The following is a 72,089-nucleotide window of genomic DNA, read 5'->3' on the forward strand; positions in this document are numbered from 1 at the left end:
TTTAAATATTGAATTGTTATCGGTCCATAATAAGTATACCAAATTTCGTTTTGAAGGGGGTCAAAATCATGTTCAAAGATTCCGTTACATGAAGCTAATAAAAGCGTATTAATAAGTAGATATGAATGAAATCTTCACGATCCTAATATTTCGTACCTGTTTGTTTTTTCGAAAACATTCTTAATTGTGAAGGTTAAATATTTGAATGATGTATGCAGGCTTCGACGGTGCATCAAAATCCTACATCGAATCTGAGACGGCTCATGCCTAGAGAATTCCCGGTGCTTTTGTCTCGCAATATTTGATACGTTCCAATATGACCTAGTGACATTTCGAGCATTTTAAGGTTCCACATTGAATTTCGATGTGTTGCTGATGAATCCTCGCCATGGTTTGCTGTAACGATCGTTGGTTTGTTGGTTAGTTACTATAACTACCAAATTAAGATTCAATTCTTGTTTGGAATCAGAATATTTTTTTATAGGACAAACACCCAACTTGTACGTTAGATCAAAGCCTCAATTATGTTTTATATCGGCTGCCCCACTGTTCAAACTAGATCAAATTATGATTTTGCCGTAATTGGTAGAATGGTGATACCGGTCCATGCGAGCCCACATTACGCTCTATGACTAACCATATACATAATTTACTGATGTCTAAATATTGATTACGAATGACAACTATATCTAATACACATGATGTATTACCTAAGGCAATGAACAACAAATAAGTATATTTTAACTTACATATTTCTTTCTTTACGTTTTAAAACTAATATTTGACTTGAAAGAAATAGAGAAATTTTATTGTACAGAACCCACACATGTTTTTGTTGACCTTCTCCACAATACCCACACCCCGAGGCGGTGTTTAACTAATCTATAACAACGACGGCCGTTACACACATTCACATTGATGTTATATAGTTAACAGGAATATTTCAAAAATATTTTGTAAAATAATCTGATTAATATCTGTGTCTGCCCATTGCCTGGCATGTTGATTTTCATTAATTATGGTCTTCGAGATCTTGATGTGTCCATTTTATTATTAAACACTATTATACACAATGCGTTATTTTTTATTTATTTTTTATTGCTTAGATGTGTGGATGAGCTCACAGCCCACCTGGTGCTAAGTGGTTACTGGAGCCCATAGACATCTACAACGTAAATGCGCCACACACCTTGAGATATAATTCTAAGGTCTCAGTATTGTCACAACGGCTGCCCCACCCTTCAAACCGAAACGCATTACTGCTTCACGGCAGAAATAGGCGGGGTGGTGGTACCTACCCCTGCGGACTCACAAGAGGTCCTACCACCAGTTAAAAGTATTTGTAAGTAAACAACGTTTTCTTCTTCCTTTTTTTCTTTGAGTGCGCTTAAAGTTTAAATCGTTAATTCCACTTCCTTACGCATCTATCAGATCCAATAACCTTTGCATTAGACCCCTTCAGCTCTAACACTAGGTGCAGGCTTAGGAACTCCGGTAACCGTATTCGTCGAACTCGGCAAAGAGTTCGACGTGCAACCTAACCTAAGCATCAGCCCGCTGAGTTTCTCGTCAGGTCTTCTCAGCGGGTGGCGATTCCAATCCGGTAGTGTATTCATTCGCGAAGCAGTTACTCTTGAGTCGTTAGCTTTCCTTTGGAGGCGCTCGGGCAGCTGTAAGCAAGTCCCACCTCTCCTGGCTGAGTCCCTGCTCGCCCACCTGTCCTAGTGAAACCGGAAAGGCCTCTAGGCCACCAGTAATCCCTCAATCATAAAAAAAGAAATCGTTAATATTGTATCACGGTTTAATACTGAGGATCACTGCTCTACAATAAAGCAAAGTTTGAATTTAATTTTAATAAGCAACAGCTGGGCAATGCTCACGTTACTACCAAAACTAAAAGCCTCTTAGTATGCCTACCAGTTCGGGGTGTTTCTAATTACCAATTCGTCAGCTCTCATGTGATGTGCACTGATTGAACCTTAGAAAGAAGGTGTAATAATAAGTGAAACAAAGTAAGCAATTATAGAATGAATTAAAAGAATTATTTATTGAAATCAACGTCTAAAATTGTATTTTACGTCGATGTATAAGATTGATATGATATTGAGTGTTTTTTTTATAGTATGTGTTTTACTTTTGCGTGTAATAACAAACTGTTATTTTTAAATGTGCGATAATAGTTTATGTAATCAAAATGTGAGACTATTATTTTTAAATATTGTTTTCTGTTTTCTGCGCAGACAATTGTTATACAATAATAAGCCCTCAAATAGGAGTGACAAAAAATACTTTCGCTTTTTTGTTGTTACCACCCTTTATGGAATATAGCAGTGATATAGTTGTTTTCAAATGTTTATATTATCAGAAGATGGACACAGAAATTAATTAAGAGATCAGAAGAGTTTGAAGATCTCTAGACTGTATGTTTTGTAGCTCTTTAAAAGTTTTAGTAAAGAGCAATCTTTCACATCAGCAAATAATACTAACATGTAGTCGTCGTGGCCTAACGGATAAGACGTCCGGTGCATTCGTGTTGAAGCAATGCACCGGTGTTCGAATCCCGCAGGCGGATACCAATTTTTCTAATGAAATACGTACTCAACAAATGTTCACGATTGACTTCCACGGTGAAGGAATAACATCGTGAAATAAAAATCAAACCCGCAAAATTATAATTTGCGTAATTAATGGTGGTAGGACCTCTTGTGAGTCCGCACGGGTAGGTACCACCGCCCCGCCTATTTCTGCCGTGGAGCAGTAATGCGTTTCGGTTTGAAGGGTGGGGCAGCCGTTGTGACTATACTGAGACCTTAGAACTATATCTCAAGGTGTGTGGCGCATTTACGTTGAAGATGTCTATGGGCTCCAGTAACCATTTAACACCAGGTGGGCTGTGAGCTCGTCCACACATCTAAGCAATAAAAAAAAAATTAAAAAAAAAAAATGTGTGCAATTCACACGTGGTAGAAGTGAAACCTTCCAAAATTAAAATACAATTATCCTAAACGTCTTAAGTATATGTAAAATTGTAAGGTAGCGCCCTCTGTGAATCGATATTTTAATTTCACGTATAATCCTAAATTAAAATTCACTACAAGAGCTTTCATACACACGTTAGTATTAAAAAAACAAAATGTGTGCAATTCACACGTGGTAGAAGTGAAACCTTCCAAAATTAAAATACAATTATCCTAAACGTCTTAAGTACATGTAAAATTTTGTCATTAGTAAATAATTGTAAGGTAGCGCCCTCTGTGAATTGATATTTTAATTTCACGTATAATCCTAAATTAAAATTCACTACAAGAGCTTTCATACATACATTAGTATTAAAAAATCTCACAGATGGCGCTGTATTAAATAGTATGTATATTTCTGTCTCATTCTTTGCTGGCTTCATCCTACACATTTTTGTATTTGTGTCTCTTACCTGTCGTTTTTTCCGTTGCATCCGGTTTGAAATCACAACGATTCTAAAGAAGATTTCACTTCAAAAAAACATAAATAGTTGTCCGCACACATTCGCAACGAAACATACAGTCGGGCATACAAAAGACGTAAAACACTATACTGAGTTCACTTGATAGTTTTGGATACAGATAATTCGAACGGCTCACTTTAAGGTCAATATGTAGCACCGTGAGCTTGTCCCATTTAAACTGATCATAAATAGAAAAAAAAAATGAGTCGAATACTCTGGTGCAGTATAGAACTTGACAGTCAGTGAGCTCAGCAAGCGAACGAAGGACACGTAAAGTTTGTGGTTACGTGGTTGTGGGCTTAAATCTATGAATGGGTGTACAATTAGTCACACAACGTTTTTATAGAGGACTAGTGAACATACAGCCACATGCGAAAAATTACATATATATTACATATGTATGTAACTATATATATATGTGGAATGATAATAAAATGATTACTGGTGGTAGGACTTCTTGTGGGTCCGCGCGGATAGGTACCACCTCCCTGCCTATTTCTGCCGTGAAGCAGTAATGCGTTTCGGTTTTTAAGGGTGGGGCAGCCGTTGTAACTATGGTGGTAGGACCTCTTGTGAGTCCGCACGGGTAGGTACCACCGCCCCGCCTATTTCTGCCGTGAAGCAGTAATGCGTTTCGGTTTGAAGGGTGGGGCAGCCGTTGTGACTATACTGAGACCTTAGAACTATATCTCAAGGTGTGTGGCGCATTTACGTTGTAGATGTCTATGGGCTCCAGTAACCACTTAACATCAGGTGGGCTGTGAGCTCGTCCACACAGCTAAGCAATAAAAAAAAAATATTTTAATTGAGAATTAATGGGATCAAATTATTTTAAGTCTTCACATAATTCAATTCGCTAGAAACTGGTGCTGTACTGCCCATTTCTGCAACGATAAGGCCACGTATCCTGGTCTGAAAGGTGCAATAGCAGTAATGCTTTTAATCGAATAATCTAATTGAAACTGACCTCATATCTCAAGGGACCTCATATCTCAAAGACCTCATATCTCACGTTGAGTCGCTCTCTAGTTGTTTAGGGCAACCGTAAGCATGACAATTCATGAAAATTGTTTTTTAGTGTGGAAACACAGTAATAAGTATGGCAAGACAGTTAATTGCAAGCGCACAAAAAATTCTGATCGTACCTGCACGTATTGTACATGAAGATAAATAAAAATCCTTCGCTCTGAATCAAGTTTTTATTAAAGCTAACACAAAAATACAGTCCACGCTCTAAGCACTAGTAACCGCTTAACATTATATGGGCTGTAAGCTCGTCCGTACATCGACAACAATAAAACATTATTATGAAACATTTGACTATACTTTCAACACTAGCCTACACGACTTCTGTACAATAGGGTACAATGAAGCGATCTTTGAGTAATGACAGGTGAATCTTCTTGCTTGAAGTAACACAATAATGATTGATGAAGCGATTGAATAGGCTGATTATAAACAGGCTATCGGTTTTATTAAGATTAAAGTTTTATTAATGTGATTTAATCCAAGAATCATAAATCGTTTTGTAAACATTAAATTTTGTTAGGAATACGCTTAAGCCACAATGTCTGGGGCATAGCTAAGTAGGGACTGCTGGGTACCGGGTGCGGGGCGCCCGGTGCTCTGCTGTCGGTTCCGTGGTGAGGCGGCGCAAGGTGGCTCCTGTTCGTCGCTCACGGTGTGTCTCCCGAGACGCCGTCCTGCGGAATCATCCCGGGGATGGAATCCCGTCCTATTGTCAGGACGGGTACCGGCGACGGCGAACCTTCCTCGCGCACTGTGCGGCACCGTAGGTTTCGTAGAGTCGGAGTGGTGGAGCTCGATGGGGTTTAGTCGGTAGTCGGTTTTGCGGAGCGGGTCCTGCGTGGTAGACGCCGCGCAGTGCCTCGCGCGCCTTTCTCAAGGTGTAGTCTCCCGGTAGGAATTGGAAAGAGGACTTTGGTCTTCCTCTTCTCCCTCTTTTTCTCTGGAGGCGCCGAAGTTCGACATAACCCGGTCTGTTACCCCTCTCGACCGGGTATCCGTAAATGGGTTCCCCAGCGCTAAAAAAAGGGGCATAGCTAACCACATGTTTTAGAGCCTATCCACAAAACTCACTTAAAGAAAGTATACAAACAGTGTGTGTAGAAAAATGGAATAATGGTCTACAAAAAATAAGTAAAATTCAAATAATTAAATTTAAGTTTTCTATACATATATTTACTCATATAATTGTAATATGGATCTGAATAAAAGGCTTTTCATTTAATCATTCATACATAAAGTGTATTACATACAATTCAGATGACAAACTTTATAAAATAAATCATCAACCTTCACAACGAAACAATAAGACAGATAACATCGTCTATTAATATTATAGCTTAGTGATTTTTATTAACTAGTTTGTACCTGCGGCTGTGTTTTGGCGAGAAATAATACTTCTTTATTGGTTAGATGGGTGAACAAGTCTCAGGGTTCACTTGATGATAAGTGGTCACCAGAGATCATAGACATCAACAACCTAAATGCTGCCGCTTAACTTGAAACATGAGTTCTAAGCCTAAGACTTTGTACTTTATATAAATTCCCCACCCTTTAAAACCGATTGTTCTTAGAGCAGAAATAGGCAGGGTGGTGGTACCTTCTTAGTCTTGTGGGTCTCACAAAGGACTCTACCACCAATAATTACGTAAAACATAGTTTTTGAGGATTTGATTTTTATTACACACTGTTATTCCCTCATTGTGGAAGTCATTGCTGATAAGTTAAGTACGTATTTTATTAGGAATTAATGTCTCCGTCCGTGGGGTTCGAACACCGGTACTATCGCTTCGCTCGATACGAATGCACCGGGCGTCTTATCATTAACCCAAAGATGACTTTTTATTCCCGAAAACAAACAAAAGCGGTTTCACAAATGACACGTTGATAGAAGCATTGGGAAGCAGTCATTGGGAAGCAAACGGTAGGCAACAGCTTCGCTTTGACCCTGACATTGCCAACATCCATGAGCGATGGTAACATGACGGTGGTAGGCTCGTCTGAAAATATAAGGCCAATAAAAAAAACAGTACTTAGAGATTTCTCCACAGTGAAACCGGCACATTTACCAGTAGATGACAGATTTGCACCACGACCGTGTGGCATTCTTGTGGTCGTATTTTTTTGTGAGTTTTAGTATTTTATTGTGGAGCGATGTATGTCTATATTCTAATATATTATATTAAACTATACTACGAGTATATTAGAAAAGAGCTAATCCTAAATTTCTTGTGAATTAATTTCAGTGGATTATTCCCAGTCTGGGCTAAAAATATAACGATTTGAAAGAGCATGTTAAGGCGTCATTTACTTTTTTTTACTCTTGATTTTAAGAATAATTCTTTCAGAATTGAAACCCGCTTATATTAATAAGTTTTGAAACTAAAATAGATTAATCAAAACAAACAAACAGACAGACGATTTCTATGGAGTAATACGAAAGGTCGCGTGCCTCAAAATATGATGATGAATTCTCCGGTATCAAGGGCACCGGTTTACTAATCTCGGAGTGTAAAGGTCACGGCTTTATAAAAAAAAAATACTTTCTTAAGATATCAGCCGTTTTAGATAGGGGCCCTGGATTCTAAACGCGTTTAGCGGCTTATTTATGGGAATTTTTCTTCCGAAAATCGGGTTTAGGTTTTTTTTGCTGCACGAGACGGGTCAATAATCACACGGTTCCCTAGTTTGTGTAGTCCCGCAAACCCGTAAACCCGCAAAATTATAATTTGCGTAATTACTGGTGGTAGGACCTCTTGTGAGTCCGCGCGGGTGGGTACCACCACCCTGCCTGTTTCTGCCGTGAAGCAGTAATGCGTTTCGGTTTGAAGGGTGGGGCAGCCGTTGTAACTATACTGAGATCTTAGAACTTGTAGTTCAAGGTGGGTCGCGCGTGCGTTACAGATGTCTATGGGCTCCAGTAACCACTTCACACCCGGTGGGCCGTGAGCTCGTCCACCCATTTAAGGAAAAAATTTTACGCAGGGTGTTTTTTTTTATTTTATTGCTTAGATGGATGTTACAACGGCTACCCCACCCTTCGAACTGAAACGCATTATTGCTTCACGGCGGAAATAGGCGGGGTGGTGGTACCTACCCGTGCGGACTCCCAAGAGGATGTCTGCAAGAGGTCCTGGAGAAATGCATCGTTTAAAAGAAAGTATGATTTAATGTCTCCAAAGTGACTACAGTATATTGTAGGCCCGAAGTGTTCATTAATCTAGTTTTAATTAGGATGGTTTTATATATTTTTTTCATTTGATTTGTTTGGTTGGATATTTTTTTTCGAAGTCAGTGATTGCCACTTGGAATCCCTTAAACCTTTGTTCGAGAAAGTCTTAGAATAAACAATTTGATCTACAGAAGTCGGTTCCAGTTGATTGACGAATCAAATCTAATTATCGCTGTCCCTAGTCATGACACCCCTAGCTACAATAATTTAACCAAGACAATAATTCTACAAGGATTTTTTTATAGCTTAAGTGGGTGGACGAGCTCATGGCCCATCTGGTGCTAAGTGTTTACCGGAGCCCACAGACTTCTACAAGGTAAATGCCACCAGCCACCTTGAGACACAAGTTCTATGGTCTCAAGGTCACTACGACGTCTGCCCGGCTACGGTACCTACCCGTGCGGACTCTCAAGACGTCCTACCACCAGTAAAATGACTTTTGCCAAACTCAGGCAGCGAGGATCAAATCTAGCAATTAAGAGTGGTACCTATGTATAATGTGGTCCTAAATTGGTGAGAGCTTAGTCACACGCGGACAAAGCTATTTACCATCAAGACGTCAGGTCGCAGTCTCTGTGTCACAGCAACTATGTTCTTTAATGACGTTGATAAACTTACGCTTATTCACTTTTTTTTTTTATGGCTTAATAGGTGGACGAGCTCACGGCCCACCTGGTGTTAAGTGGTTACTGGAGCCCATATACATCCACAACGTAAATGCGCCACCCACCTTGAAATATAAGTTCTAAGGTCTCGAGTATAGCTACAACGGCTGCCCCACCCTTCAAACCGAAACGCATTACTGCCTCACGACAGAAATAGGCAGGATGGTGGTACCCACCCATGCGGACTCACAAGAGGTCCTGCCACCAGTAATAAGGTTACCGTACGGTTATGGTTACCATAATACTAAATTATATTAGAATGCTCACTAACACTCAGGCTAGACGTCTTATCAGCGTTACAATAGCTTTGTCAATCGACATCGACAATGCAAAACGGAAATTATTCAACAATGTAATTACTTATATATCTTTTTTTTTTAAATCTAATCTTTCAAATCTCGTACAACATAACATGACCCGTAACATCTTTAATTACGTAAAAATAACGCACCGTTCGAACTTACAGAGGTTATTTTTGAAGACGAACTATCCCCGGTAAGGTTTTGTAATAACTCGTTGTAGTATATAAACAAGAACACGAACTCTTAGGCATCATTCATTGAGTCAACTCAGTACAGACAACAACCATGCAATTGGTGAGTTAATATCGATTTGACTGTGAAATAATACTCGTAATGTTAGCAATCATTCGTTTTGAGCACTCGTGAGCATTGGTTACGCGTTAGAAAAAGATTTACGTGAACGTATCGGTCATCAAGGCTGTATTTTCGATTTGACTGTGAATAATAGTCGTAATGTTAGGAATCATTCGTTTTGAGCACTCGTGAGCATTGGTTACGCGTTAGAAAAATATTTACGTGAACGTTTCGGTCGTCAGGACTGTATTTTTGAGTCGTGTTACACTACTGAGTCATTATCTTCTTTGAGCTGTTTGTTTAATAGTTTTTTTCGAAGTGTGCAAGTGTCCGTTTTTTTAAATATGCTTTTTAAATCGTTAGATAAAAGTGTTGCATCCCATAAGTCATAAACTTGAGTAGAAAAGTGAAACAATTGAGTCAAACAGCCCGAATGGCTTTTTTGATTTGTTCGTGTCATAATTTCTAAATTAATATCTACACATATAAAAATGAATTGCTGTTCGTTAGTCTCGCTAAAACTCGAGAACAGCTGGTCCGATTTGGCTAATTTTGGTCTTGAATTATTTGTGGAAGTCCAGAAAAGGTTTAAAAGGTACATAAATAGGAAAATGCTCGGAATTAAATAAAAATAACAATTTTATTTTCCCTTTGATGTGGGGACATCGAACAGATTCCTTTTGTTTGTTTTAAGTTTATTTTATACAAAAGTTTAGGCCTTTTATTTATCGATTAAGGCACTACGAAGTCTGCCGGGTCAGCTAATACCTGATAATTACAAGATCAGACCGCGAGAATACCTTGTGTATAATTTGAAATATTCTGGTGATGGGAAATGCATATACAAAATAGTGTAAAGAAATTAATGTATGTAGCTTAAAATAACGTAAAGTAATCGAGGCGAATATTGAAGATAAATAATATATGTATGTAATGTTACAAAAAAACATTTAGAACTAACATTTTTTATTTTTTTTTATTGCGTAGTTAGGTTGACGAGGTAACGGTCCACCTGGTGTTACGTGGTTATTGGAGCCAATAGACATCTACGACGTAAATGCGCCACCCACCTTGAGATATAAGTTCTAAGGTCTCAAGTATAGTTACAGCGGCTGCCCCACCCTTCAAACCGAAAAGCATTACTGCTTCATGGTAGAAATAGCAGGGTGGTGGTACCTACCCACGCGGGCTTACGAGAAGTATTACACACAGAAAAGTAGAAAACAATCAGTTATTTTGTAAATGCAAATAAAAAAAACCTTAAACAATTTACATACAAAGAAAAGTTCGTCAAAATGTAGTCAATTACAAAACAATATTGGTCATGCTGTTTCGTATATATTTGTATCAAAATTGTCGTTTATAATTTCATTTAAATTAATACAAAATGAAATGGGTAATTTTAAATATGTTTACTTAAAGATATAGCAGATATTTGATGCATGAAATAAAAAAAAAAACTTATATCACGCTTACTGCGGTGTGAGACCACATTGACCCACGCAGAGCTTTCATCCAGTGCTTCCAGAAGAAGAGGAGTAGTGGTATCAGCTCGGTGTCTGCGAGTTGTTCTCTTTCCACTTATAGCAAAACATAAATCCAAAAACGCATCTAAGTTCTTCTTGTCAAAGAGCGGTTATAAATTTATTAATATCTAAATTTTAACCCCTTAACACCAACGGGGCCGTGAGTTCGTGCAACAATCTATGCAATAATGAAGAGATAATTTATTAACGTTACTGTTAGATGGATTTTGAAAACGTATCCGTGTTATTTTGCAAACATAATAACTCAAAAATTGCATTCAGATTATTAACAAACAATGACATGAGGATCAACGCCCACAAAACTCTGCCGGCTCGAACTGGGTTAATCGACAAGGAGGGTTCGGACAAAACGTTAACGCCTTCAGCTCTAACATTAGGAGTAGACTTAGGGACCCCGGTAACCGTATTCGTGGAACTCGGCAAAGAGTTCGTCATGGAATCTAACCCATGCATCAATCCGCTTAGTTTCTCGCCGGGTCTTCTCAGCGGGTCGAGATTTTAATCCGGCAGTAGATTAATTCACGAAGCAGTTGCTCTTGAGTTGTTAAGTCTCCATTGGAGGCGCTCGGGCAGCTTTTAGCAAATCCCACACTTACTAGCCGAGTCTTTGCTTGCCGATCTGTCCTGTTGAAACTGGAAACACATCTGGGCCACCAGTAATCATTTATAAAAAAAAATCGTTTTATCGGAATGTGTGACATGTCACATTCGTATGAGCACTATGCCTCAATTTCCTTTAGGCGTTGAGTTGCTTAAAGAAAGCTCTCTGGGCCTTTGTTGGAATAATAACGAACTATATCACGCTGAGCTTTTTGAATTTAGTTTTTTTTTAATCTGTCTGTCCGTGATGTTTTAGTGAACCAGACAATTTTCAAACAATGTAACAACAGATCAGTCGTTATCTCGTGGGAATTTTGTTTACTGTGTAATCATTTACGCAATAATCAGATTGTGTATTGCTGGAGTCGATTTTCGGACCTTTTTCGGTAAACCTTATACGTTTTATTGGATCCAATTGGGAGTCGAGCATGAGATATTAAATGCGACCTTCGCGATTAGCATTATAAATTAACAGATTTTCAAAACTTAGGTACATGTATATACGTATTGTGATTAGATACTATATAATAGACCTGTCACTTAAGATCAATACTAACAAACCAAACCAAGTAATAAATACTAGAGGTCCCGCAGTAGTCGAAATTCGACTATAATTAATTGGAATTGTAAGTTTTTACACTATTACGATTGTATTTCATACTTCTATAATCACAAATTTCGCCAAGACTACACTATTAAAAAATTTAACAAAGACAGACAATATTTAATTTATTCTCAATTTGACAACAGACGTCAAGAACAAAAGTTTGACAATAAATTAAATAGTATGCATGCGTGTGTGCGTCAAATACATGGTATGTAGTGTGTGTAATGTTTTCTTTATTGATTTAATGTATCTTTTATGCGTTATTTTAAAAAAATATTAGCATTGTGCACTTCTTATCTATATTCTCTATAAGTGTGGAAAATTTCATACTCCTCCGTACGTACGTAATTGCGTAAAAAGGGATACGAAGTTTTTGCTTCACGTATTAATATATAGATGAATAAAATATATAAAACTGTATTTTTTTTTTTTTTTTTTTTTTTTTTTGTTTCATAAAAAACAACATGTTGTTTCATAAAAGTCAATCTAAAACAAATTTATGATATCGGAGTTAATATTCTTCTAAATGCATAATGTATTTTTGAAATTCGCAAAACATTTTGCGGTCACATGGTACGTTATATTTGAATTACAATAATATAGTATTTTCTTCGGTTTTATTGAGTACGTATAACTAATACTATATCTACTGTGACTACTGTCAGTAGTCGTCGTGGCCTAAAGGATAAGACGTCCGGTGCATTCGTGTTGAAGCGATGCACCGGTGTTCAAATCTCGCAGGCGGGTACCAATTTATCTAATGAAATACGTACTCAACAAATGTTCACGATTGACTTCCACGGTGAAGGAATAGCATCGTGTAATAAAATTCAAACCCGCAAAATGATAATTTGCGTAATCACTGGTGGTAGGACCTCTTGTGAGTCAGCACGGGTAGGTACCACCGCCCTGCCTATTTCTACCGTGAAGCAGTAATGCGTTTCGGTTTGAAGGGTGAGGTAGCCGTTGTAACTATACTGAGACCTTAGAACTTATATCTCAAGCATCCTTAGCATCCTTAGCATCAGGTGGGCTGTGAGCTCGTCCACCCATCTAAGGAATAAAAATAATAATTACGGTTTGATTTCACGATTTCATTGTAATTACATTATTACGGACGTTCGATTCATTTACCATTTTACAACTTCTCGTGACCACGTAAACCGTAAAAGTACTTTTAATTAGAATATTTCAGTGTATAGTAAGTAATCTGTATAATTAAGTAGTCTGTAAAAGTCTTAGTATACTTCGAATTTGTATATCACTAATATTATACACAAAAGGCCGCATTCAGGTTATTATAGACGGGTTTTCAACTTAAAAACACTAATATTTAAAAGCACCTATTAATATAACATTAATTTATTAATATATAACCCAACAATTAAGTGTAATTAGTTTTTTGGTGTTCGCTGTAACTTCTAACACAGTAATGCTAACACTGTCAATATAGTCTTTGACCTCACGCCTCAAGGTCGGTGGTGGTATTTATTTAGTGTAGTCTATGGGCTCTGGTAATAAATTTCTACTAGGTGAGTCGTATAAAGTTGATACAATACTCATCACGCAAAGTAATCAAAACATTTCCAGTATTTGAGTAATCTAGGCTTTATCCTATTTTTATTGGGCATGTATACCTTTTGCATAACGCAGTCCGATTTTTTATGATTAACAGCATTTTAGAATAAAATCTCGTGAGCTTGCAACATGTGCCATTAGTATTTGGGATAGAAACTAATGTTATAAGACTTAAAGAGCTAGATAAGTTAAGTGTGTTTTATGGGAATACTGCTACTAAATTTGTGAATGAGTAATTAAATAACAAGAGAAGAGAATGTGGGAACACTGCTAATACTGTTTAGCTTATGAGTAGTTGTAATATCGAAGACAATCAGTACACATTATAATGAGCTTACATCACATGTTTTTAGGTTTAGAATTTCATGAAATAACGTCTTTTTTTTTTAACGCGTAGGCGAAAGGTCACCGATCTGAAAGCCGTCACGTATTTTGTTTTACGAAGCGATGCTATTTACGTAATGTGATCTTCGTGATGATTCGTAATTGACATGTTAATGTCATGTTGATTCTAGCGGTCATAGTTAAATTTGGAAGAGGTTTATTTCAATTAAAACTGTTAATGAACACTTTCTTTAGCGTTTGGTTAGCGGTAGGTAGTAGTAGGTAGTAGATTTAGCGGTTAATGGTACTTACTGACTGCTATACTGCATACTCCGAGATCATTTTCCGGTTTAAATGAATCTTTGGTATTCGTGGAATAGAGAGAGAGATCGAGAGAGAGACAGAGAGATAGAGTAATCTTTATTGTACACCAAAAAAACATTAATACAGAAAAAAATTACAAATGGCGGTCTTATCGTTAAGACCGATTTCTTCCAGACAACCATTAGGTAGACAAGAATCATTATTATACAATAGAATATTATTTTATAGAACAGTTTTTTTAAAGTTTCGTATGATCTCTTCTGGCTTCCATGACATAGAAGTAAATACTAGTATTGGTCCGTTGAAAGTGGAATATTTCAGTTTTTTAAATTACCTTTATTGGCTTATGGTGAGTGGTCATTGTCGCTCAAGGACATCAACAAAACCAGGGCCGTAATGCCGCTATGTTTTTTCATCTCATTATTATCGTTTAGAACTAATTATAGGATGGGTTGAAGTGAAGAGCCTGCCATTCGATCACCTTTAACTAGTGTAGTTCATCTGTGAAACACCTGCATAACAGCAACACTATTATTAGCAACATTATGGGTTTGAGATCAAATGAAAATAGTTGTACATGCAAATCTTCATAATTACTATTCATATTGAACTTAATAGATATTTCTTCACTACAAATGTAAAGTTAATTTTGACCATCTGCCGTTGGGAATCGACACTATTATTAGCTTTTGCAATGAAGATCGCTCGATAGTTTACTAGCAAATCAAATACTGACAAAGGTTTTTACATAACACTAATTAACAAAAGACGACAATGTATAATTATTTTTTGTTCATTATCCAACATAATTATGTGAATTCTCTTTGGTTGTTACGAAATATTTTGTGGGAGTTCGGACGTTTTGGTGCCTGGTACTAATTCTCGGGGTTATTGGGGTAAATATACTTAGTCTGGTCATAAATATTGTTACAATTAAAAAAAAAATAATATATATTGTAAATAACATTTATTACTTTTACAGTGTGTTAGTTTAATACATAAATATAAAACAATTTAAAGTATAAAAAGCTTATTCGAAGTGGTCTCCATTGGCTGCAATACAGTCCTTTAAACGTTGAGGCCAGTTATCAATAGAAGCACGCACTCTTTCTTTGGCGCTAAAATGAGAAAACTCAATGAGCAATCATATAAAAATGACAGATTCCAAATTCAAATTTAATATTTTGTTTATTTTTAATTGTAACAGTATTTATGGCCAGACTAAGTATTTATTTGTGTATTTACTAAACTGCATGTTATTTTATATATTACGTTATTTAATCTGTCTGTGCCCTGAAGCAGTAAGTTAATCTTCTTCTTTTTCTCCACCTTATCCCACTAGGTAGGGTCGGCACAGCTAATTTTTCTCTTTCATTCTCTTCTATCAGCCGTCATCTCAACACTCATTCCTTTCTCTCTCATATCGTCATTCACACACTCCATGCATATCTTCTTCGGTCGACCTCTTCCCCCTCTACCTTGCACTACAATTTCCATACATCTCCTAGTCACATGCATCTTCTCTCTACGCATCACATGTCCATACCACGCTAACCGTCCGATCTTTAATTTGTTGATTACCGGGGCTAATTTCACACTTCCTCTGATATACTCATTCACATATATGAATACGAGAGCATATAAAAGAGTAAGCTAATGTAATATAAATTATACTATGGTATGTTACGGATTGCTTGAAGATTTCAGGGTAACCTTTTTAGAAGTAGTTACGTTAGAAGGGTTCTTGTCACGATCTTCGAGACTTCTCCCCAGAATTCACACTATACTGGTATATACTATAAAATTATCTGGACGAAAGACTCAGCTCCCAGTGAGGACTGGGTAGTAAAGAATATAGTCTAATCTATATTCTCTAGTGTACAGGTCACTGACGCGCGACTGTTATTGTTTAGAGCCGTTGTATCATATAGAAACTTGGATTGTATCTGATGGCGTTCGAGTTGTGACGTCCATTGCTTCTTGTAACCTGTAACATCAGTCGTCCACTAAACGCCGCTCATCCATGTATTTTATACAAAAAAAAAACAGATACAGCACGAGGCTCAGATCTTCGTTTGTCATCAAACTGTCACTGCTGTCAATATTTTTTTTAAATACATAACGAGGAAGACGTAGTTATAAATTAATTTTTGCTTAAGTCGTCGTGGCCTACAGGATAAGGCGTCCGGTGCATTCGTATCTAGCGATGCAACGGATGTCTTACTTGAGACCTTAGAACTTACATCTCAAGATGGGTGGCGCATTTACGTTGTAGATGTCTATCGGCTCCAGTAACCACCTAACACTAGGTGGGCTGTGAGCTCATCCACCCAACTAAGCAATAAAAAAAATTTACCTTGAGAAAATAACTATCGTTTTTCAATCTTGCTAAGCACACGCCCTGCTATGTCTAATAGAATTCGTCGATGATATTTTCAGTTAGTGATCTCCGCTCTTTTCGGGCTGGCTGCCGCTGCTTACTCACCGGCTTACCCCGAGCAGTCGAACCGCCCCCAGGCTTCCTTCGAGAAGAACGCCAGAATCCTAGCCTTGGACTCTGATGTCAAAGAAGACTCCTTCAGATACAACTACGAAACGGAAAACGGCATCAAGGCTGAGGAACAAGGTCGCGAGGTAAGACCATTGAAAGTAGTTTGAAGATGAATTTTGTTGTGACAGGCTATAACTGATGTAACTATACTGAGACCTTAGAACTTATATCGCAAGGTGGGTGGCGCATTTACGTTGTAGATGTCTATGGGCTCTAGTAACCACTTAACACCAGGCGGACTGTGACCTCGTTCATACATCTAAGCAATAAAAAAAGGCTCCATTTTTCTCCAATGTTGTGTAAGAATGGGGGCTCAGGAAGACATGGGATATGATGTCCGGTGCATATTTGATATCCGATGGGCCGTGTACTCATATTAGGAAGTATTAGGCATATAGCTTTTTAACTAAAGAAAAAAAAAACAAATTATTTGAACCCACTATCTAGCTTTGCTGTAGATTGCTGGGTTTCAATGAGCTTCCTAAAACTGGTCCGTGTGTTCGAACGAAATGAATATGGTATTCCGCTTATGGTCCGGTGAAATATATTATTTGTCTTTCCACCATTCTATAATATCTAAATGATGACCGGGCTTTACTCGGTTTTTTTTTTGATAACGCCATCTTGTTGTGTCTTTAAGGCGGTTAGTTGCCCTCAATTAAGAAAAATAGTGTTATTGTTCGCCAATAGATGTCGGGAAGAGTTGATTATTGAAAACACGAATAAAACAACATTTTCTGAAGAGAAATCGTAGCTAGATCGATTTATCGCCCCCGAAATCCCCTTTATACTAAATTTTATGAAAATCGTTGGAGCCGTTTCCGAGATTCAGATTATATAAATATATATACAAGAATTGCTCGTTTAAAGGTATAAGATAAGATAAGATAAGATAAAGGTTATTATTATCGTTTGTAATCATTGTATTCAATACTAAAATTATCAAACAGAATTATTTGTGTGAAATAATAAAATATAAGATTAAGCTATTTTTGGTCATAACAAAACGTTTCCAATTTCGTATCCTACAAAATGTTCTAAGACCTTGGTAGTATAAATTGGTTTGACCCTTAATGGTCCAGCCCTAAAGGTCACAATCGCGAAAGGTCAGACGCCTCTAGTGCCATAACTGCCGACCTCTGAGGTCAAGCGTAGATTTAAATTATTGAGGATTTATGTAGAATTAGATTAGTATTTATTTAATGTTTTCTAGGCAAAGCAATAGCAAAAGCTTTCCAGCAAAATATTTAGTCATGGTTTCCAATGGCAAGACTTCGTTAAGCACAAATTATAGCGTTGATTTTAATTTAAAAATACATATATGTAGGTATTATTACTGGTGGAAGGGATTAAGTGCGTCCGTGCTTATGATTATCATCTTGCCTATTTCCGATACAAAGCTGTCGCCTATTACGGCGTAACGAGAGGCAGAGCCGCAATAAGATTAAAACTTGGGTCAACACAACGACACAAAACCTTGCCTTATTTCGACCCTGTTATATCTCGATTGACATTACTTAAGAACAGTCAAAGGCCTTTTTTTTTTTTCGGAAAGCCCTTTTCGGAAGCCCTTTCGGAAATACTTTTCTTGTAATTCTTTGGTGTTGAAAACTAGACGAATTATTTATATTATTCTAACGCTAAAGCTTGGAGGAGATAGATAACCTATATAGCTGTATAGGAACCCACACCGCTTGGGAGAAACACTATGGAAATTTTTTAATTTAAAAAAATCAGTATTACATTTTTGATTGCCCGTGTAGGCAGACCAGCATACGGCTCACCTGATGGTAACTGGTTACCTTCGCTTATGGACGTCAGGAATCCGAGAGGCAGAGTCAAGTCGCTGCCTACCTAACTACTCACATAATGGATATATAAGTCTCGGAATTTTCGCCTTTTATTGACGCGTTACAGCATTTACTCGGTCGGACCTGTACCACTTGCGTTTCCCTATCTCCAAATCTGATATAATATATCTGTGATGAATAGCTGCGGTCAAACCGCAGATGCAAAGGGCACCGACCACTCCTAAAGGTCAACGATTGCTCACAGCATTCATAGAACACAATTATGGCGCATTATTGTAATTTTATATTGCGTTACTGACGAGGTTGCGTCATCGGAATGGTATACGCATCTGGCCTAATTGTTTCCAAATCATGACTCTTGTTTTGTACCGAAGTACAGTACCAGGACAGATGGGCGAGCAAAGGTGGTCAGCCAAGAGGGGTGGTATTTGCTAACAGCTGCTCAAGCGCCTCCAAAGGAGACTTCTTAGAGCGCTCTAAAGATCAAATTCTTTTATTGCACCACAATCACAGACTATTGGTGGTGGTTGTGGGTGGTTGTGGCATCCTGCCTATTTCTACCGTGAAGCAGTAATGCGTTTCGGTATGAAGTGTGGGGCAGCCGTTGTACTGTAAAAATTGAGAGCCCAGAACTCATGTCTCAAGGTGGGTCGTGGCATTTACGTCGTAGATGTCACAACACCAAGTGAGCTAGTGCACGTATCTAAGCAATAAAAAATTAAAGATTAATACCAAGTGCTCTATCTGCTGATCAATGAATAATTGGAGCCTGTAACCCCTGTAGGCACCACGAATGCTAAAGGTAAGCTGTAAAGATTCTCTGCTTTGTGATGAGCACGGTCAGGATATTGGTACTTACTCCGACTGGCTTACCATACAATCTACTACAATAAGCAATATTGCAAGCGTGCGTCATACTGACACAACTGTAGCAAAATATATGTAATCTATATATACTAATATATAAATCTACAGTGGTTTTTACGGATGTTCCGTTATAACTGCTGAACCATAGATCTTGAAACTTGGTATCCATGTAAAAAATACACGTACTTAATGGATAGGCTAAATTTTATATGAGTGTTGGACTCCTTACACCAGTTGCGAGGGCGTTAATGATGAGAATCTTTGTGGGGGTGAGAAATAATAATGTTAATATTAAATGCCCCGCGAAGCGGACGGGTACAGCTATTTCTAAAGTCGAGGTCAAGTGAATTTAATGAGATACTCAAAAGACTTTCTAATGATTTCCAGGTCGACGGCATCGAAGCTCAAGGAGGTTTCCAATACACCGGCGACGACGGTCAAGTTTATGCCATCAGCTACGCAGCTGGTCAAGGCGGTTTCCAGGCCCAGGGCGCTCACATCCCCACTGCTCCCCCCACTCCTGAAGCTATCCTGAAGGCTTTGGAGCAGAACGCCCGAGATGAGGCCGCTGGCATCATCGATGACGGTACGATAAACTTCTAGTTCTTGTTACGTTAAAATTTGAAATCATGCAAATTTGAAATCTGAATCTAAATCGGTTGAGCAACATTGGAGAATTGAAGATTATCATCCAAAAAAAGACTGAAAGCGTGTACCTACGCTTAGTACATTTTATTTATTTATTTATTTATTTATAATTTCATATACTAGAAAGTATAAAGGCGGACTTAATGCCATAGGCATTCTCTAACAGTCTACCTTAGGGGAGTGCAGAGATGAAGCTTGGTAGGTGTAGTGTGAAGGTGATATTACTTAAACATATGTGTATATATAACATACATCATATTTATAGATACAAATACATTTTGGTTCATCTTTGTAGTTGTAGGAAAAAACAAATATTAGCATCCATCCTAGTGGTCTTGTTCGGAGCTTTTTCATATCGAAGATTTTTTGAAAATATCTTTTGGCGGTATTAAGAATTTTAAGTCCATTTTTTCTATTGGGTAATATCTGTAGTAGAGGCTGTGTAGCGGCGCCCGTTTTTTAAGATCTATTTTTTAAAGCGCCTGACATTACTTAGCAAGCTTAATGTTATGTAGAATGTTTGCTACAAGGTTTGGTCTTGTTTGAGTAGAATGATATGTTAGTAAAATTTCCCTAGGAAAAAGTTAAAAGTTAAAAGTATAATGCTAAGTACTAATAATGCTTTTATTGTTATTACAATTTTTACTTTAAATTAGTTAAAAAAGATTATTTAGTTTATTTTAAATTAGTTTAAATTAAATACTCATAAAAAATGAAAGGATCGTCACTTGGTACAGTCGGTACAGACCATACACGTAATGCCATCTGTATTTTATTTCTGGACGTAGCTCTCAGATAGTTGAGCGCTAAATGACATATACCTAAGAATTTTTTTATCTAATTTAACACCAAATATTTGTACATTTAACAATCGCAAAAGTAATCGCCCAAGTCATAGGCTTACGAAAACCTATTACAGCTTATTAATAAAACAAATGTTGTTAAAGACTAATGTTTGTTGCAATATTTCAGTATTTGAGAAGAGAGAAAGAGTGCTTTCTGTTATTTGTGTACTTGTACGATAGATGGCGCGAGTTTTATTTATAATCTAGTACTAGAAATGTGTTCGAGTTAATTGCTAATATAGTTTGTTATATAAAAAATGCAAGAAGAACAGTGTCGATAAATATGTTTCGAAATTAATTACTGGTGGTAGGACCTCTTATAAGTCGGCGTAGGTAGGTAACACCACCCTGCCTATTTCTGCCGTAAAGCAGTAATGCGTTTCGGTTTGAAGGGTGGGGCAGCCGTTGTAACTATACTTGAGACTTTAGAACTTTTTTCTTAAGGTGGGTGGCGCATTTACGTTGTAGATGTCTATGGGCTCCAGTAAACACTTAACACCAGGTGGGCTGTGAGCTCGTCCACCCATTTAAGCAATAAAAAAAAAGAGAATGTGGAGAGGCTTTTTGGTGAGCCAAATATCCTGGGGGAGATGAAGGCGCGGAGGTTCGGGCATGTACCTAGTGCGTATGGAACAGGATTAGGCTGTGAAACGGATGTACGCGGGTGTTCCATAGGGACGCTGCCCCGTAAGGAGGCCCAAGTACCGCTGGTCTGACGCAATGGAAGGAAACTTACGTGAGCTCCAAGTGTTGGACTGGAACTGTGTGGCGTAGTGCAGGGATGAATGGCAATGCTTATGGTCGGAGGCCAAGACCCACTTCGGGGGCAGTAGCAGCAGAAATTCGTTAAGGGCTATCTGATTTAAATTTTCCATCATTTCTTTTCCAGGCCAGTACAACCCTGGAAAATACGGTGACGCTACTTTCCCCCAGCAGCAGTACAGAGCGCAGGCCCAAGCGTCAGCCAGCTACAGACAGCCCTACAAGTACTAAGGACATGAAACACATTACAACATTGTAAACTAACATTAAACATCAAAAACAATTAAGTAGAACTGAACGTTAGCGATATTAAATATATTAAATTGGACGTACGTACTTTTATGTACTTAATTGATAAATTGTTCTACTTAATACTCTGTGATGTGTCGCGTGTACATTTTAGAGACAAAGTACAAAATAATAAAATGTCTACTAAAGAGTTAAGTGTAAAAATTTACCAGATAATGAACGCAATGATTATTTATTTAACGAATAAAATATTAAAACGATAAAATAGTTTTTTGTATTCACAATTTAATTCACAATTCATTAAAATGTGTTTTAAGCATTATGAAGTTAGTGGTACTCGGCATATTGTATAGTTCTGCTTATTTCTCCAATGCAGTTGGAGAAAACTGGAAACTGCAGGTTGCTGAAAAACAAACGCTTATACATTCAATATATAATTATATATATTTGCGTGTCTTACATTAGGTGCGGTGGTAGCTTGCTAGAAATGTTATTTCTGATGCCAAAAATGGCTATCCTGTACAATTAAAGTAATTACTAGCTTCGTTCAGCGGATACTACTTATTAGCTGAAGAAGATGAGTAATAAGCCACTACTCACAACATAGAGATACTTTTAGAAGAGAAGGTAAGGTATTAATATTGAGTGGAGTGATAAATAGAAACAAAACGTTGTGATAGTATTGTATCAAGCAGCAAATAATTCAGATGCTATTTCTCAAACCCTCCATATGTGTAGTATTAATAGAATGTTTGTGTAACGAGCTGTAGATATTCATATTGATAAAAGTTCTAGATTAGTAGCAGAAAAAGATCTTCCCAGTATAAAATAGGCAATCAAAACAGGGAAAGAAATAATTTGGAGAAATGTTGTCGAAATGTGAAAGATATATTTACTCTGCACTACCTTTGGTTGACTGGTAGAGAATGCCTTAGGCATTAAGGTCCGCCAATGTAAATTTTACATGAAGTGTAATAAATAAATAAATAAATATTTTAGTGAAATTAATATGGCTCGAATAAAACACAACTTAGGGCTAAAAACATTTGAAAGCATCAGTTAATATATTTAGTAGTGATAACAGAATATGAAGCTTTTTTTTATTGGCTTGATGGGTGGACGAGCCCACAGCCCACCTGGTGTTAAGTGGTTTCTGGAGCCCATAGACATCTACGACGTAAATGCGCCACCTGGAGCCACTACGTTCATCCACAGTGCGTTTCCAGAGATCTTTTTGCCACGTACCATCCGGTTATCGAATGAGCTCCCCTCCACGGTGTTTCCCGAGGGCTACGACATGTCCTTCTTCAAACGAGGCTTGTGGAGAGTATTAAACGGTAGGCAGCGGCTTGGCTCTGCCCCTGGCATTGCTGACGTCCATGAGCTACGGTAACCACTCCTCATCAGATGGGCCGTATGCTCGTCTGCCTACAAAGGCAATAAATCCACCTTGAGATATAAGTTCTAAGGTCTGAAGCATAGTTACAACGGCTGCCCCACTCTTCAAACTGAAACGAATTACTGCTTCACAGCAGAAATAGGCAGGGTGGTGGTACCTACCTGCGCGGACTCACAAGAGGCCCTACAACTAGTAATTACGCAAATTATCAATTTGCGGGTTTTATTTCATTAAGTATAAGAGCGAGTTTATGCCGAAAGCTCTACAAAAGATACTTAGTTAGTCAGTGGGGTACAATCTGTGTGACTATCCAGCTTTATTGACAGTTGTAGTGTTAGCTCTTAAGGGTGACCAAGAATTATTTTTGGAATAAAATATCAAGTGATCGGCCCGGGCGTATCAAGATACCATTCCTGAGAAGTCGGTTTTAAATCTCTTAGCATTCCAAGTTCGTCAAAACTCAGGATTGGGTGATAAAACTATATCCACAAAAGCTTTAAGGAAGCTTTCTGAGTTCATCCGAATTGAAAACTGGCCGTCATTTAGACTCGGTTCCTGAGTAAGCTTTATAGAGCCTTATAGATGGTCTGGCAAGCTTTGAGTGACATTTTGAACTCATAAAACTTTTCATAAGATTGGTCTAATGCACAAATAGTGCGTATTTCATACGCAAACCACAACCACAATGTTCTGAGGATAGCGAAATGATCTTTATAAAAACTAATGATACTGTGAATAAACGAACAGACACTAACAATTTAAGTATTTTATATAATGATATATTAAAAGAGTATAAATCTAATAGAAAAAAATAACCTTTATTTCATATATATTTGAATTTGATACTTAGAGCGGTTGGCGCTGGTATAAAATATTGTATAGTATAGTCTATGTACTGAATGTTTTGATAGTAGGCTAACCGTTGTCACGCAATAGCAATTTTTATGTGTCGTGTTTGCTTTGTTTCTAAAATCAAAAATAGTAATTAACTAATTTATCGGCCTTGTTGATTTGTATTAATTTATGATGTCTAAGGCAACTGTGCAGTGTAGGATAGTGATTGTTAAAATTCATATTATGGTAAATATTGTAGTGTTGACAATTGTTGTTTTTATATAGTTAGTTATCAATATGTGTAATTTTCAGATGCCCGATGAAGGTCTAATAAAAGACCGAAACGTTGCAAAAATAATAATGTAATTTGTTATTATGATCCTATCTTGGCAACATTCCTGAGATACAAAAAAAAAAAATTATATTAACTATGGACGATAATATTGATAATAGTTCTGAGGATAGTTTTAACGCCTATAGGCATAATTACATAGGAGTTAAACTTTTTTAAGATACAAATATGTAATAAAAATAAATAAAGCTCGACTGTCGCTTATAGAGGTATAGATAAGTAGCCGTCTCACTTACGGAGGTCCATGAGGGAAAAACGACTCTCTAAAAGGTTTCTGTTTCTCGCTAATAGAGATTTTGGAAGCTTAAAATGTCGGGTCCTGGCTATTACTCTCAGTTATAGAGTTTTCTCACTTATCCAGCTCTCACTTATCCAGGTTTGACTGTAATAAGTTGAGGCAAAAGTATTTTCTTATTATAGTATGTATATGGTATTAAGTGCTTAATGAATGCACGAGGTATCATTTACAATTAATAATATTAACAGTCTATTGATGAAAGAAAGCTTGAATCTATTCACTAGAAATCCCACAGCAAATACCAAGCTTTATAAGTAAATAAATAGTTTGGATTTAGTAATCTATTGAAATGTATTGATTTATTTTCTCGCCCGATCTACTCAGTGGGTCGATTCTGATCTGGTGGTAGAATTGCTCTTCCTGGTAACAAATTCTCTCAGTTTGAGCTCATGAGCTCACCTGCCGGCGTAGCTAGAATAGTTATCAACACGTCATGATAATCGCCGTATTGTTGCCGCCGCTGACTACTCCCCGAATCCTGATCACGCAGGAGCCAGTCACCGTAGTCGCCCTAAACACGTCCTTCCGGATCCATCAGATCCAATAACCTTTGCATTAGACGCCTTCAGCTCTAACACTAGCAGCAGGCTTAGGGACCCCGGTAACCGTACTCGTCGAACTCGACAAAGAGTTCGACGTGCAGCCTAACCCATGCGTCAGGTCGCTGAGTATCACGCAGGATCTTCTCAGCGGGTTGCTATTCCGATCCGGTAGTAGATTCATTCGCGAAGCAGCTACTCTTGTTTTGTTAGGTCTCCCTTGGAGGCGCTCGGGTAGCTGTTAGCAAATTCCGCCCCTTCTGGCTGAGCCCTTGCTCGCCCACCTGTCCTTGTGAAACTTGAAAGACCTCATGGCCACCAGTAAACTCACAATCATAAAAAAAAGTTATCAAGGATTAGGTAGGTAAAAAGTGTTTTAGCGAACTACTTCTACGATGGAAGTATCTCATCCCATAAATTCTGAATTTCAATAATAAGTACACTCATTTATCACTACACTGTGGTGCGTCTGTGGTCATTATTTACGATAGGCGGTGTGGAGGTCAGCTCATAGAATGGGATTATATTTTCTTTGATTAATTATATGTTTATTATCATAGTTGCGATTGCTGCTTCATTTGAAAAAGCCAAGGACAATCAAGGCCTCAATCATTTTTAATAAGTACTATTACAGCATTTTTATTGTACTGACGACCTTTGTCAGCTTTGTTTCATGCAGAATATTTTGTATTAAGCTCTGTTATAAATCATAATCAGTATTATGCTATACTAATATAATAAAGAGGAAAGATTTGTTTGTTTGTTTGTTTGTATTGAATAGGCTCCGAAACTATTGAACCGATTTGAAAAATTCTTTCACTATATGGAAACTACACTATTGCCAAGTGACATAGGCTATAAGCTTTTTTGAAAAAAATGATCCTTACTAAAACTCCAATAATGTAACCCAAGGTGTAAAAAAATTACCTAAAATATGCTTTACATCGCGTGCCCTGCGAAAACGATTGATGATAGAATAAAATAATGTACTACGACTTTGTAGAACACATTATTATTTACAAAAAAGGTCGCAACAGCATATGTCTAACTATTATAGTTATGCCGCAATAAGTGTTCTTTTATTTAAAAAAATAAACAATGTCAAAATTATCGTTGAAATTTTTGTTAAAGACCCGAGTGGAGCCGGAATGGGCCGCTAGTGGAGTATAAGAAAACAAAAAAAAAATGATATAATAATATGATTTATTTACTTACTTTAATATACCAAACCATTCATACCATTAACGTGTTTGTCATGAAGGGACAATTCACAAAAATGATTAGTTTAAAATTTATTTAATTAAGCTTAGTAATGATATCCGGTATTCGAGTTGAAGCCGTTTTGATGACTATCAGAACCGGATTGCCCTGGTGATGGAACGAAGCCTCCAGACTGCCCAGGTGTACCTTTGCTTTCACTATTCGCTTCAGGATGATATTGACCTGAAGAAATTATGTATACTTTTGAAGTGAAAACTTCTTTAGAATCGTTGTGATTTCAAACCGGATGCAACGGAAAAAAACGACAGGTAAGAGACACATACAAAAATGTGTAGGATGAAGCCAGCAAAGAATGAGACAGAAATATACATACTATTTAATACAGCGCCATCTGTGAGATTTTTTAATACTAACGTGTGTATGAAAGCTCTTGTTAATTTAGGATTATACGTGAAATTAAAATATCAATTCACAGAGGGCGCTACCTTACAATTATTTACTAATGACAAAATTTTACATATACTTAAGACGTTTAGGATAATTGTATTTTAATTTTGGAAGGTTTCACTTCTACCACGTGTGAATTGCACACATTTTTTATATTTAAAGAGTTAATTTGATTGGCACGAAGCACCAGCGTTAAGAAATGATAGCCCACTAAGTTTCTCGCCGGATCTTCTCAGTGGGTTGCTTCACGGAACGCTAGGTGGAAGCACTCCTCTTGTTAGAACCAGTGTTAGCAACATTCCCGGTTTGAGCACCGTGAGCTCACCTACACGTCAAGGAGAAGCTGAAATAGCCTCTTAAGGCATCAGCACAGGTAGGATTAATAAGTTAAGAAATGACCGAAGTCAATGAGTAGAACTAAGCTGTACTCGCTAGGACCATTAGATTGAATTAGTTTATTCACGTTTTAGTAGGGGAGCCCACGATACTAAATGGGGATTTACTCAAGCGTCATAGACACCTGTTAGGTTGCAAAGCTTAGATGATAATAAGAAAAAAATTTCGTACAATCTATACCTTTTTATCGGTGGGGGAAGCGGCTATACATTTTAAAATTTATAAAAAAAACTGTTACATGCTCGGACATACTCGAGCGCGTCAGATATCGATAGCATAAATGTCCTACGTATTTTTAATAATGTATGTATGTTAATCTGATCGTTTGCATGATGGGGGTGGTCTTAGGTAAGGGTTAAAAATGAAAAATAAACAAAAAATCGAGCGCGTCAGATTTTCTTAGGGGGTCTTAAGTGAACCTTAAATAAAGCTCTCATGCAATAATCTGACGATTTCGGTGTGACGCAAACTCGCGGTCATTATTGTAATATGAAAAAAAAAATCGCCTTTTTGAAATAGTCAAGCGCGTCAGATTCAGATATATATGGTTAAATTTTATATCCTAGACGTGCTGTCTCATAATCTGACGATTATCTACAGGGATTCGCAAAATGTGACAAAGAATAAAAAAATTAAATCATTGAACTTAATTAATTAAAAAGCTCAGCAAAAAGTATGCAAATAAAAAAGTTTATGTTTTTTAAGTAAAATCCTTGTATTTGCAAGAAAATAATTTAAAAAAAACATGTTTAAAAAAATGTGGAGAGGGGAATATAGGCATTACGCAGCTGCATGCATTCATTATCGACGAATTTTTGTTATTTCGACTTGTTGAAATCGCCAGATTATATATTTTTCGTTATCCTTGAATTATTTTCTTCAAAATAAAACTGAGCCACGCTCGAGGATGTCCAGATGACGTTTTTTTTTATAGCTTTATAGCCCTCCCCTTTCTTTACGTCATTCTCAAATTGTCAGATTAGTGGAATATACACTTTTTAGCATTTGTACAATGTAAACCTTGCAGCTCCCTATTATTTACTTATTTCACTACGTATTTAATTAACTAGAAAAATTGGTACTCGCCAGCGGGATTCGAACACCGGTGCATCGCAAGATACGAATGCACCGGACGTCTTATCTCCTAGGCCGCGACGACTTCGAATTGAGTTGATTTCTTTTCTTTCTTTTTGTCACTACGAAAGTCATTCTTGAACATGTATTACAAAAAGTGGTACGTACCTGCTTGCAGAAATTTGAAAATCGGTACCGACGCATCGCTCGATACGAATGCACCGGCTGTCTTATCCTTTAACACGTTGACTGCCGTGTAGGTCACCGGTGTCCTACGCGGCGCATTGAAGCAATTATGTCGATTTCTGTTAAGGCGCTCGGATTGCCAAACTCGCCTTCTTTTGTTTGCTATGTCTTATTCTTTTATCTTCTTTCGGTCTTTTAGAAATAGATTCACTCTCAGTATCTAAAGATTATCTTTCCCGTAGTTTATTAGATATTCCGGCGCCTTAGTTAAAAGATTGAAATCGATTTAATTACTTCAGTGCGCCGCGTACCCACAATTACTTCATAGGGTTGAGTAACAATTACTACATGTTGAGCTATCGATATGTTCTAATCTATACTAATACTAAAAAGCTGAAGAGTTTGTTTGTTTGAACGTGCTAATCTCATACTACTGGCCCGATTTGAAAAATTCTTTCAGTGTTAGATAGCCCATTTATTGAGGAAGGCTATAGGATATATAACATCACGGCAATACCAAAGAATGTTTCAAAATATTTTCACTTTCTACGTAAATGAAGTGGAGGGTAAAAATTGGCGTTATGCCAAAGTAACTATTCCACGCGGACGGAGTCGCCGGCAAAAGCTGTCACTGGTAACTGTTAAAAGATCTATGAAAGCGACAATGAACTAGCATCTTTACCGTCATCAAAGATCCCAGCGGCTTCATCTTTTTCGTTCTGTTGCAAAGCCAACAAGATCTCTTGCGGAGTCGGTGGTGGAACAGGAAGGTGCTCTCCTTGCGGCCTGAAACCACCTTCTCCTGAGCTGTAGATCACAGTGTATGTGTTCCCATCATCTCCTTTGTATGAGAAGCCACCCTGGGATTGGCTGGTGGAACCTGACTCTTCAGCTCGGATGCCGCTTGAGGTTTCATAGCCGAAGTGGTAATCTGCAATTAGTTTTAATCTAGCTTATTTAATTGGGGCTGATTGTTCAAATCACTATTAGAAACACTGACATTAAAAAAATTACGTAAAGCTTAATAAGTTAGTCTTCAATCACAAACTTTTTTCTTTTTTTTTTCTGCTTAGATTGGTGGACGAGCTCTCAGCCCACCTGGCGTTAAGTGGTTATTGGAGCTCATAGACATTTACAACGTAAATGCGATAACCTAAGGTCTCAGTATAGTTACAACTGCTGCCCCACCCTTCAAACCGAAACGCATTACTGCTTCACGGCAGAAATAGGCGGGGCGGTGGTACCTACCCATGTGGAATCACAAGAGGTCCTACCACCGGTAAAAAACTCACCCCCATTCTCAGTAATTTCCTGCTCTTGTTTCAAAATTGCAGAGTTCTTCTCGGCATCTTGTTGTGGTCTTCTATTCCCTGTATCCCCGTGGATCCCAGTCCCGTGTTCTGGGTGTCCTGCACTCTCTTGCCCCCCTTGGCCTGGTGGAATGTAGTTCCTGGATGGAAGCTGTGCAGCTGAGCTGAACGCGAACACCGCTACGATGATTATCTGTTTTTGGAGGATATTTTTTTTTGCGTCAACAAGGAATCTCATATGACATTTGTGGTCTAAACAGCAACACGTAAGTCTCATTCAAGAGGTCACAGTTTCGAGACACGTATCTCCACAATCACGATTACATGTGTAAATATTACACACGTAACGCGATGTGAGTTCACAACTGCTCTAGATTCGCAGCTTGTGAGCAGCTTACATCTGTCTACAGCCCGTTTATTTCTCAAAAGAGTTTTATTTTTATTGTTTGTAAGGGTGAATGAGCTCACAGCCCACATGGTGTTAAGTGGTTACTAGAGCCCATAGACATCTACAACGTCAATGCGCTACCCACCTTGAGATATAAGTTCACAACTCTCAGAATAGTTAGAACGGCTGCCCCACCCTTCTAACCGAAACGCATTACTGCTTCACGGCAGAAATAGGCAGGGTGGTGGCATGTATCCACGCGGACTCACAAGAGGTCCTACCACCAAATATACTCCATCACTTCATTTATACCACAAACAATGAACATTCTATTTTAGTATTCAATTAAATTTTTGCATCTAATTTATTCTATTAAAACCTAAAACTGTTTTATAGTCAATTGATTGAGTTTTCTTCAACATTATTGCAAAAATAGTTTAATAAACATCTAAGTCCATTTAGCAAATGAAGTACAAAGATGTCAGGTATGGTAGACAATAAATATGAATTACAGAATTTTTTACATTAAAAGATAGTGTGGAAATAGGTGTGATTTGTGTTTTTTTCCACATTTATTTTTAATCTAATTGTTTTATTTTTTTTTTATAATTAAATTGTAAATAGCAGCGATGAAAGCTAATTTGTCTATACTAATATTATAAAGAGGAAAGATTTGTTTGTTTGTTTGTTTCGAATAGGCTCCGAAACTACTGGACCGATTTGAAAAATTCTTTTTCCATTAGAAGCCGACATTGTCCCTGATGAACATAGGCTACTTTTTTGAATATTTTTTTTTGTTTTCATGTGTGTTTTAATGTTTCCGAAGCGAAGAGAGGGCGGGTCGCTAGTATTTATATAAATTAAAAAGCGGATGTCAGCTTCGGGATGGAATTCAACAATAAAAGCATTAGTAAATTTTGTATAAACTTAGGATTTTTCGTAGACTGGGAGGCCAGCTCGCGAACTATGTTAATCGGGTACTGGAGTCCATGAACAACTAAATGCTGTTCATGGGAGATGAAAAGGAAGTTTCAATCGCACGTAATGTAAGGCTAGATAAAAGTTCGAACAAAGGACTGTCCGTCAGCAAAAATATAACATCAAGATCGAGTCATGCTCATAACATTCCCTAACAGCTTTTTTTATTGCCCTTGTAGGCGGACAAGCATAAGGCTCACCTGATGGTGAGTGGTTACCGTCACCCAAGGACTTTAGCGATGACAGGGGCAGAGCCAAGCCGCTGCCTAACGGTAAAACTGTTACGCAAATAATACACTAAGGTTTACCAATTTCATGGTTCCTTTTCTTAATACGTCTTCTTTCTTCACACTGAAATATACAACTGCGTGGCTTAGGGAGGAACGTCCATTTTTATACTTAAAAATATATATTTTATTTAATTGTTCTGTCATTAATGATATCGGTTTCTTGAACCTTGATCGAATTGAAATAGGTTTACTTTCTATAACTTTAGGTACGGATGAAGATTTTAAGTCGATTACGGCAAAACCAAAGGGGGTTAATGTGTTTGAACGTATCTGATTTTCGTGGCTCCTAAAATAATACTTAAAAGTGAGTAAATACGATTTGTTTTCTATGGATCTTAGAAGTCTTATGCCGTGTCGTGTTAAGACATTGTTCCAATATCTATATATATATATAAATGACTTGCTATTCGTTAGTATCGCTAAAACTCCAAAGCGGCTGGACCGCTTTGGCCCATAAATATGAAAATACTCAGAATTAAATAAAAATAACAATTTTGTTTTTCCCTTGATGTGTTTCCCATCGGACTGGTTCCTTTTGTTTGTTTTAAGTTTAGGTAACTACTCATCACGTGGTTAGTGAATATCCCTACCTATCAAATGGAGTAAATTTTTCATTAAAGATTTCTAATAAAAATAAAACCGTTTGACCCCCCCCCCCCCCCCCGTGTTCTTAGTGCCGTGTACACATGCAAGTCACGATGCAGCAATGTGAAACAAGAACGAGTTTCATTAATGCGTGTTCGTATGAGATGAAATCGAAAGTGACCCGACCAAGGTCCCCGGTCAAGGTCTTGTATCATTACGACGTTAGTGCTCTTCGGATGCAGACAGGCTTTTGTTTTTATATTTGCCTTATACCAAATTTGAAGTCGATTATATTTTATTTTATTTATTTATAATCTATACTAATATTATAAAGCTGAAGAGTTTGTGTTTGTTGGTTTGATTGAACGCTCTAATCTCAGGAACTACTGGACCGATTTGAAAAATTATTTCAATTTTAGATAGCTCATTTATTGAGGAAGGCTATAGGCTATATAACATTACGCTAAGACCAATACAATAATGTTTCAAATTCGGGTTTTTTTTTTATATGTTGAGAGCTTCTCTCTCTCTTCCTCTCTTCTGCTGCGTGCGCTGCGGAAACGGTTAAAGTTGGGCAAAAATGTATGACAAAATTGTTCCGATTTAAAAGTTCTAAAAAAAGTCCACGAAAGCATATGTCTATATTTTAAGATTGGTTCACATTAACCTTTTTTATGCTAACCTAATTTGTTCTAAAATAAAGCATCATCTGTGAAAGTGTTTTTACATCGTATCGTATGTCGTATCACTCTTGTCAGAGCGGTCGTGGTCGTCATCCAGCATCATTGTTGTGGGCAGATGTTATGCGCCTCACGAGCAATCGCCACTCTTCCCGGTTTGTGGTGAGCCTGGTACACTCATGCAAACAGCCGCCAACTGCGACTTGATCTGGTCGGTCCATCACATGGGCACCTTTCCACGCGGTCTGGTGCCTTCTACTTGGCCCTGAACGACAAGACGCTCTATGGAGTCATATTATGGAGTGTTTTTACAAAGATGATATTAATCCTTATCCAAATGGAAATTTTCTCTTTACATCATTTGATTTCAATGAGCATTTTAGAAGATATTGCAGTTTTAAAATAACATCGTAGCAAAATAATGATCAAGCGCGTAATATTGATGTACAAGGCGCCGGCCGGCCGGTGCGCGGCGGCACAGAATAACTAGAACACCCAAATCACTTCAAGATAGGCTTTGAAATTTTAGATTTTTGTCGATTTCTCCAGGATCCTGATCTTGATGATTACAGGACCATTCCACCACCACTATCCTCTCGAACAAAAAAAAAAAGAAAAAAGAAATACCTGAATCGGTTCAAGCATTCTCGAAAAATTGGTGAACAAATATAGATAAAAAATGGTGGTCGAATTGATAACCTCCTCTTTTGAAGTCGGTGTAAAAGCGTGATATTGTTACCTTAAATAGCTTCTTAACATTCTATTATTCAAGAATATTTACAACTTCTACGTAAATAAAGTCGCGGGTAAAGTTTAGCGTTATCCCAAAGTAACTATTCTACGCAGCCGAAGTCGCGGGCAAAACCTAGTTTAATCTAAACGGGATACTTAATTAGCGTACAGTGATCAACTTAATCTCTGCTGTCTGGAACAGCTGCTTAACATTATGCAGCTTCTTGGCAGTATCTTTGACATTCCTGAGACGTAATAAGCAATGATGAAACCGTCGTCCTGTCTTTGTTACGAATGGCAAGCAAAAATCATTGGAATCGTTTGGAGCCTCTGGGTCTGCGGAGGGACTTCGGTTCCCTCTGTATTCTGTACCGTATGTTCCATGGGGAGTGCTCTCAGGAATTGTTCGAGATGATACCGGCATCTCGTTTTTACCATCGCACCGCCCGCCACCGGAGTAGAGTTCATCCATACTACCTGGAGCCACTGCGGTCATCCACAGTGCGTTTCCAGAGATCTTTTTTGCCACGTACCATCCGGCTATGGAATGAGCTCCCCTCCACGGTGTTTCCCGAGCGCTATGACATGTCCTTCTTCAAACGAGGCTTGTGGAGAGTATTAAGCGGTAGGCAGCGGCTTGGCTCTGCCCCTGGCATTGCTGAAGTCCATGGGCGACGGTAACCACTCACCATCAGGTGGGCCGTATGCTTGTCTGCCTACAAGGGCAATAAAAAAAAAAAAAAAGAACTAAGTTGATACAAAACAAGTGGAACCTTTGATTATTTCGAGGTGGTAGGCGTGATAAAAATCACTGCATAATGCACAAGATTGAAAATCGAACTGTGAAAAATTGCACCATTGGCAGTAGATCACGACGCTCTGTAAAGACCTCAACGGGGTGAAAACAATCATCATCATCATCATGGTGCCTAGCCGGTTTCGGCCACGGCGACCAAAATTTTCTGTTTAATAACTTAAAAGCTTAATGTCCGCGGTTCTCATGCGCTCTAATATGGCTATGGTAGCCTATCTTGTCCTTAAACGTAAGCAAACAGAAGCTACACGTAAGAACACCACCCACGAAGTTGTAAAAAATGGGGAAAACAATAGCGTGGACCACAGTCAATGTGATGTGGTTAGGACAAAACATTAAGCTGTTACAAGATATTATGAGGCGCTAAATATGAACTCGTGGTTAAGAGCAATTGTAAAAGGCTGTTTGCCTTATTGTCATGCATTTTTTTTTTTTTATCGCTTAGATGGGTGGACGAACTCACAGCCCACCTGGTGTGCTAAGTGGTTACTAGAGCCCATGGCTGCCCCGCCCTTCAAACTGAAACACATTACTGCTTTACGGCAGGGTGGTGGTACCTACCCGCGCGGACTCACAAGAGGTCCTGCCACCATTAATACAAATACTCATTTTGTATTTTTTTTCTGACATGGGTTTAGTCTTTGCCCTGGTCTTAATGGGTAATAAAACACAATCTCATATATAATTTTTAATTAGAATACATAATTTGAACACAGTTATAAAGTTTGTGGTACCAAATCAGTATTGATAGCCAGTTTGTTCATCAAAGGCTTGTTGGGGGATGTTCTGAGAGCTGGTGATTTTAGGTGTCAAGTACTGACGACTGGCGGCGCCACTCTGGTATCTTGAAGAGCCGAGCGAACCGAATTGAGGAGTACCGTACTGGCGGCTTGGGCTTCCAAAGGTGGTACCGGAAGTACGTCCAAAAGCTAACTGGTTACCAGAGGAACCATGACCAGCACTTGCGTATTGGTTTCCAGATGCTCCAAAACCAGAGTGACTGCTAGAGGTTCCAGAAGCACCATGACCACCATACTGGTTGCCAGATCCAAATCCAGACTGAGTGCCAGATGATCCAAAACCAGAGTGACTTCCAGAGGCTCCGAATCCAGAGTGCCCACCAGATGCCCCGAATCCGGAGTGCCCACCAGATGCCCCAAATCCGGAGTGTCCGCCAGATGTTCCAAAACCGGATTGGCTACTAGGAGAACCGTGACTAGCGTATTGGTTTGCAGAAGCTCCAAAAAGACCGCCAGATGCTCCGAAACCTGAGTGACTGCCTGAACCGTGGCTTGCACCAGAGTATCGGCCAGAAGATCCGAATTGACCGCCAGGAGTACCGTATTGTGTGCTTGGAGGCGAGTACTGGTTCTGAGGAGATCCGTATTGAGACGACGGAGTGTGGGAGCCAAATCCTGTGAAAAATAATATATAGGGGATCATTGTACATAAAGATTACTGTTAAGGGTAAGGGTATGCAGTGGAAAGGGTTGCAACAGTGACGCGTAGATAGGCAGCAAGTTGGCTTGCAGCCTGGCATTGCTGATGTCCATGAGCGATAGTCCATTACCACTTATGGGTGGCGCGTATGCTCGTCTGCCTACAAAGGCAATAAAAAAACCATTTTCTTACTGGTGGTAGGAGAAGTCCACACAGATAGGTACCACCACCCCGCCTATTTCTGCCGTGAAGCAGTAATGCGTTTCGGTTTGAAGGGTGGGGTAGCCGTTGTTACTATACTGAGACCTTAGAACTTATATCTCAAGGTGGGTGGCGCATTTACGTTATAGATGTCTATGGGCTCCAGTAACCACTTAACACCAGGTGGGCTGTGAGCTCGTCCACCCATCCAAGGAATAAAGAAATAAATAAATTTGGGATCTATTTTAGGGTCAGGGTTTTAGTTTTTGGCAGCCCTCTGAACATGGATAGACTAAACTCACGGATTATCGCAAAATCCTAAAATCATTCTATAAACCTTGCCAGTTTTGATTAATGAAATCAGTCCTCAGGACATTTACAATCTCATCTAAGTCGAAGATACGTTTCGATCACGTTTGTGATATTAAAATCAGGTCTACACTAACGTTCAGTTGAGTGGTTTAATTAACTGTTCGCTTCACAAATAGTCTCCAAACACTTCACTATACAAAATCGTTCGATGTTGTAAAATCGATTCTTCAACTAATCGAGTTATATTAGGGCGATTGACGAACTCGTCATAGTGGTCAGCGAATCTTTACAACGGAGTCCGGCATTCGGTATCCAGTTACATGTTTTGGTCTCGTATACATTTTCGGCATTGCACTGGAAAAATTTGACACACACCACTTACTGGTGGTAGGACCTCTTGTGAGTCCGCGCTGGTGGATACCACCGCCCTGCCTATTTCTGCCGTGAAGCGTTTCGGTCTGAAGGGTAGGGCAGCCGTTGTAACTATACTGAGATCTTAGAACTTATATCTCAAGGTGGGTGGCGCATTTACGTTGTAGATGTCTATGGTCTCCAGTAACCACTTAACACCAGGTGAGCTCTGAGCTCGTCCACCTATCTAACCAATAAAAAAAAAACTTTTCTCGGAAAAATCGTAAATCGTGTACTTGCTTGCATGCGAACAAATCAAGCAAGATCATCCGATTCCAAATTAGGTTTCCATGTTTTATGGATACCAGAAACTGACATATCATTATGTACAAATGTACCTATAAACGTTTTTTTTAATATATACGTATATAGATAATAAACACCCAGACAAAGAGCAAATAAATCTGTTCATCACATGATGTTTGCCCGATGTGGAAATCCAACTCATGACCCTTGACGCAATAGTCAGGGGTGCTCACTATTGCACCACCAAGCAAATCACCATTGTATACGACAAATGTTAATAAATAACATGTGTACAAAAATAAAATCGAACTAAATAAAATATTAATACCTTGTAGGGAAGAACCGAAGCGTCCAGATCCTAGAGAAGAGCCCTGGTTGGGTGGAAGGTACTGATTCGAAGTAGCACCAGGGAAGGAACCCGGCTGGGAAGCATGAGAACCAGCTCTACCATTCCCAGTTCCGAAGCCGTTAGATCCGAATCCTCCTTGAGCACCATGACTTCCAAAGCTGGAACCACCGATGCTGTTGTCTGGTGGAAGATAAGAGCGTTCCAGGTGCTCCAGGCGACCAGCTGCGCAGACAACGATGAGAGCGGCTACGATGAACTGTAAATTGTGTTTATATTGTCTCAAATTATTTTCAAACATTCCCAGTAAAATACCATGTCTATAGCACTGCCCATTTATGCCATCTTGCAATAATGCTTTCCAGTACGACCTCCACACACTACATAGCACCGCGTAGGCCAAGATTTTATCTAGCCAATTATTTTTTATGATATTTACAACTAAAATAATGTGTACACAGGATGTTTTCTATTATCCCATGAAATTGTATTCCATAACTTGTTTCAGTAATACAAAATAGATTCGATTGGTGTAAAATACATTATTTTTAATAAAATAATTCAGTTTTTTCTCTATTTTTTAACTGCTTGAGGATAAACAAAATAAAATAATTGATTATTTTGTATCTTTTAAGCACTATAGTTTTACGGCAGTTAGAGGTGCGGCAGTTGTAACTATCCGGATTTTGTTTTGGGTAGCATTAACGAACGTTTTATATCAAGATTTGAATAGTTTTATCATACAAAGAACTGCAATAAACTCTACTTTTTCACACAAAAGGTTTTTGCCCGAGCCAAAAATCATTATCGCGATCCACGAAAATAGCATCAATTTTACCAGTTTCATTATGAATTGCGATCTCCTTGCACACTAACACTTGAATGGCTCGTTCACTACTGTGATTGTGGAGACGAACTGCTCCAATATATATATACCCTTCCGTCAACTCCTGAGTTTCGAATGGATTACGTCACTTCGAAGATAAACGAGCTCGGCGTAATTAAGAAGATTTTTTCGGTTGCCTATGACCTTGCTGTAGCACAACTTAAGCTGGTAGACGGAACACTTTAAACATGACCGCCATCTGACTATAGTTTAATCGAACTACTAGGAGTATACATAAATTTTCCATAATTATGGTCTTTTTTTTGCAATAGATGGGTGCCCAACTAATGGTAATGTCGTTGCCAAGCCGCGGGTCATGACGATGTCCTAATTTGCATTGTGTTTCTTTATAAAGCAGAAATACAATAGTGGATATTTTGGTTTACGAGGGGCACTCTTGAAAATCGAACTAGTTGTTAGCTGTTAATCGTTAAAGTTTCAATTCCATTGTACAAGAACGGTTCAAACTAGAACGCGCGGCAGAATGGATTGGATCTATTTGCTTGAACTCACAAAATGTCCTACCGCGAATTACTAAGGGTTTTAGGTTTTATAGTTTAAGGTTAATTACTAGGTTTTTATTACGTCGTGTTTTTCTTTCGTCAATCAAATTATCTATCAAAAACATTATTAGCCTTCAGGATTTCAGTCCCGGCATAGTATGACTATGTGTGTGTGTCACTGGAGAATGCCGGGCATTTTAGCCATGAAAACATATCTTTCTACGAAGTTTGATTTGTTGATGTATCACATTGTCAATTGATTAAATGGTCATGAAAGTCCGTAGACACTGCGACGTGCTTTCCATTACCCAATTTCAGATAGGAGGATTTTCTCTTCAAGGCAGACGCGCGAATGCCCTGTAGAAATGGTAGTACCACCGCGTAACGGTACTGATTTTTTCTGTATCAGTACATCATCAGGAGAGCCGAAGACCAGGCTCAGTGGTATGTATTGGGAGAGGCCTATGTCGAGCAGTGGTCGACTGTGGGCTGATGATGATGAAATCATGTTTTCTTTGAAGATTTTCTACATATTTTGCATTTGAGTTCACAGACAACAGAACGCGATTGAGTTAGCGGAGTCTGCACAATGGGAGTGCCTGCCGTTAACCTATATTAGACTTAACCTATCTTAGAGTTGGCGAACGGTTGTCCCTCCCTGGTAGCCGGAATACATTAATGCTTTGCAGCAGAAACAGTGAGGTAAGTGGTACTCACTCATGCAGGCCCCCGATAAGTTCAATCACTAGTGAAATGTAACGTTTAGCTATTCTCAAATTTTCCATAAAGTTGTTATTTGTTTGAAATCATTGCTTTAAGACCGACCCAGGCTTAAAAAGACCAGTCTTCTAACGGCAACCAAAGAATATGGCGATTAAAATTGCAATTTCCTAGTCGAGGGTTGCGGATGATGCCACTGTATTGTTTACGACCTTGCCGAGAACCAACCGAGGATCCGTGAGGTTCAATGAAAGTAAGAAACGTGATCTAAATCACCGTTTCGCAATTGTTCATTGAGATCTATACACGTACATATTTGCTGCTAATTGATCTTGATTACGTATTGAGACTGTGCGTTTGGGAGCATTGTTGATGCAAGGTTTTCGAAGGTATATGTTTTGAAAGCTCTTACGACCAGGAGGGCCCTGAGCTCGTGAGGATCGAAGTGTAAACGGAAACCCAAGGATAAATCTAGTCTTGTGCAGCGTGACTTCTTATACTCATTCAGGTTCATAGATCGCATGAGCAATGTCAAGTATTTTAAGCGAAAAAAAATGGAGCAAAATGTTTTTAAGGGTTTCTGTATGTATGAGAGACTTTTTAATTCAACATAATTTTGATTAAAAAATACGGATATATTTGGGTTTATGAAAACCTCACTGAAGACTTCATATCATCTCAGTTATTTACGTTTTGTGGTAGAGCAGTCGAATTTGTTTTCATAGTTCTGCCGCGAAGTAATTATAGTTTTGAAACCTGAGGTAGCAGTCATACAATACTGGACCTAGTGTCTCGAGGTGGACAGTGGTATTTACGTAATCACAGTTTTAATTTTGAAGCTTGAGGTGGCAGTCATACAAAACTGGACCTCGTGTCTCGTAGAAGGAATAATTGGATAGAAAAATAATCCTCTTTTATGTTATGACTTTAGCTGGTGGGCAATAGCTGAAATTCATGAGACTTCTCGTTCCTGTTAATGGTCAACGCTTGATAGACCACGCGACCACATATGCCGTCGCACAATTGGTGTGGCCTAAAAGTACTGTAGTGGAGACCTTGTATTGGACATCGCTACGTGGACAGATAATTAATGAGGTGGATCAAAATCGCTGATAAGGATTGGGTACGAAAGGCAAGAGACTAAAAAGAATAGAGTGCACTTGAAGATACCTACACTCAGCATTGGGTGGGCACAGGTTGAAGAAGAAGCTTTGCAGATTTTGAGCTGACAAAGAGATTTGAAATTTTGCAATGTTATTATCGATGCGGGTTTCTGTGCGCTACCAATTAAGTTATAAACGTCTATATAATATTTCATTATCGCATTTATAAGGCTTATAAAATAAACGTGATGTAACCAAGCTCCTAGCATTAGGCCTTATCTTGAGTAGACTCGATATGGGTTGGTGTCGCTGTCTTGCGTCTTTCAGTCTCGCAGGAGTTATGCGTTCGTAGTCTCCCGACAGGAATTGGTTGAAGAGGAGGACCTTGGTCTTCCGCTTCTCCCTCTTCTTCTCTGGAGGCGCCAGAGTGCGACATAGCCCGGTCTGTTACCCCCTCGACCGGGTATCCGTAAACGGATTCCCCAGCGTTAAAAAAAGGAGTCATGTGTTCAGGTTTTTATGATGGAACAGCTGATGGGTTAATGTAGTTGAAAGTCCGTTTTTTGTTTTATTATTGCCCTAGCAAGCAGACGAGTATACGGCCCACCTGATTGTAAGTGGTTACCGTCGCTCATGGACGCAATGCCAGGGACAGAGCCAAGTCGCTGCCTACCGCTTAATACTCTCCACAAGCCTCGTTTGAAGGAGGTTGGAGAAAGAAGGAAGTTCAATCCTACATTATGATAGTGGGCATTTGTGATGGTTCCGGTTTCAAAGAGTGAGCCGTGAGTTTGTGGTCCGTTTGGGTAGTTTCAAACACGATCGAGAGTCAACATTGCTTGTGAACTATCACTTGATAAGTTACCATCAAAATTAATGTTAAGTAATTCCTTTGTCTTATATCATATTGTTTTTTTTTCAAATACTATTAATTTAGAACTGTCTGTCTCATACTGTTACATCGTTTACAGGAAAAACGTCTTTGTATAAATACGAATAAGATATTTTTTTCGGTACGTAACATAGTCGACTTGATAGTTATTGGTTCTTTATTGCAATCCGTAAGACGATATAGTAATTAATATTATGTTAGATATTGTATTACAATTTTGAATACGCATTTGGTATTAAAATATTTTGCTTATATGAGATTCTCATAGAATACTCGTCTATTGTTGTAGTCTAAGGGTACCCTGCTGATGCTTATGGCCCTCACAAGATGTTTCCACTTTACCCTGTTTTACGTATGGTCTTTAACATCACTCTGGGTCAAGCCAGCACTCTCATCTTGCTCTCCACGAGGCGTCGCCAAGTGTCGATAGGGCGACCAGATCTTTTCCTGCCACGCTGCTACCACTCAAACACGATCGATGCTGCATTGATTCCGCTGCGCGTGATAATAAGTAACAACCAATGAAGGACTTATTGCAAGCGACGGGCTCGACGAGGATGGTGACCGGTGCTGATTTTTTAGTCGCGTTGTGCTGTATTGCAAGTATATACGGCTAGGTGTCACTATTCTTTTCATGCCTGTAGTGAAGCAGCTAAATGGTCTGGTTTGAAGTTTAGTGTCCATAAAAAAATATCAACGTCCCACATTGATGATGTCTATGGGTTTGGTTGTAGGAGGATATACCTGAAGGAGGATTTCACGGATATGGTTTGTTTAATATTTGGTAATGGTAGTAGAGCATACTACAAGCCTGCATGGGTAGGCATCCCCATTCTGCCTATTTCTCTCGTAAGGCAGTTTGGTCTTTCTCGGCTTCAAGGGTGTGATAGCAGAAATATACAAATGATTCTTCGACTTCACCCTTGGTCGCTTTGCACCAAACGGGACGTTTGTTCACTCATCGTAAAAGTCCTAAGTGAGTTTCGTAAAAATCTTCTTGATGTCAACTTTAAAGTGTCTTTTAGTTACTGCTCACTTAGTTGCAACTCGCGTAATGCAGGATCTCTGTGTCCTTATAGTGGAACCTGCAGTCTCTTGATTAAAACACAACTGAATCAAGAGAATGATTTAAATCTGTTAACATTATAAAGACAATGTCTCTTACTTCATACAATTTTAGATGTATTTGATAAATTCACTGATAACGTTGCTACGATTAATTCTGCGTCACAATGATGGGAAAACAGTTTTTCTCACACTTAGATTGATTATAAATTAAATTAGAATGTATGGTTTACTTGGTTGTATGGATGACTGGCGAAATCAAAAGTAAAATCCCCGAGCTTGAAGTCATATGACACCAACGTTCTTTTATGTGTAAAAGAAGCATCTTTCATTGAGCGGGATGGATTCTCATTAGACCAACGATTCGAAATATTATGTCGTCAGAAACTTCTATCCTTCTCCTTGCGTCGTTTTCTTCATTGCTGAGGGTCATGACCACCCTTTTGAATCACCTTCGCACGCACGATATTTCTCCATCTATTCTTGTTTCTGGATAAACTTCTATAAATGCAAACATATGTTAAAAACTTCGTTAGCGCGATTCAGATATCTGTTAAATACCTTCTGTTGTATGTTATGGTCACCACCTAAAATTATAATTTGCGTAATTACTGGTGGTAGGACCACCACCCTGCTTATTTCTGCCGTGAAGCAGTAATGCGTTTCGGCTTGAAGGACAACCGTTGTAACTATACCTACTTGAGACCTTAGAACTTATATCTCAAGATGGGTGGCGCATTTACGTTGTAGATGTCTATGGGCTCCAGTAACCACTTAACACCAGGTGGGCTGTGAGCTCGTCCACCCATCTAAGCAATAGAAAAAATATATAATATGTATATAATAGTCCGAGCTTGAATTAATTAATCTCAATGTTCTTATTCATCGTCAAAATCAAATGTACTCGTAATGCGAAATTCTTGAGATTAAACTTATCGCGTCACGACCAGACCATTCTGGGATCGTCTTTCGAAAGGCATCACTTTAAATCGGCTGCCGTTCACATGACGTCTTCTAACCTAGTTTTATGTAACTAACAAAAGATGTGGAATCCCATATACTACATTCTAAAATCTATGTAAATTATAAGCAACTAGCGACCCGCCCTCGCTTCGCTTCTTCGCTTCGGCAGGGTGGTGGTACCTTCCCCTAGCGGACTAACAAGAGGTCCTACCATCAGTAAATTATTTGAATATATATTGATAATTATATTATTAATAGACTAGCTCATAACCAATTTGACCACCGGCTAGTTGCTGAAGACCATAGTCATCATGAAATAGGCCGGAATTTGTACTTGAATCATAAAGCGTTCCACCGACAGTATAATAATTAACGGCCGTCTGGTGTAGTGGTAAGTGACATGGTCACTACACAAGGGGGTCGCGGGTTCGAATCCCGCCAAGGGAAGATATTTGTATGATAAATATGAATGTCTTTTCCAGGGTTATGGATGTATATTAAATATATGTATGTGTATAATAAAAATCTTACATTTATATCCGTTATCTGGTACCTGTAACACAAGTTCTTTACGAACTTATCACGGGACCAGTTAACGTGGCGTGATTGTTAGTAAATATTTATTTAATAAAATATATATAATTTTAGCGGGAAAACTGCGCAGTACCTCAATATTTATGAAAGTCTTTGGTCAGGGTGTGGTGCCGGTAACGTCAAGCGAGTTAGACGTGGTTGCTCACAATGAGCCTTAGCTGAGGGCTGAAAGTCAATCAAAGAGCAATGGAGATGGCTGTGCTTGGAGATTTCTGCGAAATAGAATTATGAATGAGGACAATCATGGTGAACTACATAGTCTAGCATAGCATAGACATGCGACGTTGCAGAAAGAGTCTACAGGGTACGTTGTAAAAAGGATGGTCACTGTGGCAAAAAAATCACAAGTGTTAACCGCGCATCCTAAGAGCTTGGGTTGAACCTCGGCCTCCTGTGAGGTGAACCGAAGATCTAATGAAGGTCGCACGAACCCGCTTGATGTAGGCAGCGCAAATCGGTCTTTATGGTGAACTTTGGCTTTGAAGGAAGGCCTATGTCCAGAAATCGACGTTTGTGGACCGTTTATGTAATCGCAAAACGAAGCTAGTACCGAGAAACATACACGATCATGTGGACCAAGCTACCAGTAAAATGCTGCTACCAGTGCTTTTGGGCATTCCGAGCATAGGGCACCATTCTCGTCGAGCCCATCAAATGCGATGAACGGTTCGTTGTGAAAATCAACCTACAGATATAGCCCACTGAGTGTCTCGTCGGATTTTCTAAGTGGGTCGCAATTCCGATCCAATGGTAGACTTAGAGGAGCACTGCCCTAGCCAGGGCTAGTAGGTATTAGTAACGTCACCAGGCTGAGCCCAGTGAGCTCGCCTAAGCTTCTGGTGAAGTTAGAATAAAAGTACCAGATAAGTAAACCATCATGTCGTATATGATTAAGACCTTATTAAGTTAGACATTAATACTTCCCGGTCAGCGGTGTATCGCGACCCGGCACAGGCTGGTTCTGACCTAGCGGGGTATCCCGGAACACCAGCGGCTTCGGCCGGGCATCCCGGTAGGGCCGTCGTAACGCGGAGGCCAGCGCGTTAGTCGTTGACTATCACCTCGACGACCCGTCAGTCGGGCGTTCTCGGGTGGCACCGCGAGTCTGGTTGGACCGCGGGAAACTTCCTTCTCATCGGGTGTAAGAGTGCAGGGGAGTCGTTAGTGCGGTAGGGCCCTAAAACACCTTAGGCCTGCGGTCTGTTGCCAATATCTGCAGATCGTCAAATCCCATATACCCCTTTCCATTAAAAATTTAATACTTAACGCTGCCAAACGCTTTATTTTAAATTACGGTGCAGTTAATAAAGTATATAACAAAAACCTTTCAGTGGCAGCATACGTGACTTTTAAACTGAGCTTCGGTGACAGCTAAACTCTAGATGAACCATGAACTATCGTCTGCCCAACAAACAAAAAACTTAACGTTCAATTCATGATGTGTACGGAAGCTTCATTTTAAATGGGTGTTTGTCTAAATGTCTAAAAATTGATGTAGTACAGACAGATACGCGAAGTCTTATTAGAGAAAAATGTATTGTATGATTGAGTTGACGTCTACCTTGATAACAGTAGTAGGGAGGGAATTTTGAGTACGTAATATGATTGATTGACTGGATTGACCTCATCACCAGCACTATGAAAGCCACCGCGGTACGATATGCTCTCAATGCTAACAGCCGCCTCCAATGGAAGCGAGTGGTGACGACGAGACGCAACCCATTTCCATCGACACCCATGACTACTCTGCCAAGAGTATCCGACTAGAAAGAAGGAAATTATGTAGGTGGGTTAATAATACAATCCAAAGAGCTAAATTTCAGAGATATAAAGTTTTTCTATTCACGTTGATGGACAGGTCGTGTAGTAAAAATCAAACTCGCAAAATTATAATTTGCATAATTACTGGTGGTAGGACCTCTTATGAGTCCGCACGGATAGACCCTGACTACTTTTGCCGTGAAACAGTAATGTGTTTCGGTTTGAAGGGTGGGGCAGCCGTTATAACTATACTTGAGCCCTTAGAGCTTATATCTCAAGTTGGGTGGCGTATTTACGTCGTAGTTGTCTATGGGCTCCAGTAACCACTTAACACCAGGTGGGCTGTGAGCTCGTCCACACATCTAAGCAATAAAAATAATAATAATAATAGAGCGTTATTGTTTGGTAGTACCCTTGTTATCTCCATGAGTTTCTACTTCCTATCTTATCTTAAGATAGGAAATACTATGCTTGAAGTCGCAATGTGGGTGGTATCGGGTGATGTTTGTGAGCTTTTGTAACGCCCAAATACCAGATGGGTCATTACTACGTCTGCCCAGTTACAACAGTAAAAAATCTATTCAGCCAGATTAAAATAAACTTGTTGTATTTATTGAATTTCTTGTACAAGTTTTTCTCTAGTTTCCATTATGAATAGATGTTGGTTCAACTGCTAATGGTGTCTGGTCATTTGTCTATTATCGGACAATGAATTCCGATTAAAATTAATGTGGCTAAAATTGTTTTGAATTTAAAAAAAGTGTTAAGTGTGTTAAACTTAAGCTCATTTTGTGAGTCTTCTGTGGTTTTTTGGTCAAAATGAGTCTGCAGCCCAAGTGATGTTAAGCGACTACGGAGCCGTCATTCCATGAATGTTTCTTTTGATATGATTATCTTCGCGATAATTTGAAGTCGTCGTGGCCTAAATGATAAGACGTCCAGTGCATACGTGTTCAGCGATGCACCGGTGTTCCATTCTCAGGCGGCTACTAACTTTTCTAATAAAATACGTACTCAACAAATGTTCACGATTGACTTCCACGGTGAAGGATATCTTATCAGCCCATAGACGTCCACTGCTGGACATAGGCCTCCCCCAAGCCTCGCCACAAAGACTGGTCCTGCGCTGCCTGCATCCAGCGGATCCCCGCGAACCTTAATAGATCGTCGGCCCATCTTGTGGGAGGCCTACGCACGCTACGTCTTCCGGTACGCGGTCGCCACTTAAGAACTTTCTGGCCCCAACGGCCATCTGGTGAAGGATATAACATCGTGTAATAAAAATCAAACCCGCAAAATTATAATTTGCGTAATTACTAGTGGTAGGACCTCTTCTGAGTCCACGCGTATAGGTACCAACAACCTGCCTATTTCTGCCGTGAAGCAGTAATGCGTTTCGGTTTGAAGGGTGGGGCAGCCGTTGTTATCTGGTACTGACACATTCTAGTGACATCAAAACCTGCAATGTTTTATAATGTTTGTATTATTATTGAGGTAATAACTCATTTCCGGATTGGATAGGTTTAAGTAACTAAGTAAGGTATTATTGCCTTTATTATTTATTATTTATAATAATAATAATAATAAATAATAAATATTTACTAACAATCACGCCAAGTTAACTGGTCCCGTGATAAGTTCGTAAAGAACTTGTGTTACAGGTACCAGATAACGGAAATAAATGTAAGATTTTTATTATACACATACATATATTTAATATACATCCATAACCCTGGAAAAGACATTTATATTTATCATACAAATATCTTTCCTTGGCGGGATTCGAACCCGCGACCCCCTTGTGTAGTGACCATGTCACTTACCACTACACCAGACGGCCGTATATTTATTATATATTCTTTATTATCTGTATTATATTTCTGTATTCCGGCAACAGTGTCAATTGGACGCGTTAAGCCGTGTAATTCTAAATCTTCCAACAATCATTTGGAGTGAACTTCCTCGCCGGATCTTCTCAGTGGGTCGCGTTTCCGATCCGGTGGTAGATTCTGCGAAGCACTGCTCTTGCCAGGGCCAGTGTTAGCAACACTTCCGGTTAGAGCACCGTGCGCTCACCTACAAACGTTAAGGAGAAGCTGTAATAGCCTCTCAAGGCTATCAGTATAGGTAGGAATAAAAAAGAAATTTATAGACGAAATATAGGTTGTACATATTTATCTTAATATTGTTATTGCCATTTTAGGCAGACGGGCTTAGGACCTGTATGGTGGTAAGTGGTTACCATTGCTAACGGAGGTTAGCTATGGCAGGTGTTGGGTACTCTCCACAAGCCCCGTTTGTAGAAAGAAATATCATAACGCGCGGGAAACACTATTAAGTTCTTTAACTTCAAGTTTGAAGTGTTGGACAGTCATGTACAGTATGATTAACATTTCGGTCTCATATGGGCTCCAGTAACTTCTTAATACCAGGTACGTGGCTTGCTCAGCTACAGCAAAGTCTGCATTTATTTCATACTAGCGGCCCGCCCCGGCTTCGCTTGGGTAGTAGCGCATGCGATGTAAAGAATTTTAGGTATTTTTTTTACACATTGGGTTATATTATTGGAGTTTCAGTAAGGATCCCTAATTTTTTTGAAATTATAATAAATATAGCCTATGTCACCCGGGGATAGCGTAGCTTTCCAACAGTGAAAGATTTTTTTAAATCGGTTCAGTAGTTTCGGAGCCAATTTAATACAAACAAACAAACAAATCTTTCCTCTTTACAATAATAGTATAGAAGTATAGATTTAGAATCGATCCACTCACGTTGGTGCGAGATATCATTAAATTTGCAATAAACGATTGTCCGATCGGTTTTTTTGCCCGAAACCATTAAACAGTACTGACAGAAACATTTTTTCAAATTCTTCAATATGGCCGTCATCACTACATGATTACTGTTTGATGGATCGCTGTTTTTTCACTCATCGTATCCGTTTGTAAAACAGCTTCGTGACTGTCTGGCCAGCCATGGTGCTGATCAAGTTTGAAATTTGTGAAGAAAACGTGATGTTTTAGTTGTTAGGGCTGCTATTAGTTCAAGAGGAGTCGTTTGATGGGTATGACCCTAAAACATTCTTGGGCCCGCTGTCTGTTCCCAATATCTGTACACCGTTAAGGCGCGGACATCTCGTAGGAGGTTCGGGCCCCTGCCCAAAAATTTTTTTCCTTCTATTGGTTTTGTATTGTAGATTTACTGGTGGTATTGGTTTTTTTTTACTGGTGGTACACCTTCTTGTGAGTCTGCACAGGTAGGTACCACCACCCCGCTTATTTCTGCCGTGATAATGCGTTTCGGTTTGAAGGGAGGGGCAGTCGTTGTAACTATACTGAGACCTTAGAACTTATATCTCAAGGTGGGTGGCGCATTTACCCTGTAGATGTCTATGGGCTCCAGTAACCACTTAGCACCAGGTGAGCTGTGAGCTCGTCCACCCATCTAAGCAATTAAAAAAAAGATATCTTGGAGTGAGTTAAAAGGAGTTTTCGGGTGGCTCCGCCCTATTCTGAAAATTTTCTCAGACCACATTCAACATGGTGTTTCTAAATAAGCAGAGGAATTCACAAAGCCCATGGTGCTAAAGACGTACACATAGCGTGCCCATATTAGAACCACATATTTCAAAAAATCAGGTTGGGCCAATATTGTCTTATATTATTATAGTTGGGCCACTATCCTCCAATATTGTCTTATACAATAATCATTGCTCTTTTCAAACTGGAATTGGAACGTAAGGCTGCTTCTCGGCAGGAATAGATGGAAGCTACCGGAACGGGCTTGTAGTTCAACTTTTGGAGATACATTTAGGAAAAACGTAGAGGCTATGGGGTACAGCAAGCGGTAGTAATTACGCCTGTTTAAAATATAAATATCGTCGTGACCTGACGAAGGCCGGTCAAACGGAACTCATAACATGTAAAGATAAATTCGCTATGTATTAGAGACGCGGTTCCACCCGCGGTAAAATTATTATTCAGAAATAATGAATCGATACATTTTCTCAAGGTATGGAATTTTACTTGTGTTTCTAGCTGTTTATGACGTTTGTTTCCTAGGACTTACTTAAGTATACAAAAAACTATAAAAAACTTACAATTTATTAGAAATGGTAACCCATGGCAACCGTTGCTAAGCGTATGCAATGGTTAATGAAAAATCTATTCTGAATAAGATTCTTTTGAATCCGTCCTTAGTTAGCGCCTGCATCGCTAAAGGACTACAAGTATGGATGGCAAATTTAAAGTCTGTTGGGCAAATAGTTTCTAAGCTTTGGTGATAAGAAGATCTGATAAGAAGGTCTTCACTTTAGGATATATTATTTTATCATACTTTTTTTTTATTGCCTTTGTAGGCAGACGAGCATACGGCCCACCTGATGGTGAGTGGTTACCGTCGCCCATGGACTTCAGCAATGCCAGGGGCAGAGCCAAGCCGCTGCCTACCGCAACTATATCATAGTCTTCTTATATCATTTTCTAATCCATCGCAGCAACCGTTACGCTATATTACTCTAACTAAGTAGGAAAAAAAAACCTGTAAATAATAAAAATAGGATAGAAAAATAGGAAATAATATAATAATTAAAATCTCCAAAAGATGAAATTGTAAATTCTATTTATAATAGTCGTTTTTAATGTATCACGTTTTAAATATTTTCTTAATTTATTTTAGTACAAATTAATATGCTGTGAGCTCGGAGTCGCTGTGGAAGACAGCTTGAGTTTGTCTCCGGCGGTGCGTGTATAAAATTAGGCACATACAACTCTACTAACAATTAATATATGTGAGTAAATATTAAGTAATCTTTAACATTCGATAATGATTTTTCCCGAAACTTAATCGACTAGGTTCATTAAGTTTTGATTCATAATTATAACAAATTTTGTCGGCGAGTTTTAAGTAGTATTGCTAATTACGCTTAATACTCGTATAGATTTTTTTAAAGTAAACTTAAAATAACATGTTGTTTTACTTGAAGGTGCTAGTGAGTAGATCGTAATAAATAGCTCTTTATTGAAACACCACAAATAAATCTAAATTTTTTGAATTTTTAATAATAAATGCTACTGCTTATTAATATTTATTAAGCACATATGTTCTGAGGGCAGTATTTCAAAGCAATATAATCACTTAAATAAAATATCTTAGTACTGTCTTGGGTATTCGGCGAGCTCTAGACTTCCACGGTGACGGAATAATATTGTGTAATAAAAATTAAACCCGCAAAATTATAATTTGCGTAATCACTGGTGGTAGGACCTCTTGGGAGCCCGCACGGGTAGGTACCACCACCCCGCCTATTTCCGCCGTGAAGCAGTAATGCGTTTCGGTTCGAAGGGTGGGGTAGCCGTTGTAACTATACTGAGATCTTAGAACTTATATCTCGAGGTGGGTGGCGCATTTACGTAGTAGATGTCTATGGGCTCCAGTAGCCACTTAACACCAGGTGGGCTGTGAGCTCGTCCATCCATCTAAGCAATAAAAAAAAAGACACAGTTAAAACTCTTTTTACAGCTTAATCTGAAGCTTAAATCGAAAACTGTAAAGTATTCTAAAGGTCGGAAATATTATAAAGAAAATGAAAAACGTCGACATTAAATCGTAAAAGAAGCTTTAATTATAAAAGTTTTTTATTGTGTTTTAATATTTTCCCTCCCAAAATCAACCTGGTCCTAATTTTATTGATAGCATTCGAAGCATCCACGTGTTCTTGTATAAAATACATGACAGATGTGTCATTATAGAAACTTTTTGCATATATATCAAAACGGGCGGCGATATGCCCATGGACTCCGGTAATCACTTAACACCAAGTGTGTCTGGCTTATTGACCAACTATACAAACAAACATAATCATTTTGCACAATAAAATAGCAAAGAACATACATATTGATGTGAGTTCAATAATTGTGGTACAGCTATTGAATTTATAAGTGAAACTTGTTAATTGCCTTATGGCGCTAGCAATAGAGACTAAAATACATAGATACATCTTAAACGCAAAAGTTACGTAAACGAGACTGCTTGAATTTATATTCCGCTGAACATCAAGGATCGTGATGGTTTAATTACGGAACGACATGACATTTGCTATTATATATATATATATATATTTCTAACATACTGTAAAATTTGAATATAACCAAAAGATTCGTTTATCGTACCATCAAACGATACAATGAAGACTCTAGTGTAGATGACAGGTCAAGAAGTGGTCGCTCTCGGTCTGTTAGGACTCCAGCAGTGATAAAAGCTGTGAAGGCGCGAATTCAAAGAAACCCCAAACGTAAGCAGAAACTGTTGGCCCTTCAGATGGGGTTAAGCAGAACCACGGTGAAAAGGGTGTTAAATGAAGACTTAGGGCTTCGGGCATATCGAAGAAAAACAGGACATCGTTTGAATGTTCGTCTAATGGACCTAGTCAGGTCATAAATTCTGTCACATGTTTAATGTAACATAATTTAAACAAGTTTATTCATTATGTAACCATTCATATACCAAAATGAACTTAACAAAACATAGATTCTTATGACACTAAAGTTTATTCAAAATGACATCCGTGATTTTGAATACAGGCCTTCAATCTGCGCGGCCAGTCGTCTATCGCAGCACGAACGAGGTCCATGTCAATATCGGCGGCTGCCTTAATCAAGGATGTCTTGAGTGATTCCGAATTGGGATGAGGCTTTGAGCACGCCTTTTCCTCCAAGTGTTGCCATATCTTGTAATCTAACGGATTCAAATCTGGACTGGAGGAGGGCCAGTCTTCGTGCCGGATGAAGTCGATTTCACGAGCCGCCAGCCAGTCTTGTGTGCTCTTCGCTCTATGAGCTGGCGCCGAATCTTGTTGGAATACACAGTGCTTGTTATTGAACATGGTATGAGAAACAGGTTTCACAAGGTTCGTCAGGACTGTATTTTGATACACAACTGCATTCGTTTTTACACCTTTCTCACAAAAATGTACCTCTGTTAAGCCCCAATAAGAAACTCCCAACCATACCATGAGCGAGGATGGAAAATGACCTCGTTGAACACGCGGAATATGGTTGCTCGCTTCTTCACTACTGTGTGCGTACACCTTATCATTTTGTTTGTTGTAGCTCTCTTCTACGGTAAAAATTTTTTCATCCGAAAAAAAAATTTCCCGATATTTTTTTCCTGCGTACCGCTTCAACAAAGCGCGGCATGTCTTCAGTCTCAGGTCCATTAGACGAACATTCAAACGATGTCCTGTTTTTCTTCGATATGCCCGAAGCCCTAAGTCTTCATTTAACACCCTTTTCACCGTGGTTCTGCTTAACCCCATCTGAAGGGCCAACAGTTTCTGCTTACGTTTGGGATTTCTTTGAATTCGCGCCTTCACAGCTTTTATCACTGCTGGAGTCCTAACAGACCGAGAGCGACCACTTCTTGACCTGTCATCTACACTAGAGTCTTCATTGTATCGTTTGATGGTACGATAAACGAATCTTTTGGTTATATTCAAATTTTACAGTATGTTAGAAATTTGAATTGGCGCGTAACCGCAACGATGCAACGCAATAACTGCAACACAGTCTTCTTAAAGCGTCCACTCCATATTTAAAAATGAGTAAAATTCTAAAAGTATACATTTTTATTTTCATGAACAATTCGAAATTCGAATTCAATAAACTTTTTTGTGGCCAGGATTCTAAAAGAAAAGTTTTTACTGTGTGACAATACTTATGACCTGACTAGTTATATATGACGGAGCAGGGACGTCCGTAATGTTTGTAAAAAGTGTGACGTCAGCCTTGCGACGTCACGGTCATTAATTTGTTGACGAATGACTCATGTTTGGGTTTCCGAAAAAAAACTTCACGAGAACTTCACGAGAACTTCGTATATTGCACGAGAAGCATAACAACGTTACAGAGATATCCGTACAGTACAACGGCTCGGACACGAATCAATCAGTGCTAGACAGCACGGCCGTATTTATGGGGCTTCGTACCCGTGAGCGTGTTGACACGTTTTAAACACGTGAGCGTGTTTACACGTTTTTCAAACACGTGAGCGGGTTTACACGTTTTTCAAACACGTGAGCGGGTTTACACGTTTTTCAAACACGTTTTAAAGTATTGAAATTACAATAAAAGGAACTGTTTAACATCAATTTCTTATCACAGAGTAATTAGTTGATGATCAGTAGGTAAATAGTCATATTTGCGCCGACATATATATATATATATGTCGCATCCGGGTCAATAGTTCGGAATATCAACGATACACAAACGTCAAAGTGACAGAATGGCCGTGTCGTGGTTGACGACTTTTAGTAATATTAAGACGGTGGTTTTGATTATTATTTTAAATGATGAAATGTTGTTTTGATAAATATCACAAAATGAAGGGTAGACTCCGTAACGCCACAGTTATAAAATGGCGGTACGTGGACAGAGTCGTGGCATTCGTGTCAGACAGTGATTCCGTCCGTCTCAGCAGTGAGTCTCTGACGGTCAGTCAGTCAGTCAGTCGGTCTGTCGGTATGTGCAACGAAACTGTCGGTTTATCCTGTCATTGTGAAAGTTGTGTGTGTTGAGTTTCACTAACTATTATTGAAAAGTTTTATTGACTAAACTGAGTTCAATCGATTACGAGTGATGACGAAACTACCGCTTAGCCATCCCTGACGTGTGCCGACATCAGAAGTGAGATCAGGACTCTACTCTCACTGGCGTGACGTGTTTGAACATGTTCGAAGTACAGCAAAAAAAAACATGATGCAGATCAGAATACTAGTAGTGGTACGCCACAAGAGCGTGAATGCAGCATACGTAAGTCGTGTAATAACGTCTCTATTACCTCGATGGAAGATCTGAGCCACGAAGAAATCGTCACATCTTACGTTCTGGCTCATGTTGCCCAGTTGACTCTCGATTTATCAGATGGCATTTACTAGCGGAAATACGACACGTAACAAGCTATTGCAAGAAATTAAGGCAAGTGCAAGTCTCAGGTGAAACTTCGATCGCAATAATGGATCTGTCATGACGAGTGGGTAGTTCCGACAAGAATTAATTTTAAGCGGCTGACTTCTGCTAGAGTTACATGGCACTAGTGCAGTAAACCAGGACATGAGACTGTGAATTGTCGCTGAAATTTTAGAATCTACTAGATTCAATACCAATAACATTACACGTTCGATGACTTCGGGCTCCAGCAAGCAAGCAAACAAGAAAGCAAGCAAGTTTCCGTGGGGAAGAAAAATTGACACATCTGAAGTCGTCGTGACCTGTAAGATAAGACGTCCGGTGCGTTCGTGTCTGGCGACGCGGCGGTGTTCGGGTCCCGCTGGCGGATGCAAGTTTTTCTGGTGAAGTGCGTGCTTGTGCGTGCTTGACAAGTGTTTGCGGTTGGCTTCCGCAGTGTGGGAGTAACATCGTGTAGGAGAGGTGGAACCCGCAAAATTGTAGTTTACGTGGTGGCTGGTAAGATTTGCTGTGGTAAAAAGTTTGCGTGGTGGTAAAATGTCTTGTGAGTCTGCACAGGTAGCCGGAGGTGAGTCTTCCGCGGTCGCGGCCTACCCAGTCTGCGAGAACCGGGCAGATCGCCTCAACGGTACGGAGGCCGGCCGACGGGTCCGCCAAACGACGACACCACGCCTCTAGCACGGACTGCCGAGATTGGAGCCCCCGCGCTCCGGCTACACTTGCGCTAGGGCGCGCCGCCTCGTAGGAGACTGTGAGGTATCCTTGAATAACTCTGACTGCGATCGCGCGCTGCCGGCGTCGCAGCGCGGCGACGTTCTCGTGGGTAAGGACGTGGCACCAGACGGGTGCTCCGTATAGTGCCATCGACCGCACGGGTACCATCACCCTGCCTATTTCTGCCGTGAAGCAGTGGTGTATTTCGGTTTGAAGGGTGGGGCAGCGGTTGTAACTATACTGAGACCTTAGAACTTCTATCTCAAGGTGTGTGGTGCGTTTACGCTGTGGACGTCTATGGGTTCCAGTAACCACTTAACACAAGGTGGGCTGTGAGCTCGTCCACACATTAAAACGAAGAGCGTAATCAAACGAAATTAGATACAAAGTTTAAAGGGCCGTTTAAAGTAGTTGAAGTATTGGATGGTGACCGTTACACATTGAAAGCTTTAAATTCAAAACGTACTTACAAATACCCACATGATAGGCTAAGAAAAATGCCAGCATGACACATACCAGTCGAGGTTGATGTAAATGATGATAATGAAGAGCAAGCTTAAATTGTGGTGAAAACTCGAGTAAGGATAGTCTATCGGTCGTATTGTGTTCGACCGTACCAGTAGCTATTACGTAGTCGTAGCCCGGTAGAAATCGGTTGTCTCTTGAGGCTCTGGCGGAGGTCGGGGTCTGTAAAGACCATCGTGTGTAGTCAGCGGGTGATGCACACGGGCGATCCACGCTGTGGATGCGCATCATGAGGGCAATTGCGATTGCTGGTCGGCTGGAGAGCCGTGGCGTTAGATATTTTTACTCGGAAGTTCTCTTTGATCTGAGTTCCTGTAAGCTATGCCTGATTTGTACAGAGTAAATTTGAAGTTTGATGAACGACTGTGGTACGTACTCTGACTGCTAAATAATGAACTTTGTATACCCTATTGTTTGATTTGGTTAAAATGGTATTAAAACAGTTTAAAGCTTTGATGACTTTAAATTTTCCGATAAGTCGTAAAGTGTAGTCAGGAGGGATCGAGCGGAACAAGTGTTCTCGTGGATGTTTTTGATTGTAGGTTAACCATCACACGAGGACGTGTACAGCCAGGAAGACCGTGTCGCAATCAACACGTGATTGCTGCAGCCAATACGAGATATGGGACGCAAGCGCCGTCTGTCGGCGCTCGATGGGTCAACTATTCACCGGCCGAGCGGAGCGACATGCCGGTAGCTGTGTAATATCGAGTATTTTTGGTAAATGAGAACAATCTGGTGAGTCGTATTATTTTTATTTGGATTTTGGTGCCGAATGTTCTCTTGTCGAGAAATCTATATGCGATGGTTCTCATAAAAGGTCTGTTGATTTGAGTCACAGGGATGACTGTTGATTAGTCACAGGGATGACTGTTGATTAGAGTCACAGGGATGACTGTTGATTAGAGTCACAGGGATGACTGTTGATTAGTCACAGGGATGACTGTTGATTAGAGTCACAGGGATGACTATTGATTAGAGTCACAGGGATGACTGTTGATTAGAGTCACAGGGATGACTGTTGATTAGAGTCACAGGGATGACTGTTGATTAGAGTCACAGGGATGACCGTTGATTAGAGTCACAGGGATGACTGTTGATTAGAGTCACAGGGATGACTGTTGATTAGAGTCACAGGGATGACTGTTGATTAGAGTCACAGGGATGACTGTTGATTAGAGTCACAGGGATGACTGTTGATTAGAGTCACAGGGATGACTATCATTGAACACTTGTAGTCACAGGGATGACTATCATTGAACACTTGTAGTCACAGGGATGACTATCATTGAACACTTGTAGTCACAGGGATGACTATCATTGAACACTTGTAGTCACAGGGATGACTATCATTGAACACTTGTAGTCACAGGGATGACTATCATTGAACACTTGTAGTTACAGGGATGACTATCATTGAACACTTGTAGTCACAGGGATGACTATCATTGAACACTTGTAGTCACAGGGATGACTATCATTGAACACTTGTAGTTACAGGGATGACTATCATTGAACACTTGTAGTCACAGGGATGACTATCATTGAACACTTGTAGTTACAGGGATGACTATCATTGAACACTTGTAGTCACAGGGATGACTATCATTGAACACTTGTAGTTACAGGGATGACTATCATTGAACACTTGTAGTTACAGGGATGACTATCATTGAACACTTGTAGTCACAGGGATGACTATCATTGAACACTTGTAGTTACAGGGATGACTATCATTGAACACTTTGAACACTTGTAGTCACAGGGATGACTATCATTGAACACTTGTAGTCACAGGGATGACTTAGTTACTGTGTACATGAATTGTACGGGGAGAACTTGCAGCAGTAGTAAATCACTTATTTTCGTTTGTGTAATCTTTCAATGTCGTTATAGAATTTGTGATGACACAAGACTTTTAGTTTAGTAGAGTGGTCAGATATGGCCGAGCGTGAATGATACTGTGCGGTATTGGCTTTTGTTTCAGATTAACACACGAGGACGTGTGTAACACAGGATGGCCGTGTCGCATCCGGGTCAATAGTTCGGAATATCAACGATACACAAACGTCAAAGTGACAGAATGGCCGTGTCGTGGTTGACGACTTTTAGTAATATTAAGACGGTGGTTTTGATTATTATTTTAAATGATGAAATGTTGTTTTGATAAATATCACAAAATGAAGGGTAGACTCCGTAACGCCACAGTTATAAAATGGCGGTACGTGGACAGAGTCGTGGCATTCGTGTCAGACAGTGATTCCGTCCGTCTCAGCAGTGAGTCTCTGACGGTCAGTCAGTCAGTCAGTCGGTCTGTCGGTATGTGCAACGAAACTGTCGGTTTATCCTGTCATTGTGAAAGTTGTGTGTGTTGAGTTTCACTAACTATTATTGAAAAGTTTTATTGACTAAACTGAGTTCAATCGAATACGAGTGATGACGAAACTACCGCTTAGCCATCCCTGACGTGTGCCGACATATATATATATATATATGTCGGCGCAAATATGACTATTTACCTACTGATCATCAACTAATTACTCTGTGATAAGAAATTGATGTTAAACAGTCCCTTTTATTGTAATTTCAATACTTTAAAATCTTGTAAACACGCTCACGTGTTTAATACTTGTAAACACGCTGACGTGTACGAAGTCCTATAAATACGGCCGTGCTGTCTAGCGTTTATTCTCCATTCCGACAGGAGCCCTCTTCTTCGATATAGCGAAGGCGTTCGACAAAGTCTGGCACAACGGTTTGATATTCAAACTGTATAACATGGGAGTGCCAGACAGACTCGTGCTCATCATACGAGACTACTTGTCGAACCGTTCGTTCCGATATCGAGTCGAGGGAACGCGTTCCCGGCCCCGTCACGTCACAGCCGGAGTCCCGCAAGGCTCCGCCCTCTCCCCGTTACTATTCAGTTTGTATATCAACGATATACCCCGGTCTCCGGAGACCCATCTGGCGCTCTTCGCCGATGACACCGCCATCTACTACTCGTGTAGGAAGAAGGCGTTGCTTCATCGACGACTTCAGACCGCAGCTACCACCATGGGACAGTGGTTCCGGAAGTGGCGCATCGACATTAACCCCACGAAAAGCACAGCGGTGCTCTTCAAAAGGGGTCGCCCTCCGAACACCACGCTGAGCATCCCCCTCCCGACTAGGCGCGTCAATACCCCCGCCCCCGCCGTTCGCCCGATCACGATGTTCGACCAGCCCATACCGTGGGCCCCGAAGGTCAAGTACTTAGGCGTCACCCTCGACAGTAGGATGACATTCCGCCCCCACATTAAGACGGTACGCGACCGTGCCGCCTTCATTCTAGGACGTCTCTACCCGATGATATGTAGGCGAAGTAAAATGTCCCTTAGAAATAAGGTGACACTCTACAAAACTTGCATACGCCCCGTCATGACCTATGCAAGTGTAGTGTTCGCTCACGCGGCCCGCATACACCTAAAAACATTTCAAATTATTCAATCCCGTTTTTGCAGGATAGCCGTCGGAGCCCCGTGGTTCGTCAGGAACGTCGACCTCCATGACGACCTGGACTTAGAGTCCATCAGTAAGTATCTGCAGTCGGCGTCCATGCGCCACTTCGATAAAGCGGCACGACACGAGAACCCTCTCATCGTGGCCGCCGGTAACTACATTCCCGATCCTGCGGACAGAATGGAAAGCAGTCGACGTCGCCCAAAACACGTCATCTCGGATCCACCCGATCCACTAACGGTGCTTTTAGGTAATTCAAGCACCGGTCACCGTTCTCGTCGAACCCGTCGCTTGCGACGAAGGGCTCGACGAGTAAATTAACTCCCAGACACAGCCCACTGAGTTTCTCGCCGGATCTTCTCAGTGGGTCGCGTTTCCGATCCGGTGGTAGATTCTGCGAAGCACGACTCTTGCTAGGGTTCGTGTTAGCAACATCGTCAGGTTTGAGCCCCGTGAGCTCACCTACTAAATCGTTAGGGTTACGCTGATATAGCCTCTCAAGGCTCTCAGCTTAGGTAGGGAAAAAAAAAAAAAAAAAAAAGCGTTTATTCTGTTCCGTTCCGATTGCATCGCCGTACAGTCCGGACGCGTTTTTACGAAAAATTGTCGCTGCCGTCGCGATCTTGTGTCTCGAGTTTCGTTGCATTGTCGTTGTCGCACCGATCGCGGCATTGTTGCGAATTCTTGACGCACTATCGCTGGCGTCGCGACCTTGTGTCGTAAAAGCGATTCGAGCTTGTTGATTGTGCACTCGCAACGACAACTTCACACTATCATTTCACTCATCTCATTTATTAAATTTAATTATTTATTCGGCGTGAAAAACAGTCTCTTTCGAGACTAAAACTCCACTGAGATCACCGCTTGTTGTGGCATTCTCACAACCCAGTGGAGTCCCACCTTCCCAACTATCCACCCCAATCCCAGCTGACTGCCGTTCTCACGGCATAGGCACTCCCCCCCCTTGTAGCTGGTAAAGCGCAGGGGGTGAACTCCTACTCAGGGGACTCGCCTTTCGGCGAGTGTGCCTTAAGTCCCGGGGACGCCCCCCCCCGGGCAAAAAGAAACCATGGAAGAAGAGTTATTAGGGTTTCTCGGGTTACTTGCCGAGAAGTACCCGGTCCTATCTAACCTCACGGCCGAATTCGCGGCCTACAGGGCCGCCCGCGCAAGTTCCCCCCCGCCCGCGTCCCTCGCCGCGTCGTTCAGAGCCGCACAAACATGCCCCGCCCCCAAATCCATTTCGAGCGCACGTATTCACGTAGCGACTCATGAAGCGCCTAGCGCCAGCGAGGCGCCTAACGCACCCGCGACGTTTACACCGATCTCGTCCGTCGCGTCGTCAATCGCCAACTCCGGTTCAGACTCCGATACTGGATCGGAGATGGACTTCGAGTCCGCGACGAGCCCGCAGCCCGGAACCTCCGATGGGTTCAAAACCGTCACGCGCGGCAAAAAACGCGCCCGTGCCGTGGAACCGTCCACAGCGCCAAAACAGCCCAAGGCCGCGAACGCGTCGCGACCTAAAGTCGTGGTCTCACCCGACTCCCCTCGCCGCGCAACCCCGTCGCCGAAACCCGCGCCCGTCAATAAAATTACCGCGCCCCCGCCCGTAATCCTACGGGAAAAATCAGCGTGGAACCGGGTATCCCAGGCCCTTACGGCCAATAAAATAAATTACTCCCAAGCGCGTAATCTCGCGCACGGGATTCAAATTAAGGTCGCAACGCCGGGCGACCATAGGGCCCTCACATCTTACCTCCGAAAAGAGAGCATAGGTTACCACACCTATGCACTCCAGGAGGACCGCGAGCTCCGCGTAGTAATACGCGGAGTACCAAAGGAGCTCGACGTCGAGCTAATTAAGGAAAACCTAATCGGGCAAGCGTACCCGATAGTAAGTGTGCACCGTATGCACAGCGGTCGGGACAAGTTCCCGTATAACATGGTTCTCGTCGCGCTAGAACCTACTCCGGAAGGCAAACGGATCGCCTCAAGTCTCCGCACCGTTTGCGGTTTATCAGGGGTCACCGTCGAGGCCCCACACAAAAAAGGCACTCCCGGGCAGTGCCATAGGTGCCAACTTTATGGCCACTCCGCGCGCAATTGCCACGCGCGTCCGCGGTGCGTAAAGTGCCTCGGTGACCACGCGACAGCCGACTGCTCGCGGGTCAAGGAGACCGCGACCGAACCGCCGAGCTGTGTGCTCTGCCAAAAGCAGGGTCACACGGCCAACTACCGCGGATGCCCCAAGGCCCCGCGGAAGCGTCTGGCCAACGCGCCACTGAAAACCGTCGGCCCAAAGACTTCGGCGCCCCGCGCGCCGAAACCTGCCTTCGTGCCGGCACCGGTGCCCACCGTCTCCGCGTGGGCAAAACCGCTGCCGCTCACGTTGGCAGGGAAACCACCGGCACCCCAGCCCCTGCTCGCGCCGCGCCCCGCCCCCGCGCCCGGTCCCGCGCCTCGCCCCGGCCCCGCGCACTCAAACGACTTTACAATTATTCGCGACTACATCGCCGCGATAAATATTGACCGCATGCGTGCATTCGCCGACGCCATGCGCAGAGCGGTCACGGCCGAAGACCGCCTAAACGCGACGTTCGAATACATCGACGTCATCGAGTCCGTCCAGCGCACGCTGGTTTGATTACCGGTAATCAATGGCGTGCAACGCGAGATTAAAACCCCATGCTTTGAAGTTAGCATTCTACAATGCTAACGGACTCGCGCGTCAGCGCGACCAGGTTTATGAGTTTCTACGTGACAATCTCATCGACATCCTTCTGGTGCAGGAGACCTTCCTAAAGCCCTCGCGTCGCGACCCCAAAGTCGCGAATTACGTCATGGTTAGGAATGACAGACTCTCCACCCGCAAGGGCGGGACTGTCATTTACTATAGGAGGGCCCTGCACTGCGTCCCTCTCGATACTCCCTCGCTCTTACATATCGAGGCGTCAGTGTGCCGCATCGCGCTGACGGGACACCAGCCGATCGTCATCGCATCCGTATATCTCCCTCCTGACAAACCCCTCCTGAGCAGTGACCTCGAGACACTGCTCGGTATGGGGGACGCGGTCATTCTGGCAGGCGATTTAAATTGCCACCACACTAGGTGGAACTGCCATCGCACGAATGTGAACGGTAGGCGTCTCGACGCGTTCATAGACGACCTCACATTCGAGATATTCAACCCCCCGACCCCCACGTGCTATCCGTACAACGCCGCGCGTCGTCCGAGCACAATAGATCTGGCACTGCTGAGGAACGTAACTCTGCGCTTGCGCTCCATCGAGGCAATGTCAGAACTCGACTCAGACCACCGACCTGTCGTCATGCAGCTCGGTCGCCCCCTCAACCGCGAACCAGATACGAGGACCATGGTGGATTGGAAGAAGCTAGGCACGTGCTTAGCTGACACCGCTCCACCAATCCTCCCTTGCGGCCCGGATTCAACTCCATCCCCCGAGGACACCGTCGAATCCATAAACATCTTCACTGATCACGTCTCGACGGCGATCATAAGATCTTCTAAGCAAGTCGATGTGGAGGATAGCTTCCACCGCATCAGACTTTCCCCCGATCTTAGGGACCTCGTAAGAGTCAGGAACGCGGCAATCCGGGCCCACGATCGATATCCCACGGATTCAAACCGGACTCGGATGCGTCGCTTACAGCGGGAGGTCAAATCCCGCTTGAGCGACGCCCGAAACGAAAACTGGGATAGTTATTTAAAAGAACTCGCGCCCACTCACCAAGCATACTGGCGACTAGCTAGGACCCTCAAGTCCGAAACTATCGTCACTATGCCGCCTCTCGTACGCCCCTCAGGCCAACCACCGGCTTACGATGACGATGACAAGGCAGAGTTGCTGGCCGATGCACTGCAAGAACAGTGCACCACCAGCACTCAACACGCGGACCCCGAACACACCGAGTTCGTCGACAGGGAGGTCGAGCGCAGAGCTTCCCTGCCGCCCTCGGACGCGTTACCCCCCATTACCACTTCCGAGGTTAAGAAGGCGATTGATAGCCTACAACCACGGAAAGCTCCCGGCTCCGACGGCATCCGCAACCGCGCGCTAAAACTGTTACCAGCCCAACTGATAACGATGTTGGCCACGATATTAAATGCTGCTATGACGAACTGCATCTTTCCCGCGGCGTGGAAAGAAGCGGACGTTATCGGCATACACAAGCCGGGCAAACCGAATAACGAAACCGCAAGTTACCGCCCCATCAGTCTCCTCCCGGCGATAGGCAAATTATACGAACGGCTCCTTCGTAAACGCCTCTGGGACTTTGTATCCGCGAACAAAATTCTGATAGACGAGCAGTTTGGATTCCGCGCCAGACACTCGTGCGTCCATCAAGTGCACCGCCTCACGGAGCACATCTTACTAGGGCTGAACAGGCGGAAACCCATTCCGACAGGAGCCCTCTTCTTCGATATAGCGAAGGCGTTCGACAAAGTCTGGCACAACGGTTTGATATACAAACTGTATAACATGGGAGTGCCAGACAGACTCGTGCTCATCATACGAGACTACTTGTCGAACCGTTCGTTCCGATATCGAGTCGAGGGAACGCGTTCCCGGCCCCGTCACGTCACAGCCGGAGTCCCGCAAGGCTCCGCCCTCTCCCCGTTACTATTCAGTTTGTATATCAACGATATACCCCGGTCTCCGGAGACCCATCTGGCGCTCTTCGCCGATGACACCGCCATCTACTACTCGTGTAGGAAGAAGGCGTTGCTTCATCGACGACTTCAGACCGCAGCTACCACCATGGGACAGTGGTTCCGGAAGTGGCGCATCGACATTAACCCCACGAAAAGCACAGCGGTGCTCTTCAAAAGGGGTCGCCCTCCGAACACCACGCTGAGCATCCCCCTTCCGACTAGGCGCGTCAATACCCCCGCCCCCGCCGTTCGCCCAATCACGATGTTCGACCAGCCCATACCGTGGGCCCCGAAGGTCAAGTACTTAGGCGTCACCCTCGACAGTAGGATGACATTCCGCCCCCACATTAAGACGGTACGCGACCGTGCCGCCTTCATTCTAGGACGTCTCTACCCGATGATATGTAGGCGAAGTAAAATGTCCCTTAGAAATAAGGTGACACTCTACAAAACTTGCATACGCCCCGTCATGACCTATGCAAGTGTAGTGTTCGCTCACGCGGCCCGCATACACCTAAAAACATTTCAAATTATTCAATCCCGTTTTTGCAGGATAGCCGTCGGAGCCCCGTGGTTCGTCAGGAACGTCGACCTCCATGACGACCTGGACTTAGAGTCCATCAGTAAGTATCTTCAGTCGGCGTCCATGCGCCACTTCGATAAAGCGGCACGACACGAGAACCCTCTCATCGTGGCCGCCGGTAACTACATTCCCGATCCTGCGGACAGAATGGAAAGCAGTCGACGTCGCCCAAAACACGTTATCTCGGATCCTCCCGATCCACTAACGGTGCTTTTAGGTACTTCAAGCACCGGTCACCGTTCTCGTCGAACCCGTCGCTTGCGACGAAGGGCTCGACGAGTAAATTAACTCTCAGACACAGCCCACTGAGTTTCTCGTCGGATCTTCTCAGTGGGTCGCGTTTCCGATCCGGTGGTAGATTCTGCGAAGCACGACTCTTGCTAGGGTTCGTGTTAGCAACATCGTCAGGTTTGAGCCCCGTGAGCTCACCTACTAAAGTTAGGGTTACGCTGACATAGCCTCTCAAGGCTCTCAGCTTAGGTAGGAAAAAAAAAAAAAAAAAAAAAGCGTTTATTCATTCGTGTCCGAGCCGTAGTACAGTACGGATCTCTCTGTAACGTTGTTATGCTTCTCGTGCAATATACGCAGTTCTCGTGAAGTTTTGTTTTGGAAGCCCAAACATGGGTCATTCGTCGAGAACGTAATGACCGTGACGTCAGCAATGGTGACGTCACACTTTTTAAAAACATTCCTTCAGCGTTTCTCCTCCGTCATCAGAAGTGGGATCACATGCCGCCTCCGCTCAGCAACAACCTGGAGACCATTTAACCATATCGGCGGAAGAAGACTACCCCCCAGCAACAGCAAATAAGGATGTTGTGTAGTGTGATGTTGTGGCGTACACTGTGGTACTTATGTAGTGGGCGTACGCTGTGGTACTTATGTAGTGGGCGTACACTGTGGTACTTATGTAGCGGGCGTACACTGTGGTACTTATGTAGCGGGCGTACACTGTGGTACTTATGCAGTGGGCGTACACTGTGGTACTTATGTAGTGGGCGTACACTGTGGTACTTATGTAGTGGGCGTACACTGTGGTACTTATGTAGTGGGCGTACACTGTGGTACTTATGTAGTGGGCGTACACTGTGGTACTTATGTAGCGGGCGTACACTGTGGTACTTATGTAGTGGGCGTACACTGTGGTACTTATGTAGTGGGCGTACACTGTGGTACTTATGTAGTGGGCGTACACTGTGGTACTTATGTAGCGGGCGTACACTGTGGTACTTATGTAGTGGGCGTACACTGTGGTACTTATGTAGTGGAATTTTAGTAATCAAAAATAAAAACTTATCTTTGAGTGTTGATTTTGTTGCTCGACCATGCTGATTTGTGAAGTAGATGTATAGGCTCATCGGCTTTTTTTTTTTTTTTTATTGCCCTTGTAGGCAGACGAGCATACGGCCCACCTGATGGTGAGTGGTTACCGTCGCCCATGGACTTCAGCAATGCCAGGGGCAGAGCCAAGCCGCTGCCTATCTCTTAATACTCTCCACAAGCCTCATTTGAAGAAGGACATGTCATAGCGCTCGGAAAACACCGTGGAGGGGAGCTTATTCCATAGCCGGATGGTACGTGGCAAAAAATATCCCTGGAAACGCACTGTGGATGACCGCAGTGGCTCCAGGTAGTATGGATGAGCTCTACTCCGGTGGCGGGCGGTGCGATGGTAAAAATGAGATGCCGGTATCATCTCGAACAATTCCTCAGAGCACTCCTCATGGAACATACGGTACAAAATATAGAGGGAACCGAATTTCCTCCGCAGACCCAGAGGTTCTAATATAACTAGACTGTTCAATGCCAATTTGTTCCATTCGCTATATTTTGTTTAGATCGGAGATGCATGTGACTAGGAGATGTATGGAAATGGTAGTGCAAGATAGAGGGGGAAGAGGTCGACCGAAGAAGACATGGGTGGAGTGTGTGAATGACGATATGTGAGAGAGAGGAGTGAGTGTTGAGATGACGGCTGATAGAAGAGAATGGAAGAGAAAAATTAGCTGTGCTGACCCCACCTAAGGTGGCGAAAATTATGAATGACCTCATTGTCCATCTGGTATCAAGCGGAGGCCAAAAGATATCACAAAGTGAATGCGGTCTTGAAGATTCAAGTTCAAGTCGCAAATTGTTCAACCGCTTTCCTAGCCTTGGAACCAAGAAGCTTGATCACTTGGCAGTAGACGTCGTCGTGGTCTAAAGGATAACACATCCGGTGCATTCGTGTTGAGCGATGCACCAGTGTTCGAATCTCAGGCGTTTACCAATTTTTCTAATGAAATACGTATTCAACAAATGTTCACGATTGACTTCCACGGTGAAGGAATAACATCGTGTAATAAAAATCAAACCCGCAAAATTATAATTTTCGTAATTATTGTTGGTAGGAACTCTTGTGAGTCCGCGTGGGTAGGTACCACCACCCTGCCTATTTCTGCTTGTAGATGTCTATGGGCTCCAGTAACCACTTAGCACCAGGTGGGCTATGAGCTCGTCCACCCATCAGAGCAAGAAAAAAAAAGTTGAAAGTTGTTTTGTTGAATTGACCATTGACCGCCACATTGCTACGGTTTTTAGTGAAGTCAGAATCTGCACGTATTTGTTTTTGTCTCCAATATATTCGTTCCCGGCGACCATGCGGGACTTTAAATTTGGAAATAAAAATATGAGTCGTGTATATATTTCCTATTTGAAGCACAATTGCTATTGCTATTGCTATATCGATGTCGATGCTGATAGTGCTTACGTAATTAGCCTGCGTGTTGAATTGTGGATCCACCTGAATTCTGTCGTGACTGCCTCATAAAATTGATACTAATAACGCACGGCTGACGTGTTGCCGTTGCCAAACGCTATGCTCCGATCCTGTTTTGTAATTTTAATGAATGACCTCATTTATGATTTTACGAAAATGTACGAAGACCAGTCGTAATTAATTGGCGATTCCGATTTGGTATTCATTCGCGAAGCAGTTGCTTCTTAAGTCTCCTTTGGAGGCGCTTGGGCAGCTGTTAGCAAATCTCACCCCTCCTGTCTTAGCCTTTGCTCACCCACGTGTCCTGGTTTCCGGACCAGGAAGCCCTCATTCATAAGAAAAAAAAAATTGAATTTTAAAAAGTAATCTCGTCACTAGGCAATGATCACAATTTGTAAAGTGCGTTCCCAATTGCTCGTTAGTTAGCTATTTACTTACAACTATAACGGAGTGGATGAAAAAAGGCTCTTTATATATTTATTACATACCTATATAAGAAGTAAAAACCAAACAAAACTGAGACGGACTATCAATGAGAATTATCTAATAAGTGTGGAAGACATACATGTTTAACCTATCACTAAAGTGTATAATTCGCAAAAACGGCTCTTCTTGTTGAAACATACTTTGATAGAGTTTTGCTAGTTTTTTATTCATAAAAAAATTTTAGAATTTTCAAAATTTAATTATTTTGAAGGTAAAATAATTCCACATTATAACCTCTTCTAACAAAGAGAAGTCGTATATGAGCAATAGTATCTTGGTAGTTACAGACAATAATAATCGGGCATTTGTAACAAAAATACAAGCGTGGCGTACATAGATGTCAATAATTCTAAATTTAGTACCAAAAACTTGTGGTATGGTAGTAAAAAAACTAAGTACTATCATCATTCTGCCGCCTAGATGTAACTGTTCTTTTTGTTGTCCACGGGCTCCTAGAATATCATCACCCGTCAATGGATCTGTTTACAACAACAAAATCTACACAGTATCCAGACTTTATATAACCCAAAAGTGTTCTAGTTTACATAAATTCGCCATAACGACATTGAAATATTAATTATTATGATTACATTAAGCCCTCGCGGATGCCCGACTTAGGTTTATACCGTGCATCTAATTAGGTAGAGCAATAAGATCGTATTATTGCGAAGGTGGATAGCTACGAGTATAAACTGGTGTTACGAAATTATCGTGCAGTAGACAAATCAGCTGAGTTATGGACAGGGGCGTACTGAGGTGCAGGTTGTTGGGAGTCGAAATTAATGATTTTAGTATTCTACAAAAACATTAGAAACAGAAGTGAAACATTGAAAAAATGCAGTTTCTTATGTTTTCACAATCCATTAAAAAAATATTCTACTTAATGGTATATATCCATTTATTTAATATTAATTTTGTATGCGCCGCTGAATATGGCGTACACAACTTGAGATTTAGATAGGAAGAAATCACTGAAAGTCAAAGAATATCCGTTTATTATATACTTCACTAACAAGTTACTAATTCTATCTATGTATGATGTGGTAAGTACCGCTGTATATCAGTGCTGAACGTGTACTGGCGCTTTATACTACGGTTTGAGTAAAGCGATGTAAAAGTGCTGATGTAAATGCGTGCGTGCCCTATACGATACAAGTGACTCGTACACTTGAGGACAATAACATATTCCAATAATTTAACACAAATCAATTCATACAGTAGAACAAATCTCCCAATGCGCCTGAAGGAGGTATTTATTGTATGTATGTATATTCTTTAATAATGTATTAATTAATAATACACTGCAACATACCTTCTGTATCTCTATCTTTTCGAGAGTTTCTATTAATTAAATGGCTGTTTGCAAGAAATCGCCTTTAGCGATAAGACCGCCCTTTGTACAAATGTATCTGCTTGTTGACTGTTTTCTAATGTTAATAAAGTTGAACAAGGGCAATAAAAAAAAACAATATTGTGTTTTGGTGTGCAATAAAGTATGTTCTCTCTCTCTCTTTCTCTCTCTCTCTCTCTCGAATGTTGACTAATTTTGCTTAAAATGGTTCGTTTCTGGCTAAGGCTTAATAGTTTTGTGACAAAAACTCTAGACGACAATACAAATATTTTTCTTAATTGAAGGAAAGTAATTAAGTTAATTGACTAAGTCTGCCACGGCACTGCCATTTTAATTATTAGTCACTTGAAAACCAGACTGCGAGGTGCAATTATCGGCCGACAGCGGCTGTATCTTGATTGAAATATTTGAGATCTGAGTGTGTTTGTTGTTATCGCGTATATGTGTGTGTGATACTCATAGCACACAAAAACAGGCAAATAGAGACCTTTTAATATAATTAAACTTGTTTTTTTTTTTTTTTAATATTTTGTGTGTGGTTCCAGATAGCTGGAATTAGACGGGTAACGCCCTCAATAATTTTAAAATACTCGATTTAACTTTCACACACTTCACTGGTTTCTTTTACAATTGACAATTTTTGCTGTGTAGATTAATTCGTATAAACCCGAAAATGTTGTAAGAAGTCTTTAAAATATTAAACACTTATATCCTTCAATAGAAGGTTGATACAGTCGTATTAAAAATAATATAAAAATGAATTGCTGTTCGTTAGTCTCGCTAAAACTCGAGAACGGCTGGACCGATTTGGCTAATTTTGGTCTTGAATTATTTGTGGAAGTCCAGAGAATGTTTAAAATGTAGATAAATATGAAAATGGTCGGAATTAAATAAAAATAACAATTTTGTTTTTCCTTTGATGTGTCCCCAGTCGGACGGATTCCTTATGTTTAGTTTAAGTTTATTTTATACAAAAGTTTAGGTCTTTTATTTATCGGTTGAGGCACTACGAAGTCTGCCGGGTCAGCTAGTATATTCATAAAATTTTCATTGATAAATTTGAATACATCCCTGTTGAGATTCAGGATGACTCGCATTAATTCGTGAGCGGATACTGTAATTGATAATCGTGTTTTGGATAATGTTTTATGATTTAAATTTGACCTGTCGACTAATGATGAATACAGTGCAATACGCTTCTGCCAGTTGTACATAATTGCGGAATGGTTTAAAAATAATAGTAGCTTTTTAATACGATTTTATTAGCTTCAGACGTATGTATCTCGGAATCTTTGAACATGATTTTGACTCCCTTCAAAACGTCGGATTAACTCGAAATTTGGCATACTTAATAAGGACCGATGACAATTCAACATTTTAAAAAAAAATTAAATTCAACTAAAAAATAAAAAATAAATAATAGTTTAAAAAACGAACAATACAGAAAAAAATAATTGTATTGTAAAAAATTCCCTACGCTTTTTTACAATAAAATCATTTTTTCTTACACTATTTTTAATTAAAATTTATTTTCTATTTTTTAGTTGGATTTCTATTTTTTTAATTTTTTTATTGCTTGGATAAGTGGACGAGCTCACAGCCCACCTGGTGTTAACTGGTTACCGGAGCCCATAGACATCTACAACGTAAATGCCGCCACCCACCTTGAGATATGAATTCTAAGGTCTCAAAAATATAGTCACAACAGCTGCCCCACCCTTCAAACCGAAACGCATTACTGCTTCACGGCTGGAATAGGCAGAGCAATAACCTACCCGTGCGGACTCACAAGAGGTCCAACCACCAATAAAAAGTAGTATGGTGTATCATATGGGTTGTGGTACCTATCTATGCGGGCTTTACAAAGTACTCTACTACCAAGCTACTACTGCTACAATATTTAATGACTGTATTGATGGTGGTGTGTTTCCTGATCTAATGAAATATAGTAAAATAATACCGTTATTTAAATCTGGTAGTACTTTTGACCCCTCTAACTTTAGGCCCATTTCAGTACTACCTACATTGAGTAAAATGTTTGAAAAAATTATTCTGGAACAACTTTTGAACCACTTCAATTCCAATAACCTGCTTCATAACAAACAATATGGATTCACTAGAGGTCGGTCAACTATTGATGCAGGTGTAGATCTCATTAAAAATATTTTTCAGGCTTGGGAAGAGTCGCATAATGCCCTTGGGGTTTTCTGCGACTTATCTAAAGCTTTTGATTGTGTTGAGCATAATACATTGTTGAGGAAATTACACCATTATGGTATTAGGGGCGTTTCATTAGAACTTATTGAATCTTATTTATCCGGAAGAATCCAAAAGGTAGACGTTAAAGGAACGAGATCTTCCGGTGTCTTACTTAATATGGGTGTTCCTCAGGGTTCCATATTGGGTCCCTTCCTATTTCTTGTATATATCAATGATTTACCTAAGTTTATTGAAACCCGTCACGAGGTCGTATTATTCGCTGATGATACATCATTATTGTTTAAAATTAAACGACATTTGGAAGATTATGACGATGTGAATGATGCTATCTCGCGCGTGGTACATTGGTTTAGTGTTAATAATCTGTTATTAAATAACAAAAAAACAAAATGTATAAAATTTACCACACCTAATGTTAGACAAGTTGGCACTAATATTACTGTAAGTGGAGAGACACTGGAGCTTGTGGATTCGACAGTTTTTCTTGGTATAACAGTTGATTCTAAGCTGCAGTGGGGTCCTCACATATGCAAGTTAGCGAGTAGGCTTAGTTCTGCAGCGTTTGCGGTAAAAAAAATACGAATGTATATTAATGAAGATACGGCACGCTTGGTTTATTTTAGTTATTTTC

The 72,089-nt window shown here is 40.6% G+C and overlaps 3 protein-coding genes across 3 annotated transcripts; 1 reads left to right on the forward strand and 2 right to left on the reverse strand.

The window, feature by feature from the left end:
- Positions 1-8,952: 8,952 nt before the first annotated feature.
- On the forward strand, positions 8,953-21,970 carry LOC114249483 (cuticle protein 3-like). The gene is made up of 4 exons (XM_028183083.2): positions 8,953-9,000; positions 16,420-16,614; positions 19,597-19,795; positions 21,592-21,970. The coding sequence occupies exons 1-4, from the start codon at positions 8,992-8,994 to the stop codon at positions 21,693-21,695; spliced, it is 507 nt and encodes a 168-aa protein (XP_028038884.2). The 5' UTR covers positions 8,953-8,991; the 3' UTR covers positions 21,696-21,970.
- A 4,411-nt stretch (positions 21,971-26,381) lies between these two features.
- On the reverse strand, positions 26,382-31,494 carry CPR16 (cuticular protein RR-1 motif 16). The gene is made up of 4 exons (XM_089735269.1): positions 31,444-31,494; positions 29,752-29,962; positions 29,142-29,390; positions 26,382-26,578 (listed from the first exon to the last, which is right to left on the reverse strand). The coding sequence occupies exons 1-4, from the start codon at positions 31,450-31,452 to the stop codon at positions 26,442-26,444; spliced, it is 606 nt and encodes a 201-aa protein (XP_089591395.1). The 5' UTR covers positions 31,453-31,494; the 3' UTR covers positions 26,382-26,441.
- Positions 31,495-34,911: 3,417 nt separating this feature from the next.
- On the reverse strand, positions 34,912-38,145 carry LOC114249485 (uncharacterized). Its single transcript, XM_028183085.2, has 3 exons — positions 38,031-38,145; positions 37,175-37,451; positions 34,912-35,651 (listed from the first exon to the last, which is right to left on the reverse strand). The coding sequence occupies exons 1-3, from the start codon at positions 38,037-38,039 to the stop codon at positions 34,975-34,977; spliced, it is 963 nt and encodes a 320-aa protein (XP_028038886.2). The 5' UTR covers positions 38,040-38,145; the 3' UTR covers positions 34,912-34,974.
- Positions 38,146-72,089: the final 33,944 nt, after the last annotated feature.

Source organism: Bombyx mandarina, chromosome 19 (genome assembly GCF_030267445.1).
Source record: "Bombyx mandarina strain Sakado chromosome 19, ASM3026744v2".
NCBI classification, from domain to species: domain Eukaryota; kingdom Metazoa; phylum Arthropoda; class Insecta; order Lepidoptera; family Bombycidae; genus Bombyx; species Bombyx mandarina.

Bases quoted from the DNA above. Each gene is read 5' to 3' on its own strand.
- LOC114249483 (XM_028183083.2), top strand. The intron at 16,615-19,596 runs GTAAGACCATTG...AATGATTTCCAG, and splicing joins CTGAGGAACAAGGTCGCGAG to GTCGACGGCATCGAAGCTCA. The intron at 19,796-21,591 runs GTACGATAAACT...TTTCTTTTCCAG, and splicing joins CGCTGGCATCATCGATGACG to GCCAGTACAACCCTGGAAAA.
- CPR16 (XM_089735269.1), bottom strand. The intron at 29,391-29,751 runs GTGAGTTTTTTA...AACTAATTGCAG, and splicing joins GGAAATTACTGAGAATGGGG to ATTACCACTTCGGCTATGAA. The intron at 26,579-29,141 runs GTAAAGATGCTA...TAATTTCTTCAG, and splicing joins CGCTGGGATCTTTGATGACG to GTCAATATCATCCTGAAGCG.
- LOC114249485 (XM_028183085.2), bottom strand. The intron at 35,652-37,174 runs GTATTAATATTT...TATTTTTCACAG, and splicing joins CTTCGGTTCTTCCCTACAAG to GATTTGGCTCCCACACTCCG.